The 66,531-nt window shown below is 57.7% G+C and overlaps 1 protein-coding gene across 1 annotated transcript; it reads left to right on the forward strand.

Moving 5' to 3' along the window:
* The first annotated feature begins 3,584 nt into the window (after nucleotides 1-3,584).
* On the forward strand, nucleotides 3,585-57,476 carry LOC122221394 (collagen alpha-1(I) chain-like). The gene is made up of 17 exons (XM_042940681.1): nucleotides 3,585-3,725; nucleotides 5,395-6,139; nucleotides 6,351-6,581; nucleotides 6,781-6,992; nucleotides 25,487-25,576; nucleotides 28,795-29,030; nucleotides 29,214-29,282; nucleotides 32,255-32,363; nucleotides 33,828-33,951; nucleotides 34,091-34,167; nucleotides 34,331-34,571; nucleotides 42,307-42,477; nucleotides 42,760-42,987; nucleotides 43,951-44,079; nucleotides 44,284-44,393; nucleotides 54,082-54,285; nucleotides 57,348-57,476. The coding sequence occupies exons 1-17, from the start codon at nucleotides 3,585-3,587 to the stop codon at nucleotides 57,474-57,476; spliced, it is 3,246 nt and encodes a 1,081-aa protein (XP_042796615.1).
* Nucleotides 57,477-66,531: the final 9,055 nt, after the last annotated feature.

The raw sequence follows: 66,531 nt of genomic DNA on the forward strand, positions 1-66,531 counted from the left end.
CACGCAGTGTCTGGTCTCCTGTGCAGACACTGTTCCAGGCGTGGGGGGCGGAGGGGGCACGGCGGTTAATAAAACGACTCTATTCCTGATCCTTTGGCATTCACACTGCCCCAGTGGTAGTGGGACAATTAAGAAAGGAAAAAGAGTGGCGCCTGGGGGGCGGGGCTCAGTCGGTTAAACGTCCGACTTGGGCTCAGGTCACGATCTCGCGGTTTGTGAGTTCGAGCCCCGCGTGGGGCTCTGTGCTGATGGCTCAGGCCTGGATCCCGCTTCGGATTCTGTGTCTCCCTCTCTCTCTCTCTGCCCCTCCCCTGCTTGCATTTTCTCTCTCTCTCTCTCCCTCTCTCTCTCTCTCTTTCTCTCAAAAGTAGACATAAAAAATTTTTTAAAAAAAGGAAAAAGAAAAGGAAAATAAATCGGGGTAAGGGGATGGGCTGGGGGTGATGGTGTTGGAGACTCGGTGTGCAGGAGGATGGAAAAGAACTGTCTTACACGTGATTTTGGAGTAGACGCCTGAATGAAGTCGGGGAAGGGGTCGCGCAGAATTCCAGAGAGGGGCAGGGTGTGGGAAGGGCGTTTCCGGCAGAAGGAACAGCCAGGACAAAGGGCCTCAGGCTGGAGCGTGTCTGGTGTGCTGAAGAAACAGGGGGGGGCAGGAGAGCCGGGGAGCGGGGTGCTGACGGACGACGGTCGCAGTAGACTTTGTTGCAAGTGAGAAGTAAACTGGAGGGTTTTGGAGAAGCATCGTCCATTCTGGAAGGAAACGTCCAGCCATAATTTCTTTGTAATTCCTTTCTTTTTCCTTTTGAAATTGTGGTAAAATCCAGATAGCACAAAAATTTTCACCTTAACCGTTTTAAAGGGTACAGTTGATAGCGTTGCGTATATTCTGAGCAAACCGTCTCCAGAAGTTTTTAATCTTGCAGAACGGGAACTCTATTAAACACCAGCTCCCACTGCCGTCCCCCGGCCCCTGGCCGCCGCATTCGGCCTCCCACCCTTGAACTCACTCTGGGAGCCTCGTAAAAGAGGAGGCGTAAAGTTTTTGTCTTTCTGTGACTGGCTCATGTCACTGAGAATAATGTCCTCAAGGTTCATCCACACGGTGGCCTGAGTCAGGATTTCCTTCCTTTTAAGGCTGAATAACATTCCATCGTAGGTATAGACCGCATCTCGTTTATCCGTTCTTCCGTCGACGGGCCCTTGTTGTTTCCGGCTTTGGGCTACTGTGGATAATGCGACGACAAAGACCAGAGTACAGATCTCTCCTCGATACCCTGCTTTCAGTTCATTTGGATATGTCCCCACTTGCGGGATTGCTGGATGGCGTGGTAGTTTGGGTTTTCATTTTTTTAAGGGTGCCGTATTATTTTCCATGGTACCTGCATCGTTTTCTTTTCTCACCGGTAGTGCCCGGTCCCTCCACATCCCCGTCCACACTTGCTATTTTCTGTGTTTGTTAAAATGGCAGCATCCTGGCGAGTATGATGTGGCCTATTTATATTTATATTTATATTTATATTTATATTTATATTTATAAATATATATATTTATTGCCATGTTGGCAATGAGTCAAAAAACAGCAATTCTGGGCATTGGGACTCAGGGAAACAGGCCCTCTCCTGTGTGGATCGGGGGAGTGGAGGTTGGTCTGACTTTCCTAGCGGGTAACTTGGCTGCGAGCTGCTACAAACGTAAATTTCTCCCAACGAAATAATGAAAGAGAAGTGCAAATATATTCAAAATCCCAGCCTTATTTAGAATGCTGGAGTCAGGGGTATCTGGCTGGCTCAGGCAGTAGACCACATGACTCTCGATCTTGGGGTCATGAGTTGGAGCCCCAAATTGGGTGTAGAGGCTACTTAAAAGTAAAATTAAAAAAAAAATGAAACAAAAAATACAATACTGGAATCAGGAACAGGGGCTTGATTATATAAATTATGTCCATATTAGGAAATGGTATATACCACCTAAAATTAATGTTGAAAGAGACTTAGGACTTAGAGACGTGGGGGCACCTGGATGGCTCCGTCTGTAGGGCATGTGAGTCTTGATCTTAGAGTCATGAGTTCGAGCCCCATGTCGGGGATAGAGATTACTTAAAAAAAAAAAAAAGACTTGGGGAAGTGTTTATGGTATATTATTACGTGAAAAGAGGCTTAGGACTATATATGACATGATTGTTTTTCCCATTTCAAAGATTATTTGCTTTTTTTCCCCTCTGGGGCGCCTGGGGGTGCTCAGTCGGGTAAGCGTCCGACTTCGGCTCAGGTCACGATCTCACGGCTTGTGAGTTCGAGCCCCGCATCGGGCTCTGTGCTGACAGCTCAGAGCCTGGAGCCTGCTTCGGATTCTGTGTCCCTCTCTCGCTCTGCCCCTCCTCTGCTCATGCTCTAAGAATAAATGAAACATTAAAAAAAAAAAATTAAACAAATTTTAAGGTTATCTGTTTATTTAAGTGATCTCTACACCCAATGTGGGGCTTGAACTCATGACCCCGAGATCAAGAGTCACATGCCCTTCTGATTGAGCCAGCCAGGCACCCCTAATTTTTTATTTTAGTACATAAAATTTATCCTCTTTATTTTTTTTAAGGTATTCTAATTTTTTTTTTTTTAAAGCAGTGAACTTGAGGGGCTCGGGCTCTTCTTCCGCAGGACGTGCAGGCTGGTGAAGAAAGGCTTTGAGCTACACAGTGAACTACGCACGGAAAATTTACGTGTGTGCTCGCATACGTGTCTGCGTATGTAACTTGCACGCGAAAGGAGGCTGTCTACTCTAAGTTCACAGTGATGATCTCTGAGCCGCAGTGATATTTTCCCTTCGTGCTCTTGTACGTTCTGCAAAGTTCTTGTAATATACGCCCCTTAGGTTTGCAATTAGGTGGTCTCTCCTTGGTCCATTTTCTGAACTTCCCAAGTTTTTTTTTTCCCCCCTGCAAGAAACACACATCATCTTTGCAGTTAGGGAAAAGAACTACGTGATGTGAACACATCACATGCACACAGGAGTCTGTGCAAAATACCAGATATTAAAAAACCACAGGGGAGGATGTTCTTTCTCTCTGGCGGTGATGAGTTTGAAGAGGGAGATGTGGACATCCGCTCCCAGACCTTGCAAGCGCTTGGCCAGCGTTCTAAGATTTCCCGTCCCGAATTCCAGCACAGACCTCCACTCACCAGAAAAATTAAGTATTTGTCTCTTCTTGGCCCGGCCACCTCATCCGCATCCAACAAAACAGGAACTGAGCAGCTATTAGTCCTGGAAATCTGGCTCCAGGGAACGGGGCCGGGAGTCTCCCTTTTTCAGAAGCCAGCTTCAGGCTTGGTGTGCAAGGGCGACCCCTGTCGGTAGAATTTAAGTACGCCCGTGGATCGGGAGACCTGATGTCTCCGTTTTATTCTTTGTGGGGTCTCCTGGCAGCCTGGCAGCCAACAGCCCACTCTCTCCTTCCCCCAGCTGCATTCTGCCTCCCATCCCCCCCACGCCCCGCCCCCCTCCTCGGGTGTGCCTGCTGTGTTCCTGGGAAAACCTCATCTGGAGGCTTGGGCGTGGGAGCCACAGGTGTGGTCAGCCTTTCGGACATGGCACAGGTGGGCTGCTGCGGGGCCGGGGCCGGGCTCTGCCCGTCGGCAGATGGGCTGCGGTGGCCCCCGCTCTGGGGGGACAGACTTGCACCCGTCCAGCTGACTGAAAACGCCAGACCCGGGCAGGGTGTGGGAGCGGTGAGCGGACAGGCCGTTGGATACAGAGGACGTGGCCGGCGGGTTCCATCTCCCCCGTGGGGGAGGCAAAAGGACAGGCTTTCTGGGCGGAGTCCCACCGTTGAAGAGCATCTCCCCTCTCCCTGCAGACTCTCGGGGGGGGGGGGTGGATTCCGATAAGAAGCAAAAAACTGACGCAGCCCTCTTAACCAGCTGCTCTCTGCACTCGAAAGGGCAAGCGGGTGGCTTGAGGGAGGGGTGGCTAGCCGTTCCTCCGGGCAACCCTGCTGACAGTGGGCCACAAAGGGTCGCCCGGCACACCCTGTCCATCGCGCGCCGGGTGGCAATGCCCCGGGGAGCTCTGGTTTCAGACACGTGGAGCCTGCATACGATCCATCAGCCCGACCCTCTCGCCCGGGGCCCTGGTCTGTGATAAAGTAAAGCTGGACACCAGAGGAATGTGCTGGGCGTTTCTGTGCTTCGAGCAAACGTGACTAAGTAATTCTCAGGGCCCATCACCAGACAGGAGTCTGCCTGCACTGTTTTGTGTCTCGGTGCCTGGGGAGCAGACCTCTCAGCCAAGAGCATATGCCCTGCAGGCCTCAGGTCTGCTCTCTGCTGATGGGAGAGAAGCAAAGTCTCCCCCGTAGCTCTCTGCTTGCTCCCAGCGAGACTGGTTGGAAGCCGACCTTTCTCTGCTTAGGCCAGATGCTCGGCATCGTTCAAATGTTTGTGGGTCCTGACATCCAGGGCGGGGGGGGGGGGGTCCCCCTTGGGAAAGGAAAGCAACCAGAGATTATGATATGAGGAAGAGGGGACATGGGTGGGTTCCGTCTACATTCGCTGGAAAGGAGAGGTGGGGGACAGGTGCCCACCATAAGACCCAGCTCCCTACCTTTCAAGAAGTCAAGGAAGGGCTGAGAATTGGTTAGGGGCCCCGGTGAGGGTCAAGACCAGCTTTGTGGGAAAGGCCCGGAGAGGAGTGCAGGACTTCCCTGCTTTGGCCAGGGAACCGGCGTTTCTGCCCCAGCCCAGCGGGCGGACGCCGGCAGCTTCTGCCTACAGCTCGGCCTCAGAGCCCGGCGGCAGATTCACGGGGCTGGCGACTGCTGCCTTAGCACGAGGACCTTCCCAGCACAGCTGTGGCCCTCACAGGGCAGGTGCATCTTCTAGGAGGAGGCCGGGCAGCCGGGTGGAAGGGGCGAGTTGTAAGCGCCAGAAAAGTGGAAGGGACGGAGGACTGGCGCCAAGGCCCCCGTTTTACAAACAACAAACACGCAGAGACCCGGAGAGGGGGGGCAGGTGACCCCGGGTCACACGGCAAGTAAGTTGGTGGCAGAATTGAGAGATGACTCCAGGTGCCCCGGGGGGGCGGCCCGGGCTCTTTCTACTTGTAGTGCTCCCTCGGGCAGGGGAGAAGCTGCAGCAGCCCTCCCTGCCGGCTTTGACCCTGGAGGGCCTTGGTCTGGACACCGGAAGGATTCGAACTCGCTGAGCACCTACTACGTGCGGGGTACCCGCGCTCCCGGTGAAACCCCAGGAGGGCCGCGAGGAAGCCCCACGGAACCCATTTGCTGGCGAGGAAACTGATCCCCAGCTGTGCGCGCAGCCACACGGCCTGGCGCGTCTGACTCCGCTTGCAAACACCGGGTCCCAATCCCAGGATCCCTCTCCAAGGCCACGCTTTTAGAAGTTAAACCCGCAGAAGAGCCAGCGACTCACCAGCCCCGCCCCCACCCCGCGGCCGCTCGGGCGCACGCAGGACGTGCTCGCCCGCCGCCTCGCGGGGTCGGTGGTCGCCCGCCCGCCCGCCCCGACCCCCACGCCCCCACCCCCCGAGCGGCCGGTCCTCGGCGCCCCGGGCTCTGGCGCCCTCCCCCGGCGGCGGCGGCGGCAGCGGCGGGCTCGGGTCTGCGCCTCCCGGAGCGGCCGCCAGAGCCCGCCCGGGGTCCCCGCCCCACCTCGCCGAGGGGCGGTCGGCCGGGGGCGGGCGCCTGGGGCCCCGGGGCGGAGCCAGCCCGGCCGGCGCGGCGCAGGGAAGCCGCCGCGCGCTATAAAAGCCGCCGCTCTGGCCGGGGCGCCGGGGAGTGGAGCGCGGCGCGGCCGGTGGGGCCGGACTGGCGGGCGCGGGAAGCGCGGGGCGTCCGGGACAGAGCGCGGCCGGCCGGGCGCGGAGCCCTTCGCTTCTCCGGCGCAGCCGCCCCTCCGCCGGCGCACGTCCCCGGAGCGCGCGGGGGCCCTGGGCTGGGGCCGCCGCACCGCCCCTGCCGCCGCGCTCCCGGCCCGGGAGGCGTGCCGCCGCCGCCGTCGCCGCCGCGGACCCGGAGGTAAGAGGGCCGGGAGCGCGGGCGCCCCGAGCTCGGAGCGGGGGCAGGGTCGCGGGAAAACGTCGCCCGTCTGTGGCTTCGGTCGGCCCGCCCGCTCGCTGCTCTGCGGTGCGCCTCTGTCTGTCTGTCTGTGTGTCCGTCCGTCCGAGCGTCCGTTGATGGGCACGCGCCCCTGTCACTGTCCTGTGTGAGATTTCACCGAGACCGTGTGATCTGTGCAAGCAGCAGGTGCCGGGGGCGCCGGTGTCCACGGAGCGCACCCAGCGCGGGGCGGGGGGGGGGGGTGCTCTTGCTTTCCGTAGCGTTCCCTCCTTCTCAGTGGCTGAGTCTTGCGCCCGGGACGGTGGCTGGCGGGCGACGGACCGGTCCGAGGGTCGGGTCGCCGGTCCGGCCGCTCTAGCGCGTGTGCGCCTGGCCACGTTGCGCCCTGCGGCTCGGCCCCGCGCGCTCTTCCTCCTGGGCCCCCCTCCGCCTCCCGCCGCCTCTGGCTCCCGCACCCCCGGATCGCGCTGGGCTCCCCGCGTCGCGCTGGCGCGGGAGGCGACTGGATGTGAAAAGAAGTTGACGGCCCCTGTTGATGTTTAGACTGAGACTCCAAACCCGGCGTTGCCGGGAGAGGGTTTGGTGGTGCCTGGCACGGGACGTCGGCTCCAGAAAAGGTTACCTTAGGTTGGGAGGAAAGGCAGGGACCTGGCAGAGCGCAAGCCAGGGCTGCGGCCACGTCTCCGGCTCGCCGCTCCGGGAACCAGGGCCAGAGACCTTCTGGAGTGGACCCGGCGGCACGCATGTGCCCTGGAGAAAGGCGCCCGGTGCGCCCGAGGTCGTCAGCCGCAGACTCTCAGCTCTCAGAGACCGCCGCCGCCGGTCCCCAAGCGTCCAGCACGGCGGCCGTCCAGGCGCGCCTCCAGCAGCCGGCTTTGAGGTCCTGAGTCTCGCTCCGCGCAGCCAGCGTTGCCCACAGGTGAGAACTCTGTTTTGAAGCTAATCTTTTGATGTGTGAGCCAGCGCCTGGCTGCAGCCCCATCCCGGAGATGGTGAGCCTGGGAGCGAGTCTCCATTCCAGCGGTCTGGAGAGGGATGCCGGGCGCGCCCCGGGGCTGGAGACCCGCGGCTTTGCGTGCCCAGGCGCGGCGCCACCATGGACAGCTCCCAGCCACTTCCTCCACTCCGGGTGTGCGGCCCTGGGTCTCGGGAAGGTGCGTCCTCCCAGACTCCAGGCGTTGGGGCGACAGGAGGGAGGAGAGGGACAGCTAGGTTTTGAGAGCCCTCTGTATCCTGTCCCGAGGCGGCAGGAGCCACTCGGGAGGGAGCCAGGGCTTGTGACTGGGACCTAGATCAGCCTGCAGGTGAACTCTGTCCGGGACCTCTGGTATGGTGTTGGGGGACACGGCGTCCCTGGCTCTTTTTGCGGCACTCACAAAGGACCTCTTGAGGTCCCTCAGAGGTGTCATAAATGTGTGACGCCCGAGCATCCGACTGAGGCAGTGAGATAATGCCAGACCTAATTAGGAACCGCCCAGCCCGCTTTCTGTGCACGGCATAGGGTCTTGCTACATCCCATTAAGTTATTTAGTAAATTTGATCTTGGGAAGATACATTAGTTTCAGAGTCACAGGGACGGAATGCAGGAGACTCCGGCCAGAGCAAGTTCTAGAGAATGTGTCCAGATGCATTTGGGAACGCAACTGTACTCACTTCTGATCCTAATGGTTTTCTGCAGGGTGCATGGCACTCGTAAGGAAGCTTCTAAAGGTTCCTCTGGAGCCCAGTTGATGATTTTTCGAGTTGGTTGCTTGGAAACAGGGAGGAGAGAACCTGTAGGGGTTCATATCTGTGCAAATTAAACATCTCCTTTCTCTGATGAGAAACGGCACTGGCTCTGTGTGTTCCTTTTGTATATGTGCACCTGTGCAGAAGTGTGTGTCTGCCTTTACTTGAAAATCGTAAGAAATTTCCAAGGTCGGCTACCGGTTGTGACCGATGGAGGTCCGTGGGGAGGAAAAAGAATCAGGCACCTTTTTTTTTTTTTTTTTTTTTTTGAGGCAGCGTGTGTAATTTTGTGACAGTCACTTAAGCTCTGTGCCTGTTTCCTCGTCTGTCACATGGGACCACACAGTCTCTCTTGCAGAATTGCTGATGAGAACTAAGTGTAAAAGCATTTAGCCCCTAGCTGAGCACAGAGAAAGCTCTTAAGTTGGTGGTGGTTACAGGTGCATTTTAAAGGCAGTTGTGCATTTGTTTTGAATCACCAGCCCTCTGCCCTCTGCTGTCTCTCTCTCTCTCTCTCTCTGCTAACCTGCCATCGTTTGACACAGACTCCAAACCCTGCTTAATGTTCCTGTTGGAGAACTGGTTGACAAAAGTCATGCCCGTATCGAAGCTGATCCCAGTGCCAACAAAAATCTCACTGAAAGCTAAATGGAAGAATTTTTGTGAGACGAGTCAGCCGCCTGTGTTTCTCACCTGTACGCTTGGAAGAAAGACAAAGTGAGTCGTTTTCAAAATACTGTCATAGCTCCCTGGGTTGAAGGATTATTTCTCCCTGATCCTTCTCTCGAAGAAGTCGGGACCTCCAGGGGGCCTCCTTGTCCTGCTGGTGGGGGGCAGGGAGTTCTCTTGGGTCTTGCCGGGGGAGTGGCTTCCACGGCCCCCACTTCTGGATTGTGCAGGATGGAGCGAGGGTCGCTTCCCCGGGGCAGCGCCTGGTCTAGGAAGCCCGCGAGCGCTCGCGACCTGGCAGGAAGCACACCCCTTCCTGGTGGAGCCCTGCCGGGGGCTGTGACATACCGCCCAGGACACAGCGCTGCACGTGGGGGTTCTGCCTGGTATATGTCACTGAGAGCGGGAAGTTTGGATAATGGAATTATAACGGGCCCAATCTCACAGTTAGAGTTTTTCCCCCAGAATGTGTGTGTGTGTGCATGTGTGTGCATGTGTGTTTCTGCCAGTTTCACATTCTAGTCCTCCTAGATTTCCTGTCTATTAGTTTTATTTATTTATTTATTTATTTATTTATTTATTTATTTATTTATTTTCCTCAGCAGATCAGAAGACTCTTTAGCTCCCTGCCTCTAAGCTCAAGGATGCAGTCCACAGATGCTGGGAGTCTCTCGGTCATTGTCGCCTGCCCGGCGATGCGGCGATGTGAATGGAGCAGGAGGCTGAACCCCAGTTGACCTCGAAGGGCTGGCTGTCTTCTCTGGACTCCCCTGCAGGTTCCAGTCCCCAGCGCGCAGCTTTCTGGTAGGAAGACGACTGAACTACAGAACATTCTTGGAATGCGGGGCCAACGAGGGGAGGAACAGGTGTAGGAGGGAGAGGGGGTCTCCGCGGGCCCCGTGGCACTCTGTGCGCAACAGCAGGGGCTGAGTCTCCGGGACAGACCGGTCTGATGGCAAGAGCGGCATTCGGGGGGCGGGGGGGAAGCAGGCTGAGAGGGGCACCTATGGCCCTTGAACCCCGCTGCTTGAGTGGCCCCCTTCTGTGGTGTCTGCAGGGCGGCACTGTCTGTAGAGCGGGTGCATCCTGCGTTTGTAGCTGTGGCTCAAGAGAGCGTTAGGAGGGGTAGTGGGCACAGAGGGGCCCTTCTCAGTGCTGAGTGCCTTTTTCACAGTGTTCACCTGGGCCCTGAGCCTCCTTCCCCAAGAGCCCGACACACGGAAACTGTGTTAGAGGGGGTAGGACTGCGGTGGCTCTCACGGGATTCGTCTCTGTGCCTCTGCCCCCGCCCCCCGGCCCCTCTCGCTCCCTCCAGGGGCCATCCTAGCCCCTCTGGTGGGTCTCCCGCTCCTTCCCTGTCCTCCTGTCCTCCGTCTGCTCTGGTGCCAGGCTTTGTTCAAACCTGGCCCTTCAGAAGGGAGACTGCCTGCAGAGAAATGTCATCAAATATACATTTGCTCTCCGCTCGGCTCCCTCAGGGCCAGGAAACACCCTTCCCCACCCTGCTGCTTTTCCAGGGCCCCTCTCCAGGCTCGTGGGCTCAGCGAGCCCACCCCCTGCGGGTGAGGGAGCCCTGGCGAGCACAGCCGTCCCCCGGCCCCGTACTCACTCCGAGCAGGTCGCCAGCTCTGGACAGTCTGGCTCCTCGTGGCACCGGCAGATGGCTGGGGTGTTATCTTCGAGTCTTCTGCTTCTGAGGCAGGAAGGATGCAGGACTGAGACTTGGATAGGCCAACGAGTCTCGGGACCGGGTTCGGAAGCTCGCTCCCATTGGCCAGTCTGGGTGGGTGGGGGGCTGAGAGTCTGCGCTGGTCCACGGAGCCCCCTGTGGGGTGCCAGTGGGGACACCCGCACCTTCCTGTCCTCGACCTCGGCCCTTACGGCTGTGCCTTGTGGGTTTCTGGTGTCTGAGCACCTGCGGTCCAGCTGGCCTGTGTCCCCCTGGTGACCTTATACCGACCCCTCACATTCTTGGAGGTGGTTATCGTTGCTTCTAAACTGTCTTATCGGTCGACTAAATATCTTGAATCCCTTGTCCCTCGTCATAATAAATTTTCCAGCGCTCTGAGCCGAGTCACTTTTAAGTGCGGGACCGTTGTGCAAATGGCAATCCGTCTTTGCTTGGTGTAATTTTGCTGAGTGTAATTTTGCTGGAATTAAGAGATCACTCGGGGGGTCTCCTCTCCCTCTGGTTCCAGACACAGAGAAGGCGTGTTTACATTTAGATGACTTCCCTTGACTCTAAATCACAACTGCGTTTTGAACCTAAAAATGACATTTAAGCCTCAATTATCTTCCTCAGGCCCCCTCCCTGTGGGGATGAGCGGCTCCTCCCAGGGATGCGGGTCAGCCCAAGGCGCTTTTGATCGTCTCTACACGCGAGCCCTGTGTTAGCCACCGGGGAGGCAGAGGTCATCCGTGGGCCCTGCCCTCCAAGCTGCCCGCCTCGCTGGGGGAGCGGACACCTAAGCCAGAAGTCTCCAGGCGGGTGTGATGGGGGCTGGGACACACGGGTCAGGAGGGGTGGTGGGCGGGGGGCCTGCTGAGGGCAGGTGAAGCTGGGAGACATTCTAGAAGCTTCCCTGAGAAGGGGCCATACCGTGCATCTGGAAGGACTAGCAGAAATTTATAGGAATTTTCCCAAGAGGCGAAGGTGAGGTTTGGGGAGGGGAGTTCAGGAGGCGTTCCACATAGAGAAAAGGCCGCGGGGAAAGATCCAGAAGCACAGGCAGGCTTGGGCCTCCGACTGCCTTCAGCCTCTCACAGGCACAGCGCCCCTTACCTGCCCAGACCTGGGGCTGTACCCGGCAGAAGAGAGAGTCGTTCGGTGCCTTTAGTCTCGTAGACTAGTGACTGTAAATGACTTTAACCGTACGTTTTTTCCCCAACAAAATCTTACTAACTCTGATTTACAAATCAGATAAAAAGGGGCTGTGGCTGGGAGTGGGCTTTTATCTTGAGGCCCCCGAGGGGTTCCACAGGGCTCTGTGGGTTCCAAGGAGCACAGTTTGAACACCTCTGTCCTGGATCATTGCATTTTGCTTTTGGCCATCCTATTTAATAATGTCATCTTGCTATGATTGTGGTTTGTCTGGCTACATCTTAATATTCTGGATGTCTCGCGGGGTTCTGTGTCAACAATTTTTAATGAAACGAAGCCAGAATTTTCCTGCATGTGACTATCTAACAACTATGGGGTGTGTGGGTTGCCAGGGGTAAGGATCTGTGACAGGGGCTGGCTCAGAAAACTCAAGCTGTGGGGCGCCTGGGGGGCTCAGTCACTTAAGCGTCCGACTTCAGCTCAGGTCATGATCTCACAGTCCGTGAGTTCGAGCCCCGCGTCCGGCTCTGTGCTGACAGCTCGGAGCCTGGAGCCTGCTTCCGATTCTGTGTCTCCCTCTCTCTCTGCCCCTCCCTGCTCATGCTCTGTCTCTCTCTCTCAAAAATAAATAAACATTAAAGAAAAAAAGAAAACTCAAGCTGTAGCGGGCACAGGAGGTGAAGACAGGGCTTCTCACAGAAAATGGACTTCTTATTTTCAACCTTGTCCGTCAATCTTGTCCATTCTTCGGATTCTAGAAAAGCTGGCAAGAAGGAAAACATAGCTTATTTCCAGGGTATACGACCTGGAACATCCAGGATCTTGCGCCCTTTCTCACCGAGGTAGCCACATCTGAATGTGGGACGTTTTTGAAAATGGGGTTTGAACGGGACTGTAAGTCAGAAGTATAGAAATGGGTAAGTTCTGCTGGCCTGGGGTGAGGTGGAAGGTTCCAGGTCAAGCTGCGGCCCCTGCGTGCTTCTTACAGAGCTGCCCCAAAGGAGGAAGTTCACGCTCTGAATGGGGGGTGGGGGGGACCCAGAGAGAACCCCGCCCTCGCCGATGGGATCCGAAGAACCCCTTCCAGCTCTAAAGCCGGAATCATATGACTGATGCCAGGTGATCAGGGTGAGGCATGGTCAGTGCCGAGAGTTTAAAGGGTACCTCCAGCTCCGGAAAGCCCCGCTGGCTATGTGATGAGCCCGCAGAGGAAAGTGGCAGGGGACGTTTCCCTCTGGGTGGACATCCGCACTTGCCCCGGGCTTGCCTGCCAGACCAGCAACCCGCCGAACCGGGCAGTGTCGGGGAGGGCTGCGGTGCCCGTGGGCGACCAGCATCTGGGGCATCTGGCCTCACGTCCACGTCCAGACCTGGAACACCCTGAACTTTGGCCTTGACTCCCAAACCGTGGGGTTTTAGCCTGTCCCCGCTTGCTAGGGGCAGGATGTCGGCTGGCTCCTATGTCACCCTGACCTCTTGGCATCAGTGACCAAAGACCCTGGTTCCCTAGATCCCATGGGACCATCTGGGGGCGGCCCGCGGGGATCCTGAGCTGTCCACCAGATGCAGAGGCCATGCCTGGCTCTGTCCTCTCCCCTGGGGGGAGGGGGTGGGCAGTGGTGCCTGCTGGTGTGTGATGAGGGCACAGGTGCCCGAGGGTACAGAGCTGGTAGAGGATGGGATCTGGGCATCTGTCCAGCTCTGGTCGAGTACGTCAGCCGCCTGCCTTCTTCCCAGGCTCTTGTCCCTGCTGTGTGGTGGGAGCAGTTATTCCCAGCTCAGCCCCATCGAGTCTCCCAGTTCCTGGGTCTCCAGAACCCCCCAGGCTGACAGCGGGTGTGCAAAGCTTTCTCCTTCCCCTAAAGAATAACAGGAAGGAGCCTCAAGAGGAGTGAGGAGGGGAGCAGATTTGGGCAAACCGTTTAAAAAAAGAAAACGTTATTAAGCAAACTGGTGGTTTTATGACAAGCCTGTTTCAAAGCTGTGTTGCCCTGAGTAATTTGGTCATATGCTAATTTTCCAAAGGTTTGGGCTCAGGAAAACCTCAAACATAGTGGCTAAGTACTTTTTCCTTTCCTTTCCTTTCAAAATCGTGTTTATTTTCGGAGGAACTTAATCCATATGTTTCAGATCCATTTCCGTGTTACTCAGCAAAAGGTTGTGCCCCCCCCCCCCCCCCCCACCGATGTTGCTGAGCCACGAGCGCGGTTTGGTTCTTTCTCTTCCCGGCTGTGGCCGCCCCACACTTCACCGACCCGTGCGCCCGCCTGAGCACCGCTACAGCCTAAGTCAATACAGGCCCTGGAGGCAAAAGGGAAAACTCAGTCGCGCTGACCCTGTCTTTATTTAAAATCGTGATAGTTGGTTCGCTATGGATTTGCTGCAGGAATTTCGATTTGTGAAATGGGGCATTTGCAATGTTGTCTGGATTAAAGTCTGAGTTTTTCGGCGCTCTTTTAAATCTTGCACGCTGGCCTCGGCCTCAGGGTCACCCCGGTCAGCGCTCCCCCGGGCTCATCCTGGTTGGGGCGCGCTGGTGACCTTGCCGTTGGAGCTGGCTCTGCCGTTATCCCCGCCTGGGTAGGTAGGGGTCGGCGCCCGGGACCAGGCACACAAGGTTTTGGGGACGCTGACGGTGCCTCCCCTCAGGCTGTTAACCCAACTGTTGATGTGGTTTGGGGCGGAGCCCTGCCAGGGGAAAGGGGCGGAGCGCTGCCAGGGGAAAGGGGCGGAGCGCTGCCAGGGGAAAGGGGCGGAGCGCTGCTAGGGGAGAGGGGAGAGGGGGCGGAGCCCTGCCAGGGGAAAGGGGCGGAGCGCTGCCAGGGGAGAGGGGGCGGAGCCCTGCCAGGGGAGAGGGGGCGGAGCCCTGCCAGGGGGAAGTGGGGAGGAGGGTGAGTTCTTGTCAGCTTTCCCCGTGACCCGAACCCGGCTTCCCTTCGTTTTCAGAGCAGGGAACGAATTTGCAGTGGTCGATGCCAGAATATTTTACAGCTTCTTCTGGGCCGACGTGTCCCTGCATCCATGACTTCTTCAGAAGGGACCGAGTTCATGAGATTTCTCAATTCAGTTCCCGGTAGCAAAAGAGAAAGCAGCTGTCGGGTTTTGGCTTTGGAACTTCCCTATGCAAGAATTTGTCCTCATTTAAATGATTTTTAAAAAATAAGAAGGCACAGCCCTCTCCACGGTGTCTGTCTGGTTCACCCCTTTGGAGAGGCTCAGAGATTCCTCTGACCACAAAATTGTGGGCTGTGTCTATGCATGCGCCAGGTGGCGGAGAAAGAGCTGGAGTCTGTTTTGAATTTTAAGATCGTTGGGTAATGTTGTTACAAATGGTAACACATAAACATTTCCTGGGATTTTCTGAGAATGACCATGTAGTGAAGTTCATTTTTACTTTGAACATCCCCATATACAGTTACTTTAAATAAGAGACTATTTTTAACATATTAAAAAAAAAAAGGATGATGCTTTGATTGAATCTTGCTTAATAAGCACAAACGTGAGCCTCTGCTCTGCTGGGTTGCGTGAGGACATCACCTCCCCAAGGTCGGGGGAACAGAGACGGGAGAGTCCACCCTGAGTGGTGAGCGTCAGATTTGCACACGGCCTGCTGGAGGCCATTCTGGGCAGGAGGCTGGGATCTGCCTCCCACGATGCACAAAGGGCCTCATCTCAGCCCAAGAAAGAGGCATTTCTTCATTCGGGACAGGCCCCCCTCCCCCCCAGGCTCGGACATAGAGACTGTCGTGTTCTGTTTATTCCCAAGGCCTAGCACATAGTAGGCACAAAACATTTATTAAATACACAAAGGCATGAGTTCTGCATCTGAGCCCCAGCCCCCAATGGCACACATTTCCGGGCGGAATAGATCTGATGCGAATTCAACGAAACCAGAGCCCGACCAGCCGGGGTAGGGTCTGCACTGGGGTGGCCCTGTGGTCATTCTCGTCATTATTATGGATAACCCGGCCTTACGGAGCATTTACCGGTTTCAGGCAGCATGCAATCACTTGATCGTCCGACAGCCCCGAGCAAGGCGTCGGATGGAGAGGACTCCGTGAGGCCCCCCCCGCGGTCACTCAGGAGCCTTGAACCACGGTGCCACACCGCAGGGACATTGGCAGCTGATGGAGTTGGAACTGGGGCCCGCGTCTGTGTGAGTCCAGACGCCCTCTCTCTGAGTGGTGACCGATGTTGCTTGAGTTTTTGAATTTTGAGAGAGCATGTTTCTGGGGATAGATGGTGTAACTCACACGAAAGCAGCTGGAGAGTTAATTTCAACTCCACAGCACTCACGGTGGATGCCCCGATTCTTGATGGCCAGCTGGGATTCAGACATGGCTCCGTCGTACCTCCCTGTGCTGGAGGTGGTCTAGCCGGGGAGACAGACGGACAGACATTCAGCGACCTGTGGTCTGTGCTGGAAGCGAGGCGTGAACGACACGGTACAGATTGATGATGCGTAACCCGCGGGGGAAACCGACCAGCAGGCGAGAGGCCGGGGCGAAGGAAGTGTGTGGTTGGCTCTTGAAGGGGAGTACGGTCTCCTGGGCAGAGGAAGAAGGTTTCGGAAGGAAGGAATAGTCTGAGCTAAGTTCAGAGAATCCAGGAAACAGGAGTCTGGGGGAAGGTCTAGGAGTTCCTGGAAACGAGATCGTAAGGGTGGGGGCAGGGGGGTTGGTCCTTCACAGCTGAGTCGGGGAGTCTGGCCTCCAACCGTGGTGACTTGGACGAGGGGGACGTTAGACCCTTGTTCCTGGTGGCAGGTGGTTTGGGTTGGGTTTGCGTCCGTCAGTCCTGAGGGTGGTATTCTTGGCAGGAGGTGCACTCCAGGACGCCCGCTCTCCCTGGGGAGTGTGGCTGGCAGGGCCCAGCAAGGGCAAGAAGGAGGCCTCGGCCGCCCAAGGGGAACTATTGGAACCCGGCCAATGGGGCGGGGGGGGGAGGGCAGGAGGGAGAGCATCACGTTGGAGACGTTTCGGGGATTGGCGGCCCGAGTCTCTGACAACACGAGGCCCGGTCCCTCTGCAGGCAGAGCTCCGAGCCTCTGAGGGAAAATTTCGGAGGCTCGTGACCCCGAGCCCTTCTAGACTGATGTATCCCCTGCTCCCTGTGCGGCCTCAGTGTGGGGTCAGGAGGGTACGGGCCTCTGTCCTTTGGCCTTCGTGCTGATCTCCGGAAGCGCCTTCCTAATTCTTCACAGATTCTGGGGCAAATCCCTAACTGCCTTGAGGGCTGGCCTGCAGCAGGTGGGGCACGGGAACAGAGCATCTGTGAGGGGCTCACCTTGGGAAGGGACAGAGTGGGCAGCGTGGAAATGCTTCTCCGGTTCTGCCCTGCATGAAGCAGATCCTCTGCTGTGTGGCCTGCAGAGGCCCAGGGGCCACCTTCCCGTGGCTTCCTCTCCTCTCCGCCCGGCGTTTGTAATTAGGCGTTCAGGGAATTTCAGGGAACGACATCCACCCACAAATGTCCCCTGAGGGTCGCCCGGGTGCCCAGAGCTGTACTGAGTTCTGCCCACTCAACAGACACATAAGTTGAGGTCCAGATCACCAGCATCTCCAAGAGGAGCCTAACCAGATGACCAGAGAGAAATATGGACAAGTGCTTTAGGGAAAACTCCCCTCCACAGAATAAACTGTTTGCCGTGTTCCTTCCTCGCCATTTTACAAGGCTCCTTAGTTTGTATTTTCTTGCGTTTCTACAACATTAGAGCTGATGTAAAAAACTGGAAAAGGGGCATGGGAACCCCACACACCTGGCCGCAAATCCGCCTCCCTTGCTGACTTGCTGTGTGACTTTGGACAAGTTACCGCACCTCTCTGTGCCCTAGTTGGCGATCCATCCCCCAAAGCGGGATGACTGTGTTTTTTCTGAGAATAACATAAAGGAGCTAGTGGTCACGTAGCACCGGCAAGGCTCTCGGGGCTGCGGCCCGGGACAGAGCAGGCGTTCAAATGGCGAATCTCCCCATTTGTCAGCAACTCAGTTGAATCAGCAGTCATTTCGAGCAAAGAAGGCAAACCTGTGACTTCCGGGCGAGTTTGCAAACTTGAAAAACTTTGTTGGAGGTTAGCGGCCCCCCTCTGACGGCCCGGGGCGCCCCCGAGGCCGCTGCGGAGGGACAGGCCACGTCGTGGGGGACCCCCGGCCCTGTGGCCTATGGGACCTATGGGACCTATGGGACCAGTTCCTCACGTGGCTTCTCCAGAACCGAGCCGGTGCTTAGCACGCGTGGACGGGTGAGCACTGTTGGCGAGGACAGGCTCTCGCTCGCACCTGCCCTCTGCCCGCCACACGGTCCCTCCCTCACGTCGTGCAGCAGGGCCCCGAGGGTGAGCGTTGACTTGGTTTCTTCTCCCGCTTACGGGTGAGGAAACCGGGGGATCGGGCGACTTCTCGGGGTCGCACGGCGAGCCCTGCACGACCCGGCTTCCCGACGAGGCCGTCTCGCCTGGCCCCGGGCCTGAACCAGCCTCACGGGAAGCAGAACAGGGAAACGGGTTAGCAGTTTTCCCACTTCTGACGACAATGCAAAGTTTCAAAGGTGCCCAGAGCAGACTTCCCAGGGTCTCCGTGCCCTGGCTCGGGGTGTCCCGCGAGCAGGCGTGTGGGGCCGCGGTTTTGACGGCCGCCTGGGTTGACGCAGTCGCTGTGACCGTATGACCTGGCAGGCCATCGTGTCTTCGTGGGGGACGGCTTTCCACCTCTGTTCTCCAGACCGCGGAGCCATCAGTGGCGTGACAGCGGGTTGGGTATGTAAAGCCGACATCCTGAAAGCTCCTTACTCACCTGTCACCAGGGGGAAGGGCCTTTGCCAGCCTTTGCCGACGGCCCCTTGCCGGGCGTTAGCCTTGGGGTTTGTCTGCGACCCAAAGGAAAGGGTAGCTGTCGTGGCTCACCAGTGGAGCTCTGGACCTCAGAGCTGGCTCTCCCACGGGTAGGACACCCGCGAGATTAGAACAACTTATCACCGGGCGCCGGGGTGACTCAGTCCGTTAAGCATCTTCGGCTCAGGTTACCATCTCACCATTCATGAGATCGAGCCCCGTGTCCAGCTCTGTGCCTGCTTTGGATTCTGTGTCTCCCTCTCTCTCTGCCCCTCCCTCACTCGTGCTCTGTCCGTCTCTCCTAAAAATAAATAAACGTTGGGGCACCTGGGTGGCTCAGTCGCTTAAGCGTCCGACTTCGGCTCAGGTCATGATCTCGTGGTTTGTGAGTTCAAGCCCCGTCAGGCTCTGTGCTGACAGCTCAGAGCCTGGAGCCTGCTTCAGATTCTGTGTCTCCTCTCTCTGCCCGTCCCCCGCTTGTGTTCTGTCTTTGAATGAATGAATGAATGAATGAATCTTGGGCGCCTGGGTGGCTCAGTCAGTTAAGCGTCCGACTTCGGCTCAGGTCATGATCTCGTGGTTTGTGAGTTCGAACCTGCTTCGGATTCTGTGTCTCCCTCTCTCTCTGCTCCTCCCCTGCTCTCTCTCTCTCTCTCTCAAAAAGAAATAAACATTAAAAAATATTTAAAAATATAGTTAAAAGAAAGGAATAACTTATCACCGATTACGGTTTGGAAACCCAAGCCTAGAGGAGCCTTTCCTAATGTGCATTCCTCAGGAGCATGACTTCCTTGGCCGTTAACAGGCAGGCTGAAGTCAAATAAGTTTGGCACAGATAAGCTGCGTTAAACAAAGTCGATGTGTTTTTATTCCCGAAATTCTTCTCAATGCACTGATAAGCGGCGTGTGGCACGGACTGTGAAAGGGGAGCAGAGTCCGTAGCACGGCCCAGGTGCCTCTGGGGGACACTGTCGCATTTCCGTCTTTGTTCTTCTGAGCTGGGATGCGTCTTGGGTTTGAGCAGAGGGCCCAGTGGCCCTCCTTCGCTCCTGACCGAGGGCCGCGGCTCGCCGTCCCGCACAGACCTCAGCCAGAAGCGTGTCCCTTACAACCTCGCACGAGGTAAGAGTGAGCTTCCAAATTGGTGGTTTCTATGCCTGCTGCTTCCTAAAAGTCAATTCCTTTTCGACGCGCAGGGGTATTTAGCGGTTCTCTCTCGCCGGGGATAAGGTACAGAATTGTTTCCGTCCCATTTTGCAATTTGCTATCGCAACCCTACACAGTTTGTACCAGCAAGTATTTCCATAAAGAGATCAGCAAGGATTTGAAACGGAGATTCGGGTTAGCTTCTCTCCGCTAACGGCACTTAGTCCCGAGGAGCGCTTTGTAAGCGGATAGGACCGTGGTGGAATTGAGTACCGCTGATGCGTCCGTCAGCGGGTCCGTTTCTCCCCCTGGATGGCTCTGATTGAGAACTTGAAACCCCAGATGGAGGCAAAAGGAGGCCGCCAGGAAATGAATGAGCAGACTGAAGGCATTCTGGATGAAATGCTCTTGTCACAAGATTTTCGGTGAGTGCTCTGTGTCCCACTTAAGTGCGTGATAAGCCACCGAAGCATTTATCAGCGTGACCTATTTACCGACAAAGATACCGGGGCCTGAAGCTTTGAGCGAGGGCCAGGTGAGTCAGTAAAAACATGAGCAGCTGCATTTGCTGGGCCACTTTATCCAGCAACCGCTCTGCCCCAGACACGAAGCATCCGCGACCCAGTCCTTCATTCTCCCACCTTATAATTTGAGGTTGGGGGAGCCACGGGAGTAAGTGGGCGTAGTACGCCCGTTCTGTGTCTGTACGAGGCACGGAGGGGGCACAGAAGCCAGAACTCCGGGATCCCCAAGGGGACTTCACGCTTCCTCCGAGCCCTAGGAATCACAGCGAGAACTTGTGTGTTGGCGGAGAAGGGCCCTTGGGACAAAGCGAGACGGGGCGATATTGTCCGTTAGAAGAGCTCTATACACGGCCCGCGTGTATAGACGAAGACAAGCGTGGGGACAGAGAAAACTTTAGGATGGGGGACGCCCTTACAGGGGAGCAGCCTGTGGCTGTCATCGCTGAGCAGGGCAGGCGATGACGGGCCCGGGTTACTGAATGGAGGGTATGAAACCTGTCCGAGTACAGCCTGAGATCACCGCATGTGCTCTGTGTGCTGGGGACACACACCGTCACTCTCCAGTGCTCCCCAACACCGCCTGTGATGCCTACAGCGTCCCGGGGGCCCTGCCAGGCGTGGGCAGTGTGCGTGTGACGGAAGTAACGTAACCATGGAACTCTATCCCCTTACCCCTTGGAAAGTAGAGAAAAGACAAAAAAAAAAAAAGCCCCAGTTCCCCCACGTAAGACAGTCACGGTAAGAATTTTGGTGACTGTTGTTTCTAGTTTTTTTTGTGTGTTTTGTGTTGTCATTGCCGTGTGTATGTTTACGTACTGAGGACAGAATTTTACCCCGCACGCAAGCAAGTTAAACGTCCTCGCCTCTGATTTTACAACCCTCATTTGGATGCCTGTAAAAGGACATCCGATTCATTTCTAAGTTTTCACTCTTTGAAAAAAAGTCGATGGTTTTCGTGTCGAGGTTTCTACCAACTTCTGAGTGATGTCTGGGAGAGACCTTCCTGAGGCCGAAATTAAGGGGGTCAAGGTATGTGGACACTTTTGTGGTTCTTCATCCACGTGGCCTCTAGAGATTTATCCAGATTAATAGGGCCCCCCGCACTTTTCACCAGCAAGAGATAAATATTAAAACTTCAAAGGTCATTTTAAAGTTTGTTTATTTTATTTTTTTTTTTTAATTTTTTTTTTTAACATGTATTTATTTTTGAGACAGAGACAGAGCATGAACGGGGCGGGGGGGGGTGCGAGGAGGGTCAGAGAGAGAGGGAGACACAGAATCTGAAACAGGCTCCAGGCTCCGAGCGGTCAGCACAGAGCCCGACGCAGGGCTTGAACTCATGGACCGTGAGATCATGACCTGAGCCGAAGTCGGCCGCTCAACCGACTGAGCCACCCAGGCGCCCCTACAGTTTGTTTATTTTAGAGAGAGAGCAAGTGGGGGAGGGGCAGAGAGAGAAGGAGAGAGAGAATCCCACGCAGGCTCCAGGCTGTTGGCATGGAACTCGGTGTGGGGCTCCTTCTCACAAACCGTGAGATCCTGACCTGAGCTGAAATCCAGAGTCAGATGCTTAACCAGCTGAGCCCCCCAGGCGCCCCAAAGATCATTTTAACAGGTAAAAATCACACCTGATGATTTTTTTGTATTTCTCAGATTTTAGTGAAGTCTGAGACCATCCGTATGTCTGTCTAACTAGTTACTTGTCTCTTTTAGGAACCTCCTGTTGGTGTTATGCCTATCCGGTGGGGTGTTTCTATCTTTCTGTCTTTTTTTTGTTTTTAAATTTTTTTTTTAAGTTTATTGATTTTTGAGACAGAGCACAAGCAGGGGAGGGGCAGAGAGAGAGGGAGACACAGAATCCACAGCAGGTTCCAGGCTCCGAGCCGTCGGCACGGAGCCCGACGCGGGGCTCGAACTCACGGACCGTGAGATCGTGACCTGAGCCGAAGTCGGACGCCCAACCGACTGGGCCCCCCACGCGCCCCGATCTTTCTTATCAGCGTACCCGACCTCTTTGTACACCTGTGAAGCTCTCGCTGCCTGTCTTCCCTTTGGGTTATTTTGTGAAGTATGTGAAATACCCCCGTGTAGTCCAACCCTACGTTTGGTCTGTTTACCTCCCGGTTTCGTCTCTCCGTGTGCAGTTCCAGGGCTTTCTGGTGGTCCTGTGGACGGACCCGTACACTCCTCGACCTGTCTGGAATTTATTTCAGTTCACGCTGCAAAGAAACACTCTCCCTTGGGTGCCCCCCCCCCCCCCCATTTACGAACCTGTGGCCCAGACAGCAGGTATGGAGCCAGCTTCCCTTTCTTTATCTGTCGGTCTGTGCTGCCGGCAGAAGTTCTCCCGGGGTCCAGTCGGCAGTGTGGAAGACGCGGGAAGGCAACGGGGCTGGCGTGGTAGGAATTGAGCCACACGTTTGATCTGGCCATCTGGGCGCACCTCAGAGACCCCTCCTCTGTGGACCGGGCCTGGCTGTGTCCCCAAGGCCCCGTGGAGACCGAGAGCTTGGCCAAACAGGATCGATCCGGTGGCACGCTGGGCCGCCAGCCGCCGTGCCCTCTCCGGCCAGCCTCCTCGGGTAGCCCTGGATGGGGAGAGGGGCTTCCTGGCTCCTCCCTCCAGAGACCACGAGTCCAGGCCTCAGGGAGACCACCTCTGGGGGCTCCCACTCGTGGGCCGGACTAAGGAGTCCCGGTCCCGGGGACGTCGTAATTCTGGGCGCCGTGTGCGGGCTCTCCTGGGAGACGGGAGTTTATGCCAAGTTTTGTTCACGAAGAAGGGGCAGCCAAAATCACGTCACCACCCCTGGGTTCCCAGAGGCCTTCATCACTGCAGACCGCGGGAGTTACACGGTGCGGTGAGGCTGGATGTCTGGGGGCGCCGGCTGGGAGTGCCGGAGGGGGTCCCCAGGGGGGACTCCTGTCTTCTTATTCACAGAGCCCCAGGACGTATTGTGGGATCCGACAGGGTCAGTGTCTGCTACCTTTCTGGAATGAATGAGTGAGTGAATGAATGAATGAATAACAATCGACTGCGGTTGGCTTGTCCATGTTTTCTCACAGGTCAGATACTCCCCACTGCTTGGGGCAACTCTTTTTATTTCTGAGAGAGAGAGAGAGAGAGAGACAGACAGACAGCGTGTGAGCGGGGGAGGGGCAGAGAGAGAGGGAGACCCAGCATCGGAAGCAGGCTCCAGGCTCCGGGCTGTCGGCACAGAGCCCGACGCAGGGCTCGAACCCACGACCCGTGAGATCATGACCTGAGCCGAAGTCGGATGCTTAACCTCCTGAGCCACCCAGGCGCCCTGAAAAAAATTTTAGATTATAAATAGTTTTTTTTTTTCTTTTTTTTAAAGTAGGCTCCACACCCAACTTGTGGCTCAAACTCACGAGCCTGAGATCAGGAGTCACAAGCCCCGCCGACTCAGCCAGCCGGGCGCCCCGTTGGGGCAGCTCCTTTTAAGCCGCTGGCATTTCTCTTTACTAAAATCCTGGGGAAACCTTGACTTTCATATCATCGTGCTTTAGGGCTTCTTCCTAATTCCAGGCTTTATTTTTCATCAAATACGTGTTATAGTCACACTCTTGAGGCTTCACAAACCGTACGTTCGGAAACCTCACCGGTCACATTTGAAACATCTCGGTGCGCGGTGTACTTGACCCCTTCTTTGAACTTTCCGGAAACCGGTCGTAAAGTAAAACTGCTGGCCGAGAGGCTTGGGGACCCCCCGGGGCCTGGGCCACACCTGTCTCTCCGGCTTCTCGTCCACCTGTTTTTCCCCTTCATTTTAGACGTTAAGAACATTCCAGAGCTTGTCTGGGTCCTGCTGATACAATGCTGCTTTTCACCACCTTCCGGTTGCAAATGCTCTTTTCTCTGCCCAAACATCTGTCAGACTACTGTTCGCCCTTCCTGACCCTGCCCAGGCGCCCGCCCCTTCCCTGGGAAGAGTTCCTTGACCCTCTTTCCCCAGTGTATCAGTAAGCTAGTGCTGTGTAACACAGTACCCCCAGCCAGTGCTTTAGGACAGGAACCACGTACTGTTGTTCGATGGGCGGGCCCGCTGGCTCGGCCGGTCTGGACAGGCTCGGCTGGTGCCGGATTGCTCCTGTGTCTGTTCAGTTTCAGACTCATCGGAGGCTGGCTGGTCGAGGATGTCCCCACCCGCATTTTTGGCTCGGGCTGACTTTCTACTGAGGGGACGAGGGTGACCGGAGCATGTGTTTCATCATCCAGCAGATTAACCTGGGTGTGTTCTCGAGGTGACTGATGAGACGGGGGAGGGCGCGCACAGATCTGCTCCGTCCTTCCGGCAAAGAGAGGCCGGGGGAGACGAGGGCAGGGTGAGGGGCGCGGGGCCATGTCGGGGGTCCATCCGGCACGCCCACCTTTGAGAGAATTGCTTACTCGGGAGCGTTGCCGCACTTGAACGTACTTGCATGGCGGTGACACATCGCATTGGTTGGTGGTCACAATCCAAGTCTGCGGGCCCCTGGTGCTCGGGTGAATCTCAGCGGGCATCCCAGCCATCAGTTAACTTCCTTGGCATGCGTTGCCCATGCGAGTGCAGAAACGGGACAGGGAGGCCCCCAAGAACGGGGGGACCCGGGAGGCAGGGGCCACGCCGCACAGAATTTGGGCTGCCTGTCCTGAAGGCTGGCTCGGGCCTTCAGCTGCTGTAGGGCGGGTTCCAGAGCCTGAAGGAAGCCCTGTGGCCCCTTTCTGGCTTCCCGGTGCTCTTGTCCTCGGCCAGGCGTGGGCAGGCAGGTCCCAGTGGCCCGGGCCCCAGCCCTCACCCACAATGCCAGCAATGCAGCCCCCAGAGGCTGGGCCCTGGGCCCTGCCCACGCACCCGGATGTTGACAGGGGCATGGCTCCAGCGCCAGCTTTAATGGATGGTCTCATCGCTTTTAAAATAATGACCGTCGGGCGTGGGCTGGCGGGAGCGGTGACATCACTTTCCTGCAATTCGGGGTCGGTTCCTGCTGCTTTTCTCTGCATCTTTGAACGGCCGACATAAATCTGTGGGTTGGGTACCTGTCCCGGAAGGTTTCTAGCACGTTCACACGCCCGGGTCGGGACGCGCTCGGGAGAGCAATAGCTCTGTAGTCAGAGGCCCTGGGTTGCGTCCGCCCCGGAGAGATGCCCTTTCTGGGTACCCACGGAGCAGTCGGTGAGGCCGCCCACCGCCTCCTGTGTTCTCTCTGGGTGTTTTGTGACCGTGCACCTGGGCCCATCAGGTAAAGGTTCGTCCCCTTGGGATGATAGGACTTCGACTTTGTCACCATGTTAGCAGACCTTGAAATCCTAAGGAGGTCAGTGGTAAGACAGGGCCGTTCGTGGGTCGCAGATCAGGGTGATGGAGAGGAGAGGTGAGGTGCGTCCTCCCTTCCCACCTGAAGAGTGCCTCGTGGGCAGGGGTTGCATCTTCTCGGGTAGGGACCGCTGTTGGGCTCTCCCTCCTTCCACGAGGGCCAAGCTTCCGGCCGGGTCGGAGCCCCTCGTGGTCACGGCAGGAAGGAGAAAGCCACTGGTGACTGTGCAGGGTACACGCCTCTTGTGGAACAGCTTCCAGACGCCGTCACTCTCCACGGATGTTTCCAGAGCCCCGGGTCAGGGGGTGAGTCCTGCGTTGGGGCCTGAGCTGTCCCTGTGGCCCTGCGTCCACTCCTCTCCCGTCTCCCCTCACAGGGGGTCCGCGGTTCCGGCCTCGCCGCCCTGGCCCGGTGCAGGCGGCCTGGCTGTGAAAGGTGGGGGGGCGAGCCCCAGACCCGCCCCTGGGTGAGTTCTTGTCCTCATACCCGGGCCAGGTGACAAGCAAAGGGGCCACGGGGGATAGATAGAGGTTGGTTGCTTTCATTGTTTTTGGAAAGGTTTTAACTCCCGTCCAACGTGGGAGGTGGGCCAGGCCTGAATTTGCGGAACCAGGGTGAGGGGCCCGTCGTGCGGGGGCCGAGGGTCGCGGTGCCTAGAATGGCACGTTTGCTGTTGGTGTGCGTGGGCAGCTCGAGGACCCCAATTTCTGCGCGGACACCACCCTGCTTTCCGGCTCCCCAAGCTCAGGAAGGCGGGAGAGGCGGGCCAAACAACAGCTCTGTGCGCTGGCGACATCAGCAGCTTGGAGACCACATCAGCCAGGGAGGACCTGTCCTGCCTCATTGCCCAACAGGGCTGCCAAAGCAGGCTAATTCTGTGAGTCAGGTCCCGAGCAAGAGCTACACACAGAGGAAGAGGGTTATGGGTGTTTCTGAAACCTGCCTCTTCCTGCCCGGCCCGGGACAATATTTACAAAGACTTGCAAACAAGCAGACCTTCTTTTCAAGTTTCAGTGGCCTCGTGAGCCAGGCTCTCCCCGTGCGGTCCTGGCCCAGCCCCAACTTTGGTGTTTGAAGAGCCCGTTTGCCAGCGAGCTGGGCCTGCCTCTCCTCTGGCGGTTACGGTGCGGTCAGTGCGTGTGGAGCCGTGTCGCCCTGGTCCGAATGAGCTGCAGGCCGCTTTCAAGGGGAAACATTCTCAGGGATGTCCAGTGTTGACTTAAGTTACCTTTATTATTATGTTATTTCAATATGTACAAACGTAAAGCCAGGCAAAAATTCCTGCAGCTTAGAGTTCTGGTACAGCTACAACCCTAAAACAAATTTACAAGGGCTACGCAAACAAATCTCGACCGTGGGCCGGGAGCGAAATTCAAATGGTCGGCCTTCATTCAACGTACCGCCTCGAAATCTCCAAAGTTGGACTTCCTGGGGAAAAGCTTGATCTCCGTGTCTCGTATTTCATTTGTTAGTGTCTTGATTGCTTTGATTTGGGGTACAAAGGGCCGTTGTTTGAGCTATCAGAGGTCTTTTCTCCCCCACTTTTTATCACAGAACCAATTTTGAGCCACGAACCCATACTTTTCGTAAGCCAGTTGCTATAAAAGGAAATCTCCCAATATTGAATTTCTTGAAAAAAAAAAAAAGTCAAATGCTGGTTAACAGAACATTCTTCATTGTATATGCACTTAACTGCTAATTGACCATGACCATGCCCTAGAGAGCAGTTTTCTTCCAGGAACCAGGAAGGGCAAACGGGAGTGAAAGTCTCTGTTGGATCATGTATTTACGGCGTCTCCACGAAAGCCCGTGTTCTCTCTGCCTCCCGTGGGGGTGGGGACGGGACGGGGGTGACATTAACTGTGCTCATAGACAGCTGCTTGGGACACTTTGAAAAGCTCTTTAGAGCTGCCTTCTAGGCCCCAGAAGAGAGTTACTGTGTAAGCTGTAGGGTCACACCGCTCCCTGTCCCTCCACGTTGTACTGTCGGACCGTCTTTTCACGTGACCGCCGGCATTTCCGGGAATCACCCCTAAGAAGGATAAAAATTTGCCACCTTTAAGAATAGTCTTGAGAATGTGCTTCGGGCTTTAATGGGCACTCCCTCAAGAATGACATTAGTCCCCACTCCCTTCAGGCTGAGATCATAGCCACGTGGAGGCCTAAGCTCCGGGGTGTCCGTTTGAAATGGAAGGGCCTCAGCTTATAACACGAAAGTAGCCTGTAGAGGTGGGTTGATGATGGACACCAAGTGATCATCAGAAACGCGAGCCCCGGGGGTTCTGGGGAGAGGGTTAGGTCGCTGGCTGCCTTGCTTGGAACGGGCGTAGAGGTGCGAAGAGCCTTGGCGAGGGACGAGTGAGATGCAGACCAGGGACGAGAAGTCTGATGGCCGTGAGGGTCCTGCCCCAACGCCGGGGGCCTTCGCTTAACACATTCTGTCAGTTCAGCTTCTGTCGGTGTCTTGCTGTTGTGCTAATGTTGCGGAGATCCGCCAGGGATGGTCTTACTTCTGTGATGGTTGCCATGTCACTGAGATTGTGTCTCTGTGTGTCATGGGCAGGTGAACTCTGGGGGGGGCCTCTGCGGGGTGCCTCTGGACCTCAGGTGCCTGCTGTAATAACATGGTGTGACGATTGAGGGTGATCAGGGCAGTATCCAGCTGACCATCCCTCTTTCTTCATATCTCCGTTCTCGACGTACCGCAGCCCGTTGCCAAGTCGGGCCTATCATCGTCTGTCTAGTACCTCGTGGGCGATTTGTAAAACCCTTCGATACCCACCTTCTGTCACTCTGATTAGCTCCTTGAGGTCCGTAGACCGGGGCGAGGCATTTTTCTCCTGGTTTTACAGATGGGCAAAGGAAGGCTCAGTGGGGAGACCTACGATCACGCCGTGGCCGGTGGCTACGTGGCTTACGAGGGTGGTGGCTGACGCTCCGAGGCAGATGGACGCAGGAGGCAGGCTGGCGGCCGGGATCCCCGAGACCCTCCTGGCGAGACCCTGTTCCCTGAGCTCCACATAGGAGAAGACGACCCCGGGGAAGCCTCTAACTGCCCTAGTTTGAATCACATGCTCATTTCAGGTCAATCACTGTGACCAGAAACATGGGTAGTTTAGTTCACCACATGGTGATGAAGAAGGAGGCCCCCCGGCATTGCAGGTTTGGGGCGGGGAGGGGGTTCCCCGGGCAACAGGCAATGTATCAGCTGCCTATCATCTCTGTGCCCAAATGGTATCATCCATTTATCATCTACGTCAAGATGTTCTACTGAAAATAGTATACGTGGACCCAAATGCTAAGGTGTCACCAAGGACTAGATGGTGACTCCTTCCTGAGAAAGCGGTGTGGGTTTGGGGAAGTCAGTACAGTCTATCAAAGCCCATAAGTCCCTCCTCAGACCAAAGGGGAAACACCTGGAAAAGGCAGACTCTGCTGGAGTCCCCTGAGCCCCGAGGATGAGTGGCATTTGGTGGCATTAATGGCACCCACGTGGGAAGGTGGCCAGCACACGCATGGACCCTCCGTGCCCGGAGCCTCCGCTTCAGGCCGACCGAAGACCGAGTGTGGAGCAGTCTCTAGGCCAGATGCTTCGGTCAACAGCAACTGTCGGTCAGAGCCCAGCTGCCTCTCACTGTCCCACCAGGGGGCTGGGGACACCAGCCCGCCTGTGTCCCAACTCAGGTCCACGAGCAGCCTAGAGACGGTGGTGGGGTCCCAGGCGTCTACCTGGGCCACGTGGTGACGATTAGCGAGCCGGGATGGCGTGGCATCATCAAAGAGGAATACGCCGGAAAACAGAGCAAAACAAACCCAGGCCTGTGGAAATGTCACGCGGCAGGAAAGAAGGAAGGAGCCGTGGCCCTGAAGAGCTGGAAAAGGAACGACGCAGGACGTGGCTACCGGAAACGGAAGGGAAGGTAGTTGGAGCTCCCTTCGAGAGAAGACCAACTCCGCGACCTAAGAGGCGTCGGGCTGAAGTGAAGGGACACGGGGGGAGGCTGGAGGGTCCGTGTGAGGAAACCAGTAAAGCGCTCGGAGGCCTTCAAGTAGAAAGAATTAGAGTTTGCTGAAAATTGCCCCCGATGTTGATCGCGCTACAGCACGCACTGCTGTCCCGGAATGCAAGGAGACATGAAGAAGTGCCCGGTGATGAGGGGACCGGATGACAGGTAGGAGCGCTGGGGATTGCCAGTGCACGAGTGAGTGAGTCGCTGACGCCTCTTCGATGCAGGGCTGCAGCCGCGTGCGGGCCTGAGCGGCCTCCTGTAACGCTGGAGGGAGAATCCGGTGCGGCAGAAGCCTGAGAAACGGGCACCGCATTAAAGGCGAGGATTTCACTCCTGGGACCTTATCTTAAAGAACGTATCAGGGAAGAGTGCGAGCACGCGTTTATAAGAATCTTTGTAAACGATGGTTATAACCATGAAAAATTGGAAACTTCCCAAATGCTCGGCAGTAGGGGAGAAGTTAAGTCAGTGTCTGTGTCTCCATTTAACGCCCGGCTCTGTAGCTGTTTAAAATCTCGTAAAAGAATATTTCTTTACCCGGGAAAAGTTCATACGGTGAGGCCAGCCTCTGAAGCGATCGGGGGAAGCGTGTGGCTGGTTAAATACTTCCTACCCAACTTGCCTTCCGCTCATTCGCCTGTCTCTCCATCAGTCTGCCCGTCACCTTGACACTGTCTTTCTTATTGATTTAGTAAACGTGTTTGAATGCTGACCGCATGCCAGACCCCGCGCTGGGCACTCGGATTCTAGGATACGGCCTCTTCCCCTAACCTGCCTGAGCTCTAGTGGGGAGGGGGACAGAAAAGTCAGCGGCCGTTGCAATTCAACGCGAGAAATCCTCGAATAGAAGACAGTGTCAGGAAGGGACAGGGGCTAGCCAAGTCTGGGGAAGGCGGGAAAGAGAGGGTGGGTAGGCTGTGTCATTCTCAGGGACAGCCTGCTGCACGTGTCCCTGCATCACCGAGGAGGCAAGTGCCGTGGCTGTCCGTGTGTGTGTGTGACCTTCCGGCCGGTGTGACTGAGGGACCGCAGGAACCCAGAGCACAGTTCTACAGGGAGCGATCGATGGCACTGGTTTTACTCTCTCCCGGACGTGGTCAAGTATAGACGTGCCAGAGGCGACCTTGCTGAATGGACCGTGTCTCCTCTCCTGTCACGCTTTCTGTGATTCCGATTTATTTATTTTTAACAACTTTTTTTTAGTTTATTTATTTTTTGAGAGAAAGAGGAAGGAAGGAAGGAAAGAAAAGAAAGAAAGGAAGGAAGGAAGGAAGGAAGAAAGAAGAAAGAAAGGAAGAAAGAAAAGAAAGGAAGGAAGAAAGGAAGAAAGAAAAAAGAAAGGAAGAAAGAAAGAAAGAAAGAAGAAAGAAAGGAAGAAAGAAAAGAAAGGAAGGAAGGAAGGAAGGAAGGAAGGAAGGAAGAAAGAAAGAAAGAAAGGAAGGAAGGAAAAGAAAGGAAGGAAGGAAGAAAAGAAAAAGAAAGAAAGAACGAATGAGTGAGCAGGGGAGGGGCAGAGAGAAAGGGAGAGAGAGAATCCCAAGCCGGCTCTGCACCATCAGCACAGAGCCCAATGTGGAGCTCGAACCCAAACCGTGAGATCATGACCTGAGCTGCATCAGGAGTTGGACGCTGAACCCACTGAGCCACCCAGGTGCCCCTCCGTGAACCCGATTTAAACACGGTCCACAAACGCCTTGGTTTCTCGGGCATAATCTGACCAGCTGCTTTGAGCACCAGAGAACTTCTGTCATGGCCCCTGGCAGTTCACAGTCAGCGAGAACGTTGTTCGTGTCTGTGGCTGACTTCGGTGAGCCCTGGGAGTGGCTGTTCGGCAGGGTGATGATTTCCTGGGTGGCCAGTGTCCGAGGGACCACTGGAACGCTTTTCTCTTCGTGTCCTTCTGAGGCTAGTTTTGATCAGAGGCTTCGGGTCATCCCTGTAGACCCCCGTTACCCTCCGGTTAGTACTACGGGCTGGTCTAAAAGAGCGTGGATTTCGGAGACAGACTTAGATTCAGATCCTCCATTGGGTGCGTGGCCTCGTGTGAGTTCCCTGCCCTTGCCGAGGCTCGCGTTTGGCCCCTGTATAACGGACCCCATCGGGCCTGCTTGTGGGACTGTTCTGCGGGTTGCCTGAGTCAAGGCATATCAAGTGCAAAGCGCAGAGCATCGTAGAACTCAGGAAACGGGAATCGCTTTCTTCCTCGCCACTGTTCCGGCCTCTCCCAGGGACGTTTGATGTTTCAAGTTGTGCCGAGAGAAACCTCATGCTTTTCTACAGGCGGGCTTGGCTCCCTGATCAGACTAGCCAAATTTACGGTTAGAGATGATCATAAAAGGAGTCTGGTCAAGTCTTGTTTCATGCGCAGGAGAACAGATGGCGAGGTCTCGTTTATCAGGCTAAGAAACCCCACGGGACGAATCGCACTGTTACCAAATGCCTAGCTTAGGCCTGGCAGTGATCACCCTTCACGATGCACGATTGATTGTACTTTTACTAAGGCGTTTGCCTCTTGGCGATAAAGGGAGAAGGTGAAGACTAAAAATAATCGGAACTATCCCCCCCTTGACCTTGAGCGAGCTAATGAGCCCCTCTGTGACCAGAAGCAGGTCACTGTTCCAGAGAGGTTAATAGAATGGTCACCATCATTTGTGATAGGAGCAGAGGGGCTGTTTTAAGAGGTAAGAACCAGAAAGGTGAAGTCACTTGCCCAAGGTCACACAGCAGGGTGGGACGGTTCAGATTTGGACGCAGGCAGATCATTTCAGAGCCGGCGTCTCCATCATGCTGCCCGGAATAACTTTGATGCTGTGAAAGTATGAATTAAGTTTATATCCGTTACAAGGGTCTTTCTGAAAGGCCAAGTTGAGAGTTTTTTCTCCCCTACAGAAAACCCAGTGGCCTATGGCCTTCTAAAGGATGCGGGGGGGGCATATTTCGCTCGCTGGGGTGTCTCCAGCACCTGGCTGCGTATTTTGCAGCACCGAAGGTATACCGATCTAAGCCGAGAGGCCACCTCCCATCCATAGCAGCCCAAAGGTCACGCTCTGGCTTGTGGCCAGCGCTTCCTGGCTTCCCGCGGTTGTGTCTGTGCTCCAGCCTGGTCCTCCCCCATCGCTCCCGCCTTCCTCCAGACCAAGCTCCTTGTCACCACCCGATGGAGTCCTTCTCTTCTTCCGCACCCCCCAAGGCCTCGAGGCCGAGCATTGCCCGCCCCCCGAGGGCCTTCAGGGGGCCCGGAGGGTCTGCTCTGGGCCCGGGGTGGGGGCGGGCACAGCAAAGGTGCAGGACTAGAGACGGGAGCCGCCCAGGGCTTCCTCCAAAAGGCTCTTTTCTCCAGTGTTAGTTCTATTATTTCCTCCTCCCGCTGCAGATTTCAGTCCCCCGGCCGCCTTTCGGTGTCCCCGCGAACTCCCAGTGTCCCCTTACCTGTTCTCCAGCAGCTACCTTTTGTGTCCTGTTGTCTCATCGCCTCGTCTTTGGGCTTTTGTTCCGTAAGCCCGGGTGTCCTTGGAGTTTCCTGAGATGGTAAATTAGATATCTTGTCAAATTCACTCGTTTCTGGCCTCTGGTGGGATAGTTGTCTTCTGCGTCGGCAGAATGTTTCATAGGCCCCTTTTTACCTTATTTTTCTTCTCTTTTCTTTCTTTTCATTTTTCTCTTCCTTTCCTTTCCTTTCCTCTTTTCCTCCCTCCCTCCTTCCTTCTTTTTCCCTCTTTCTCATTAATTTTTAAATTGAACTATAGGGGCGCCTGGGTGGCTCAGTCGGTTAAGCGACTGACTTCGGCTCAGGTCACGATCTCGCGGTCCGTGAGTTCAAGCCCCGCGTCGGGCTCTGGGCTGATGGCTCAGAGCCTGGAGCCTGCTTCCGATTCTGTGTCTCCCTCTCTCTGACCCTCCCCCGTTCATGCTCTGTCTCTCTCTGTCTCAAAAATAAATAAACGTTAAAAAAAAAAATTTAAAAAAAAATAAATTGAACTATAGTTGACCTATAATATCCTATTTATTTCAGGTGCACATTATGGTGATTTGATATTTTTTTCACATTAGAAAATGATCCCTACGCCAAGCCCTTTTTATTTTTCAGTCAGTCAGTTATTTATTGATTGATTGAGAGAGAGAGAACGTGAGCAGGGGGAGGGACAGAGAGAAAGTGAAAGGGAGAGAATCCCAAGCAGGCTCCACGCTGCCAGTGCGGACAGAACCTGATGCGGGCCTCAAACCCAGGAACCCCGAGATCATGACCCAAGCTGAAATCAAGAGTCGGATGCTCAACCCACTGAGCTACCCAAGCGCCCCTATTTTCAGCCCTTTTTCAGCGACAGGAGGCTTACCTGGGCCGGAGCAAAGCAGCGAGTGGCACCCCGTGGCCCCCGCTGAGCGTGCGTGTGCTTGTGGCCCGGGGCCGCAGGGGCCGGGGGACGGCCCGGGCCCCAGCAGGGAGCCTTCTCCCCGCGGGATCCCACCCAGCGGGCCTGACTCCCGAGCCGCCTGTGGCTTGGCCCGGCCTCCTCAGCAGGTGCCTCCCCCCGGTCTCCATCCCCTTCCTTTCTGGTGCTGGAACCGCACGTCCGTCTTCGATTTGCCGTGCGGCATCCCTGCGTCTGTCCTTGGGGGCGCCCCGCCCCCCTCGTCTGCCCCCTGAGCGCATCGGTGCGGTTCTCCGGGAACCGCTTCACCGTCCTCCCCCGGGGTCCTCTCGCCCAGCTCCTCATGCACCGTGTTGAGCAGAAGCTCCCTGGCGCGTCCAGCACGTGCCGGGTCCCCTCCCCTCGTGTCCCGTACCTGTTTGCAGGGGAAATGTGGGTGAGGAGAGGGGTGCTACCAGGGGGTGAGGGATGCCACGGAGCCCGTGGCACCAACCCGACGCCTCCTTCCCCACGCGTGCACACTCGTGGGCCTCACCCGAGGGCCGTGGACCTCGCACGGCAGCGACATCTGGCTGCGTGTGCTGTCTCCCCTCCCCCCAGGACGGGCAGGGGCGGTGCAGGTGGACAGCCCCCAGTCCGGTCCCCGAGCGCCGACCGGTCGCACCGATGAGAGTACGGTAGGAATTCGCTTGTCTGGGGAGGCTGTCCCCTCCCCCACCATGTCAGGGAAAGCCCGCCATCTGTAGTCTGTGTGTGGTTCCGTGGAAAACACACCGGACGAACATGGGAAGGACCAGGTTCTTCTCTGTGACTGTGGGAACCCCCTTGTCCTATCTGCAGTTCTCTTTCCTCCTTGACCCAGTGGACATTGTGTGGCTGCCTGGCCCAGCCACCAGGGCCGTGGGGAAGACCAGACGGGCTGAGGGATGGGACGGGGCGAGTCTGTCGGTCCCGGACTCCTCGGCCGGCTCTGCAGCCCTGAGCTGGGACTCGGGGCGAAGGCAAAACCGTGAAGCCCACCAGGACCGCGGTTTGCCCAACTTGGCCTTGGAGAAGTCACCGACGCGCCAGACTGTGCGATGTAGGCTACGTGTCACAGACGTTACTTCTGGTTGTTGCTCTGGCCCGGGCTGTGTGTGTCACGTGCGGAGTCATTTAGCGACTGTACCTCTGATTTGCCGATCGTGAAAATGAGGCCAAGAATCCCTCCAGGTAGCGTGGCCATGGGGATCCCACAACGGAACACACGGAAAACCACGGCACCGTGCCTGGAACCAAGTGGGTGCTCAGTGGGCCTTTTTCTCCCCCTTCCTTCCTCTGCCTTTGCTTCCCAGTTATAAAAATGAAGGGCCAGAATAAACATCCTCTAATTAAAAAGACCGGGCCTGTGCCTTTAAAAAAAAAAGAGAGAGAGAGAGAGAGAGACCACGTTTTATTAGTGGGATACTCCTTGGAAGCCTTAAGAAATACAATTTTCTTCCAAGCAGGAGGGAAAAGCTCCAGAACGCTAGGAGTTAAAGGGAAAATGATAAACATGTCAGAATTACTTCTTTATTTCTATTTTTAATCTTTGCCATACAGCTCGGTGGACGGTGAGGTGCTTTTTCCAGCAGAGAAACTTTCCTTGGCCGAGGCAAGGCAAGAATAAATACTTTTCCTGGGATGAGTCCATTACTGGTGCCCTCTTTCCAATATTCTTCCACATTGAAATTTATGCTTAACACTCCCAAGCGGGGAAAGAGAGACCACGACTTTCTAAAGCAAACCCTTTGCAGTGCCATTTTGCAGTGAAAGCTGATGCTGTTCTGTTTTAAAAGGTGTGGAAGGTCTCAGGACAAAGTGTGCGCGGTGGCCTGGAAGGTTCACCTGGTGCAGGGAGCAGGAGGGAGGGTGAGAGGCCCCGCGTGCTCCATCCACAGCAGCGGGGCCCTGGGCCCCAGGCCTCCCTTCTCCGTGCTCCCGTCGGTGGAGGAGAGGCAGGTTGGACCGGCTCCCACCGGCCCCTCTCCAGGGAGGGGAAGCTCCAAAGCACAGAATCGGGGCTTTGGGGGAGGCAGAAACTCTGTTCCCATGTTGCCTCTGGCCCCTTCCTGCCTCCTTCTCTGTGAATGCCTTCAGGCTGACACGTATGCCTACCTTCACGGTCTCGCCCTCCCCCCTCCTCCCCACCTGGTATTGGCTTCACTCAGGCCAGCCCTCCCGCTGCCCCGCAAACAAGCCAGGCCCCCCCAGCCCAGCTCAAGCCTGCTCCTCCTCCAGGAAGCCTTCCCCCATCACTCTGGTGTCAGAATTCCTTTGCTAGAGTCCCTCACCACCTCCACCCAAACTGAGTCTGTCTCCCCCTCCGGTGTTCCAACCTGGGCCGGTCGGCTGGATTTGAACTCTGCTCACTTTGTGTGAGGAGGGGTGGGACGGGAGCTCGGGAGAGAGAGACAGGCATGACATGGGGGCGGGAGAATATGGCGTCCACACAGCCCCAGGCACAGCGCTGGGCACAGACCAGCTGACCAACGAACCCTGAGCTGCACACCCTGCCTCTAGGAGAAGAGGTACAAACAGAGCTGAGGAGATGGCTCCTTCCCCCCATGACTTCGTGACTTCACCGGAGAGGTGTTATTTACATGCCTGAAGACAGTAGGGGAAATCTATTATTATATTTCGATGTTTGTAATATATATTCTATTTGCAGAAAAAAAATGTTGTTGGCTGACAGTAAAAGGTTTACAATAAGGCTATTATCGTAGAAATACTAACCGAAAGCCGTTAGTAGAAAGAAGGAGCTAAAATTATGGCACATTAGCTGATATAATTATTATGATTATATATAGCTGGGAGCTGGGGGTGTGGAAGGCCGGGGGCAGGCTTTCCCGAAACCTTAGTGTATCTGTCATTGCAGAGAAAAGAAGTGGGGAGGTCGTATTTTAAATAACTGGATATTGCTTCCGAGAGAACAGGATCTCCACAAATAATGGCGAGCAAAGGCAGAGAGCATCGTGGGGACATTTAAGGCTGGGGTGTGGCCGGTTCTGAGGATTCGGGTGACCGTTGCATAGATGAGCAAGGCCCTTCACGTAGGAGGCCGTGGTGGTAAACTCTGGCTTTATTTTTAAATGGTTGTGTTCGGTCATCTTGGAAATAATTTTGGTGTTTCTGGGTCAATTTCCAAGTACTATTTCATTTTTCAGCGAGATCTCTGACTTGCTAACATGCCCCACCTCTTGTGAAAATGGTCTGATCGGGGAACATAAATTTCAGCAAGGAGGCACTGCCCACCGTGGCCGCTCAGGGCCCCACACCGGTGGGAGCTCCGTCTCAGCGGGTACTTCTGCGACCACCGGGGTGCGGGGAGGGGCACGCGGCCAGCCATACGCTGGCTCTTAAAACTTCACGTGTGTGGGGCGCCTGGGTGGCTCAGTCGGTTGAGTGTCCGACTTCGGCTTGGGTCATGATCTCGCGGTTCGTGGGTTCGAGCCCCGCGTCGGGCTCTGTGCTGACGGCTCGGAGCCTGGAGCCCGCTTCCGGATTCCGTGTCTCCCTCTCTCTCTGACCCTTGCCTGCTCGCACTCTGTCTCTGTCTCTCTCAAAAACAAATAACATTAAAAAACAAAACCTTGGGGCGCCTGTGTGGCGCAGTCGGTTAAGCGTCCGACTTCAGCCAGGTCACGATCTCGCGGTCCGTGAGTTCGAGCCCTGCGTCAGGCTCTGGGCTGATGGCTCGGAGTCTGGAGCCTGTTTCCAATTCTGTGTCTCCCTCTCTCTCTGCCCCTCCCCCGTTCATGCTCTGTCTCTCTCTGTCCCGAAAATAAATAAAAAACATTGAAAAAAAAATTAAAAAAAAAACAACAACAACAACAAAAAAAACCGATGTGTGTGACATATGTCACTTCTGCCCAAGTCAAGTCACATGATCATGCGACTTCAGAGGGGGTAGGGAGGTGCCGACTTACCAGGGGCCCACAGGAGGGGCGAACCTGAGTATTTGTGGGTGGCTTCAATTTTGGCAAGGTGCCACGTACTCGAAAGCACTTGCTATTTGCCCCCAGACAAATGGGAAGGTTTCCCCTCATCCAGCAGCTTGTCCGTATCCTAACGTGACACACCGGGGACCCAAACTGACGCCCGCGTGCGGCTTGCTAGTTACTGCCGACGGAATCAAGAAGTGTCAGCTTGTTCCCGCCGGTTCCCAGTGACTGTGGGTGGCTTCGGGAATTGTGGGAAGGGTTGGGTCTGGGGCTCATGGAGGAGGAGAGCTGTGCTTGATTAGTCATGTCTGGCTCGGGAGCAGCAAGTGGGGTATGGAAGTGGTCGCCAGGCCTTTGTCACCCTTGACCAGCTGGGGCCCCCAGGGGGCTTGGCAGGAGCCGCCGCAGGGGTCGGCCCGTAGACTCCCGCGGGAGGACGGCTCCCGACTCCCCTCCGCCCAGGGTGCGTTGCGGAGCCGGCCCAGGCTTCTACAGGCTCCCGCTATGTCTGCGAAGTCCCAGAGCCAAGCGCCTGTCTCCAGCGGCTCAAGCCAGCGTGGCCTCTTGGTCCTTCTTCGGCTGTACCGGGAGCACATTTTTCTAGAGCCCCAGAGAGAGAGCCGTTTTCTGAGTCTCCGCAGGCCATCCAGAGAGGCTATTAAGCAGCTTGCCCTGCCAGTTCTTTCCAAAAATACCCAGTCCTGTTTTTGAAAATGGAGGATTATATAATTCTCAAACTGGCCTCACCCATTTCCCCTCTTGCATAGATGCCCTGGCCGTCCCCGTGCGGTTAGGAGCAGCGGTGGAGAGACGCAAGGTTTGACGTTGGCCGCCTCACACGCCGGGGAGCGGATTCCGTCTGCGCGAGGCTTGGGCCGCGTTTGGACCGATGGTCACTCTCGGGGGTGATCCCGGATGCCTTGCTGGGTCCAGCTCGCTTGTTGCTTTGTTCAGGAGGCCGGTGGCTGTGCTGCAAAAATCGCTTTTCCTCGGGTTTCTCTGCCACCCCTGTTTGTGTGTTGGTCACGACAGTCTGTGCCCTGGAGCGAGGGCGAGGGCGCGGGCACGAGGGCCCCCGGGGCACGTCCTGTACTCCCCTCCTCACCCTCTGTAGCACTCAGGACGAGAAGGTGGGGGCGTTGATCACTTAAATGGCGGGCAAGGACTTTTCCGTCTATTTTACCATTTTGAGGGGAGAGAAGGATGTTCTCTTACACGGGGGAGGGGAGGGGAGCGGGGCCGCGTTTATTGAGCGCTTACTGTGTATCAGGCCCGCACGCCACACTGTGCATTATTTCATGGGTCCTCGCAGCAAACCTCAAGATGTGGGTTTTGATAACCCGATTTTGTGGTTGGGGAAACGGAGGCTCCATCAAGTGGAAAGACTTGCTCACTCGGCCCCATTAGGTCAGGGTCGGGACTCAGAGGCACGTGTGCAAGCTCTGGGCCTCTGCGGGGGGCCCGAGGATGGGAGTGGGGGTGCCCGGACTGCCCAGCGTGACGGGGCGGTGTTCGCCCTTCCCCCTGTGCAAAGTCACAGCTCCCGCTCCGGACCTTCCGGGATCCTGAGGAGCTGTGTGAAACCATGCCACCGTTTGTTCTGTGTGTGTGTGTGCGTGTGTGTGTGTCTCTTCTCCCTGATTGATTTTCCTTTGTTTAATCTGGAATTCTCTCGGGCGCTGGTATTCCGTGGTAGCCTTGCTACCCAGGCAGGTCAGAGGAACGTGGGCAGCCTGTTCTGTATAAATACCGTGAGTCACATGTATCCCCAGCTGCCAAGAACATCCAGGCAGGACCCAAGTCTTCCTTCCTTTGGCCGGCATACGTTTCCCGAGGACTGGGGACAGTGCGTCCTCTGTCCTCGCAGCTTCTCCTGCTCTTCTGGGGTCTTGGGGACCTGGTTGTCGACACATCCAGTCCTTTCTTCTCAGCCTCCCGAACCACGGGGCTGATCACCAGATGCGGGGAGGGTGGTGGCTCTCAGCAAGGGGGTTGCAAGCTGTGTGGCCCTGAACACCTCCCTGAACTTTCTGAGCCTCCGTCTCCTCGTCTGTGAAATGGGGTGATAAGAGTTGCTAAAGGTGCAGGGTATAGAAGCCGGTGGGTCTGGATTTGACCCCGGGGCGTGAAGACCGGGTAACTTGGGGCAAATCTTTCCCGCTGGTTTGCAAACCCAGTGTTCTCCCCCATAAAATGGAGATTATAATAGCACCTAAAGCTGCTATTATATGACTGGGTTGCTGCGCACAGTCAACGAACTAAGACGTGGCCACGCTTAGGGCAACTGTAGGCACCGAATAAGCCCATCTGACAATGGGGTTCAGGATGCAGTAGGGTGCTTCAAAAGTAGCTGACTTTGGGCTTCGTGGCAACAATGGAAAACCTTCCAGAAGGCAGCAGTTAGAAAGGGACTGCCCAAACCAGCGTTCCATTCGGCCAACGTGTACTGACCGTCTCCCGCGCCCCAGGCTCCGTGCTCGTTGCTCAGACTTTAGGGGTGGACTTCGCCCCTCCCTGGCCCCTTGGAATGCGCCACCCCACGGGGAGACCGCCACCGACTGCGTGGTGGAGGGCGGAACGGAGGCGGCTTGGAGTCTCGCGGGGCGTGGAGCGTGGGAGGACATATTCTCCCCGGCTTGTTGTATTCAGAAAGTTTAATTTCTACGTTGTTCGCGATGGTTTCGTCTAGTGGTGCTGGGAGCGACCGGGCAGGTGAGCAGAGGCCGGGCTGTAAAGGGTCACCCTCAGGAGTTCCGGCCCAGAGGCGACTGAGAGCCATGGAGAGAGCGTGAGCAGGAGGCAGACGTGGGTACATTTGGATTTGGGCAAGATGGCTCTGGCAGCCACGCGGGTTGGGTGGGAGAAGGCAGATCAGGGCCGGGAGACCAGCTCGGAGGCTTTTTCCCTCAACCAGAAGAAAAGAACGGTGACCCAGTGACGGGGACAGATTCTAGAGGTCTGTAAGAGGTGGTGGACAGGGCTACTGGGAGAGGACAGGGCTGCTGCTCAATCAGGGTGTGAGATGGGGAAGTGAGCAGGGGTGAGGGTGGGGGCTTTGGTAGGGGAGAGGACCACTTACTTCCTCCCGGGTCTCCTTCCTTGCCAGGGCACTCCCTCTCAGGGGCTACCTTCGACGTGCCCAGCGTCACGGAACAGACCTGGGGCCGAGGGAGGGGGAGCGAACTCAAGGTTCCGCTCTGGGCACATCCCAGAAGGGGGTCTCTGAAGTCCCCCTGTGGGCCTTTCTGCCTCACCTTGGGGCTGGAAGGCAGGCAAGGCAGGGGCTCTGGGAAGCTCTCGGGTTTCCGAGAGCCACCGTGTGGGAAGACGGCCATTGGCCATCGGGCACAAGGAGGGTGGTGTGGACGGTTTCCTTTTCCTCCTGGTTGGGCAGCTGGAGGCTCTGGTCCGCCGGCTGGATTGTGTTTCATCCCCAAGTTGAGAATAAATGAAGGCGTGCCGACTCGTGCAAACCTTACCTGTGTCTGACAGCTGGTGGATCTGGTCGAGCCTAAAGAAGCATCCTGTTGCTCTGACAGATGCCCCCAGACAAGGCCGAGAAGCCGACCCTCCTTGTGCACAGCTGCCCTCGCTGGTGTCGTGTTCCCCACCAGCCTCGGGGCTGAGCCCGGGGCCTGGCTCCCCACAGGCGCTCAAAGCACGGTCCTGGCCGAGTGCGCCGTCGTCCTTGGGGCCGCCACGTCTGAGACCTTGCAGGAAGTTGAGGGAGGTTGATGTTTGCAATGACCTCACGGTGTTTTGACGGCCCGCTCTAGCGTGTGGTCACGGCCCCGTCCCTTTCCAAGCCAAACCCAGCCTGTGCCAGGCATCAGGTCTCCGAAACCGGGGCCAAGGTCCCCTGGGTGTGGCATCACAAGGCTCCCTGTCGGTGCCCGTCGACTGGTTCTCGCGGGGACTCTGTTTGCGCGAGCCCTTGTCCCCACCTTGATCGTCCACGGGAAGGACGCAAGAGATTGTGGCCAAGCCCGGAGCCGAGAGCTCCAACCTGACGTTAGCAGGGTCGGCGCGGTGCTTAAAGCAGCCACTTGCCCCGTAATGACGGCCGGTGCGGGGGCTCGGTCCTTGCAGAAGCAGGCAGTGCCACTTGGCTAATGGTCTGGGTTTATTTCCTCCCGTCTTGTTGTTTGTGGCATAAAATGAGGACATTTCCAGTTGGAGAGGATCCCTCCCCCTGACAGGATGCCGTGTGGTTTCTGCGCCTTCGTCGGCTTCCATCAGCTTCCACCCAGGGCACCTTGCTGGCGGGGCGGCCTCCACACAGATGGTCGGGCATCAGAGCCAAGTTCGGGAAACTGTCGCACCCGGGGGGGGGGGGCGGACCATGGCACCGGGAGTCAGGGGGCCAGCATCCGTGTTGGCTGTGCTACTGAGTAACGGTGTGATCCCAAGAAAATCGCTTGCTCTCTGGGCTCCTCGCACGGAGGCCTCCCGCTGTGGCCGCTTCGGGACTTCTCGGGCCAAGAGGCCTCTCCCTGTCACGGGCCCTAGAGATTCCGTGCCCTCTGCTCTCCGTGACCTCACACACCCACGCCACCGCCGGGGGTCCCCTGGACGCAGACGTGGGGAGGCTCCACTCTGCCAGCTGAGTTCTTACCGGCTGAGCCCCGTCCAGCAAATCTTAGCTTCATCATTTCTGAGAGAGACGGGGGGAGGGGTCAGAATGTTCCGTGAGCGGTCTATTTGGGCTGAGGTCCAGATGAGGGGGCCTCCCAGGGGCGAAACGGGGGCAATGAACGGACCCTTCTTCGGCGTCCGCCGTGTGCACGCCCGGCCGGCCAGGTGTGGGAATTCCCACACGTGCCCCCCGCCACCAGACGCGTCCCGATCTCACAGGCGGGACCTGCGCCGCTGGTGAGGGCCAGGGCTGGGACGCGGCCCCCGGTGTGCAGGCCCCGGGACTTCGAGGCGGCTCGCCACCAGGGAGGGGCCCGGCGGACGTGACGGGGACATGGCGGGCCCGAAGCTCCCTGGGGCCGGAGGCCTTTCTCGAGGCCTGGGACGGCGGTTAGGTCTTATTCATCACTAGGGGGAGCAGGGCGGTGACGGCACACGCGGGGTCCCTGGGAGAGGACGCGGTGTTTGCTTAGTGATACCTGCCAGGCGCTGGAGACGGGGAGCCAGCGGTGTTTGCCTCGCCTTTGGCTCACCCGCCCTGTTCCCAGCTCTGGCTCACCCCCCACCGCCCCCCCCGCCGGAACCTTCTTCCTCTGCTGTCGGTTCCCCCACCCCTGGCCTCTGCAGGCACCCGGCCTTCTCTTGTCCGCGCCTCAGGCTCTCACCTTCTAGGCTCGCGGTTGGAACTGCCACCGGGTGAGTCGCCCCTGTCAGAGTCTCAGCTGGCATTCCTGCAGTCCTCAGGTCTCCTCCTGGGACCCGAGCGGACATCCCCCAGCATCCTCTGCTGCAGACAGACCCGCAGCCTCCCTCCCCGCGGGCGCTGGAGCTTTTGCGTCCCCAGCCACCGCTCCGCGACCTGGCACCGCGGGGAACTTCTGGCCTCTGTTTCCGTGGGGGGTAGGGGGGCTATCTGCACCAGCCTCCCCCCACCCCCGCCACCCTGTTCCGACGTCAGCCGCCTCACCTAGACTGGCAGGCCCCCCCCATCCTGCCTCGTCCTCCTGGCTTGTGGTTCACCGAGACCTTGACAGACCATTTCTACGTGGGACGGACTCACTGCCTTTGACCTTCCCTTCTTCTGGGGGAAGGCGGGACCTCACGTGCCCCCTTCCTGTGTGGGAAGCAGACCATTAGGGCGTAGATCCGGTCAGCCCGCTTTCTCCGGCTCGAAAGGTGAAAAGTGACCTCCCTGGGCCAGTAGAAGAAGGTCGGTCCTACCTGTAGGCCCAGGTTTCATCACTTCGAGTTGGGATGAATGACGTTCTAGAGCATTCTCCAACTAGCTGTTACCAGAGAGCCTGAGTAAAGTGGATCCTTTGAGCTCCATTAGGGTTTGTGTGTTTTCCCCACCAGCCAGAGGAGGAGGCAGGAGGGGGAAGCAGCACCCCCACATCACCCACGTAGCTCCTCTTACGGGCCGTGGTCGCAAACCCGCGGTACAGGTTTCGGCGGCCTCGGGGTCCCCACGTAGCCATGAAGACAGTTCCGGAGTGCCTCCCGCGTGCCAGGGGGGCGCCGTGTCCCTGTGCCGTGCGTGTGCACGAGTGTGGACCCGTGCGCACACGTGTGTGCATCTGTGCGCGCGTGTGTGGTCTCGTTGGCTAACGCTCACAACAAACCTGTGGCGGCATCGAGGGAACCGAGGCTCGGGGGGGGGGGGCGGGGGTGACCGGTGTGAGTGACGACACACGCCGGGAACTACCGGGCTGAATGCGTGAAAAGCCTCACCCCGAGGCCCCAGCCTCCCCCCCACCCTCCGCGGAGCACGCATTATTTTCTCCTCTTATTCTTGGACACGTTCATAAGAATTTCCAGGACAGGGCTGGGCCGGGACGGCCTCTGTCTGACCCGCTATTTCAGCCCCAAGTATTGAGAGCCAGCCAAGCCTCAGCACAAATGGCCGGGGTTCGGACAAGCCAGCGGGGCCGGTGCGCCTTCTCGTCAGCCTCTGCGAAGAGAACGGGAACGAGACAATCCAAGTCTCCATCGGTCAGCTCATCTGGAGCCAAGCCACCGGCCTCCTGGGCCCTCCGGGTCGGAGGCGGTGTGGCAGGACGGACGGGAGACCCCTGGGCTTTCAGGACGCTTCCCTTTTCCCCAGTTAGGGGCCTGCGGGCGGCCCCCCACCCACGAAGCCGCTCTCCCGCCGTCCCGACCACGGCAGGCTGCCTGACGTACGTGTGGGCCCCTCAGGGTCCCGGCAGCTGGAACCTTCCGCGACGAAAGGAAAGACCGCCGCCCGGCCTTCCTCCCGCGTGCACGACGCGCACAGACCCGCCTTCCAGGCTCCCTCCTGCAACTGTGTGAGCCACTGCGTGGGAGCCTCACCGTCCTTCCTTGTCCCCAGGGCACCTGCCCACCGCCGTCATTCACCTGTAGTGGCCCCGGTGCCTTCTGGGAGTCGGGCTGCCGCGGGCACAGGAAGGGAATTTTAAAGAACGTCTGTTCCTGCCTGCAAGACCGTGGGTTTTACAGGATAGTACGTTTTCTCCAGATGCTGCACGTTGGCATCATCCACAGAACGCATTTGCTGGCCACTTACCGGTGGGGCACTCGGCCTCTCTCTGGGGCTGCGTCATCCTGAGTGGGCCTGGATGCTGCCTTTTTTAGCAGAGGGACACTTGAGTGTGACCCGCGACTACCGCGAATGTCCCCTCACACTTGATGGTGAAAGTGATACCATCACCGGGCCGCCCCAGTGGTGATGCTGTCCCCTGACCTGAGGCAGTGATGAGCTCAATTCTCTGTAGCTGGGGTGAGAGAGAGAGAGAGAGAGAGAGAGGGAGAGAGAGAGAGAGGGAGAGGGAGAGAGAGGGAGAGAGGCGGAGACACAGAGAACGTGGCCATCACCACGGGCGCGAGGTGGAAGAAAAAAAACCCGGGCCTATAAACACAGACCACACTACAGCCAGACAAGTTTCAGCCCAAAGACCGTGATCCGAGAACTTCAAAAAAACAGTCCCCAGAAAAATGCCACGGAGATAGTCAAACGTAGCATGATGGGAGCTGAGACTTGGAGGAATTCTGGCAGGACACGGCGGAGGGGAGGCTCGTGGGAACTCTGCCTCCGTCCCCCCCGGCACGGCTGAACCTCTCAGCTGGCAAGTTAATTTGCTGTCCGTTTACCGTGTGGCATTCCCACAATAAATCTGAATCGTCCCCTTCCCTTCTTCCCCGTCTCCAGAAGGCTGCAACAGAGATCTGCAACTAGATGGAATATATATAGAGAGATATAAATCTGTCAGAATCGCGAATAGATAGGCCCCGATGGGATGCTGTTTGTCAGGTGCACAGGAAACAGGCATTTCCTGAGGATTTTTTTGAAAAAGAATTTCACGCGGTGCCGGGGTGGCTCAGTCGGTTACATGTCCGACTTCGGCTCAGGTCGTGATCTCACGGTCCGTGGGTTCGAGCCCCGCGTCGGGCTCTGTGCTGACAGCTGGGAGCCCGGAACCTGCTTCGGATTCTGTGTCTCCCTCTCTCTCTCTGCCTCTCCCCTGTTCGCGCTCTGCCTCTGTCTCTCAAAAATAAATAAACATTAAAAAAAAAAAGGGGCGCCTGGGTGGCGCAGTCGGTTAAGCGTCCGACTTCAGCCAGGTCACGATCTCGCGGTCTGTGAGTTTGAGCCCCGCGTCAGGCTCTGGGCTGATGGCTCGGAGCCTGGAGCCTGTTTCCGATTCTGTGTCTCCCTCTCTCTCTGCCCCTCCCCCGTTCATGCTCTGTCTCTCTCTGTCCCAAAAATAAATAAAAAACGTTGAAAAATCTGCAAAAACACATTAAAAAAAAAAAAAAAAAAAAAAAAAGAATGTCATGCAAAGGAAAGCACGTCGGTTTGCCCCAAGACTTCTTCAGAACACCAAGTACCGGAATCCGGAAGGAAGAGGTCTGGTCCAACTATCGAATTGTCCAGACTAAGCAAGGCTGTAAACGATTTGAATAATTTGATCACTGCGCTTGATACGAACGGCGTGTGTCGGACCCTGGACCTTGCTTGCCCTTTAATGGACTCCTGTGACCAGCCACCTGTAGCGTGACTGTCCTCTCGTGGGGGTGAACGTTTCTCCGGAAATGGGAACATCGTCTCCGTCGCCTATTTATGGATTTCGCGCGTGGGGTGTTCTGGAGCAAAGCCTAGTAGAATGAGACCCGCTCAGAAAAGCAGAAGTAGCTGTGGGATGACTCTTCACCTCCTGTGCCACAGGTCCCGTAATTACAGGGGGGTCTCCGGAGGGGTCTCCCCTGGCATGGTCTTTGGGGGAGCTGCACGGCACAGCAGAAGGGCGGGGTGTGTGCGTGCACACGCGTGTGCGATCGCACGCGTCCTCCCCGTGGGTACCCAGGCTCCGGAGGTTCTGGCTGCTTCTGCACAGCAGACCCGTTGCGTCACAGCCCTGCGTGGGCCCGGGGTCCTGGTCTGGGCTGGCGGCCGCTCACTCTAACGGCCGCCTGTGGCTCGCGTTGGTCACCACTCCTGTTTGTCATTCATCCAACACTCGGTGACTCAGTTTCCTTCACACCCATCTGTCGGTAACAGATCGCAGCCCGGCTTTCTGCAGCCGTTACTGCGCCCGCTGGCCAGCGCCAGCCCATAACGCACGGTTGTGCCTGTACCTGGGGCTTTTCAGGCTTTTTGTCAGACTGAGCCCAGGAGGGAGTAAGAGGACGTCCTGATGAGGACGTCCCAGAGGTGTCCCTCTGGCTCTGGAGCTGTGATTTCTCTGACTCCCCGTTCTGCCGGTGGCTAAGGCCAGTCCTGGGGGCCCTGGAACCTGCTGGGGCCAGTCACTGTGCCCTCCCTCCCACCCAGGGCGGTGTGGGCAGGGACGGGGTGCTGCAGAGTGGCCTTAGGGATGGATATCTTTATTTTATTTTATGTTTAGTCCTCTCTACACCCAACGCCCGCGGGGCTCGAACTCACGACCCGGAGATCGAGAGCCTCACGCTCTACCGAGGGAGCCCGCCAGGCGCCCCGGGGACGAGTGCCTTCCGTTTCTCGCAGGAGAGTCCCTGCATTTGATTTCTTCCCTCCCGTGAGCCCTTTGGAAGCTGCGTTGACTGGCAACAAAATCGCCTTTACGTTTGGGCCGTCACGTAACTGGGACCCTCTGGGCTGGGCGATGTCACGGGACGGCGAGCTGTGTGGCGGTGGGTGACGTGGCTCCCGCCCTGGTTCCGCTGCCTGCCGGCGGTGTGGCTGGGCGTGTCTGTAGGCCTCCCTGAGGCTCAGTTTCCCCTTCTGTAGAATGGGGCACTAGCCACGAGGTGGACCCAGACCTGGCCCCTCCCGGCGTTCGTGTCTAGGCGGAAGTCCATCCAGAAGCAGTTACAACACGGGGGTCGCGGAGATGACGCAGGGTGAGGTTTGAGGACCCCTGGTCTAGGGGACGGCGGCCCCCCGGCTCCCAGCCCAGGCGAATGGGAGATGTGGGGAGCGGCTGGCCTGGGGAGGGCTCTGTGTGTTTGGCCCGGGAGGAGGAGGAAGGAGCCTTGTGTGAGGGTTGCAGCTTCAGGCAAGGTCGTGAAGGACACGATGGAGCTCGAGGAGGGCGTGCGGAGAGGTTCAGAAGGAGCACGGGGGCAGCGGGGGACAGAACGGGGGCAGCGGGGGGCAGGAGGGGCCAGAACGGGGACAGTGGGGGGGCAGGAGGGGACAGAACGGGGGCAGCGGGGGGCAGGAGGGGACAGAACGGGGGCAGTGGGGGGCAGGAGAGGACAGAACGGGGACAGTGGGGGGGCAGGAGGGGACAGAACGGGGGCAGTGGGGGGCAGGAGGGGCCAGAACGGGGACAGTGGGGGGGCAGGAGGGGACAGAACGGGGGCAGTGGGGGGCAGGAGGGGCCAGAACGGGGACAGTGGGGGGGCAGGAGGGGACAGAACGGGGGCAGTGGGGGGCAGGAGAGGACAGAACGGGGGCAGCGGGGGACAGGAGAGGACAGAACAGGGGGCAGCGGGGGACAGGAGAGGACAGAACGGGGGGCAGCGGGGGGCAGGAGAGGACAGAACGGGGGCAGCGGGGGACAGGAGAGGACAGAACGGGGGGCAGCGGGGGGCAGGAGGGGACAGAACGGGGGCAGTGGGGGGCAGGAGAGGACAGAACAGGGGGCAGCGGAGGGCAGGAGGGGACAGAACGGGGGCAGCGGGGGGCAGGAGGGGACAGAACGGGGGCAGCGGGGGGCAGGAGGGGACAGAATGGGGGGCAGCGGGGGGCAGGAGGGGACAGAACGGGGGCAGCGGGGGGCAGGAGGGGACAGAACGGGGGCAGGAGGGGACAGAACGGGGGCAGCGGGGGGCAGGAGGGGACAGAACGGGGGCAGCAGGGGACAGAACGGGGGCAGCGGGGGGCAGGAGGGGACAGAACGGGGGCAGCGGGGGACAGAACGGGGGCAGCAGGGGGCAGGAGGGGACAGAACGGGGGCAGCGGGGGACAGGAGAGGACAGAACGGGGCAGCGGGGGGCAGGAGGGGACAGAAAGCCTGCGAGGCCGCCCTTTGGGAACTGTCCCCAGGTGGCGCGGAATGAAGCGTGGCGGGCCCGGCGGGCCGTGCCGTTTCCCAGCGCTCCAGCCCCCGCTGTCCTGCGAGGCACAGGGGCCTGGGTTCGGGCTTGGCTGGGGGGGGGGTGGGGTGGGGGTGGCAGGCCCGTGGGGTGTGTGGACTCAGGATCTCGGGGGCGAGGCAGCGGTGGCCCGGACAGCGTGTGCCTCCTCCAGGGCCGAGCGGCAGGCAGCGGGAGGCAGAGACGGGCCTCTCTGAGCCGGGGGCCCAGGTGGAGACCAGGGTGGAGAACACCCGCGACTCCGAAGCCCAGCGGGGGTGTCTGGGCTCCCCGAGCCCCCTGGTTCTCTGTCTCTTTACAGAGACCCGCAGCTCTGGACGCAAGAGGGCTCCGCGGTAGGAACGCATGACGGTGGGGGCCGGGTGGCCCCGGGCCGACCCCGGGTTGCGGCCTGTCGTCCCTCCTGTCGGAGGGGCTCAGGTGCAGCTGTGGCCACGGGGCTCTGTGAAGCGTGGGGGGGGCCACATTCCTTCCCCCGCCTCTCCCGGCCCCTCGGAAAGGTGGATTTGGAAGTGGGGTGACGGCGAGGGCCAGACAGGGATAGAAAGAACCTGTCGCCAACACTTCCCATCCGTGGCCGTCCACACGGCTCCTGTTTCGAGCGTCACCTGCTCTGGCCCGAAGGCCAGGAATGTGTTTGCCGAGGCGGGTGCACATGCCTGGCATATACCGTGTGCCGTGAGCTCGGCCAGGGGGCCTGCTTCTGTTTGGCAAAACCGGGTTCAGAAACCTTGCCCTTCCCGTTTTTAGCAACGATTTCCACGGGCGTGAAGTTATATTATTACAGTCATGGTCATGAGTAATTCACTCTTTGATCTACGCTGCCCGTAAGTTACCGTGTCAGACCCTACGGGTTTCTGAAGCATCAGTTTAAAATAAACCGTGTGTGTGTGTGTGTGTGTGTGTGTGTGTGTGTGTGTGTGTGTGTGTGTCTTCTTACGGTCATGAAGTGTTATTTTTCAAAATAGGGATCTGTTTCCATTTTCGAAGATTATATGTCTTGGACCAAAAAATGTTTTGAATCTTTATTGGAGAGAGAGAGAGAGAGAGAGAGATCGTCCGAAGGGGAGGGGCTGAGAGAGGAAGAGAGAGAGAGAGAGATTGTGAGCAGAGGAGGGGCTGAGAGAGAGAGACAGGTGTAGCAAGCTTTGCTGACCAGGCATTCAGTGGGGTTAGCAATTCAGCTCCACCCCTGCCCCGGCCCTCCCTTCCCCAACTAAGTCTCTTCCTGTGCTCTTGTGAAGCTACCCTAAGTCACCCCGAGTCGCCATGCCTTCCCTCCTGCTGTCCCTCTGCCTGGAATGTCCCTGCCACAGGTGACTCCCTAGTAAAATTCTATCCATAAGTAGGGCCCAGACCAAGCAATTCCTTGAGCACCTGCAGCTTTTGGGGGACGCATCACATTTTCCTCTGGGTCCCTCCATGTTCTTGTCACACCATCCATCCTTTTTTTTCTGGTAATGTTCCAGCCGGCCCCCTCCAGTAGAGCATGGGGTGGGTCCATGTTGGCCAACATTCACCCATTCATTCATTCATTCATTCATTCACCAGTCCCATCCTGAGGTCCTCCTAGATGCCAGCCCCGTGCTGGGCTCCCGGACTACAGACACGCTGCCCTCCAAGGGCTCATAAAGACACAAAGACGACCCTAGTCCCTGGGGCACGCCTGGTGATACGGTGGGCACAGAAGAGCCACAGTGACCGCTGGACCGGGGTGGGCAGCGTCGGGGAAGTCTTCGTGGAGCACCCGTGCAGAGCCTCGAAGAACAGGCAGGAATTTCTAGGCAGAGAAGGGGGTCGCTGCCTCCACCGGAGCCTCGCCCACACACAGACGGGGTGGGAGCTCGATCGCTACTTGCTCAGTCGTGACATCATAATGTCCCGCGCCCGAGTGATAGTCAGTGCCCTTCGCGGCCACCTCACCCTCCAGGGGCAGCCGGTCCGTGCTTCTCTGGCCCTTAGATGCGTCCGGTTTGTCTCAAGCATGTGAAATCCACCAGCCTGTCTTCGGGTGGTCTGAATCTGCAAGGTGTCTACACGGCCTGGGAACAGATGATATTATTTTATTGTTTATAGATTGGAGACGTCCATGAAGCGTATGCTCACCGGTGTCTCCAGGACTGTGGACACCCTGGATCTCTTTAGGGTCTCCCATCCTTCCTCAGGGACCTTGAGACGTGTGCTACACCCGTCACGATCTTTCTCGTGTCACCGTCTCTTCTTCTCTGCCTCCCTGTTGGCCACGGCTTGTCTAGACAGATCAGAGCCTTGCCCCATCTAGAACTATGGAGCTGTTTTAAGATAAATACATAAATAAATAATAATAATAATAAATTTAGGCGAAAATGGAAATATCTACATTTTTTTTAAGTGTCCTTTTAAAATGTTAACTCCCTTTGTTGCTTGGGAAACGTCAAAACAGGTCACGTGTAACTTGGTTTGCTCGTAAAAAGAGGCTCGGGCTTGATATATTTAGAGGGGAGGGGGGAAGTGATTTTTTGTATTAAGCGTTTCTCTATTTTTCTTTTTCAACCAAAAAGAGCTTGGAAAATGTCTCCGCTCTCTCCGCTGCCGGTGTATTTTCCTGGCCCCACAGCGCCCGACAGCTTCTGTCTCCCAAACCGAAGGGTTAAATACGCTGAGCTTTGCTCGGCTTCAACTTCTGCTTCTCTGAGAGAGCAAGGGCCTCTTTTGGGGGCTGGTGTCGGTGGTGGGGAGCCCAGGCCGTGCTCCGTGTTCCAGGTGGGGAGCAGGGAAAGGCCTTTCTCCGGGGGAAATTGAGGCAGCGACTTCAAAAACAGTTGCCTCTGACAACCGCTCGCCATCTCGCAGATTCTGTCCCTTTTTCGTCCACGTCTCGCCATCTCGCAGATTCTGTCCCTTTTTCGTCCACGTCTCGCCATCTCGTAGATTCTGTCCCTTTTTCGTCCACGTCCACCAAGAGCATGAGCGAACGTGGCAGAATTTTCTGGCAGCTTTCTGAAGGGAGATTTGATGGCACAGTCCATAAAAAAATAGCGCAAAAACCGTCCTCAAACGTGTCCGTGCGCCAGCCCTGCCAGACCCTCTCTCTTTCCTTCCCCCTCCCCCAGATATTCTCCCAGCCACGCTCCTTCCCGTCTCCCCGTCAAACCCAAAGGCCTCCCCGCCGTGTTAGGCAGAGAAATCCGGTCTGGTGTCGGCTTCCATGCCCAGATTTTCATTTTCCAGCCAACAGGGTTTTCAGCAAAGGGCTGTTGCCATGACCATGGCAGTAGAAAGTTCTAAGTAGTATTTTTATAACAAGCCAGACTAACGGGATGCCGTGGCCCGGGGGAGAGTATGGCTTCACCAGATTCCGAACGCGACAGGCAGACGGACGGATGTGCAGATGGAACGCACGGAGAGGGGCGGGAGGGGTGTAGACGGCGAGTCGTACGGTGCAGAATCAGGTAAACAGGGGTCCCCCGGGCGGCTGCGGAAGAGGCGTTGAGAATGGCAAGACCCACAGCACAGCAGCCTGGGACGGAACACCTCGCGGACACCAGCCTCGCGGTGCCCCTGGGAGGCGGCCGGAGCCAAGGACGCTAAGCGTTGCCGGGGGTCACGCAGCCAGAACCCGGATCGCAGGCCAGCGCTCCCGTCACGGTGGGGGCCGCTGCACCCGCCACTGGCTTCCCGCGACTCTCGTGCCAGATACTTTCCGATCACGTTTTTCTCCTTCCCCATCTGCCTTCCACCGGGAGGAAATGCCTAGATATTTCAGAGCATCTAAACCAAGCATTCTTGCATTTATTTTGGGACCTCGTTTCAGCGTCCGGTTCGTTTCACTCAAGATGCCGGCGGGCGGGAGCGAAGTCGCCCCAGCTGAGCTCGCGGTCCAGACGCAGGGCTGTCGGCGGGACCCCACTGCCCCGGGGTCCACCTGGCACCCAGAACACTTGCCCCGTGCAGACCGCGGTCTCTCCAGCCGGATCCGGGCGTGGCTGCCACCCTGCCCCCTCCTGCTGGCCCAGCGAGTCGAGTCTCTGTGCGGAGGCAGCCCCAGCTTTCTGCTCGGCTGGCCTCGCCCCAGACGGTCTGCCGTAGGCAGGGGCTGGGTGATGTGGGTCCTGGGCCTGGTGCCTTTGCCTCCCGGGTCCTCACTGTTACCCTGCCGGGGTCACGCCGTGAGCACTATCCTACGGCTCAGGAAACAGAGCCGCAAAAGGAGGGAAGCGACGGGGCCCGGGTTCACACAGCCGGGAAGGGCGGGGTCCATCCGAGTCGTGAATCTCTCTCCTCCTTCCAGGGGCCCCCCCAGGCCATCGGGGAAGAGGAGATCGTAAACACCCAATTCTGGTAGAAGGTGGACGGTGGAGAGGGGCATCCCAAGCTCAGAGGCCGGCTCCCAGAGGGCCTCAGTGACGGACGTTCCCGAGGGGCCCAGAAGGGCGCCCGCGTGGGCTCTGGGAATGTGACCGAGGGGAGGGCAGGGCGGCCGCGTAGGAGCGGAGACGGCCCATCCGCTTACGCTCCACTGAGTCGGGGGGTCGGGAGGGTGCCTCGCAGGGGCTGCAGAGCTGGGGGCGCCGGGGTCCGGGCCGGACGCTGCCCGGCCCGACGTCCGCGTCCTCCCCAGGCCGCCTCCGGGACCGCGGCAGGGCAGTCTGTTTCAAATAACTGAGTTTTCTGGAAGCTCCCAGAAGCTGGAATGAAGGATTGAAGCTGGAATGAAGGATTGCCAGGTGGTTCTGACATGGCCTGCCTCCGGCAACGTGCCCTGGGCAGGGGCGGGGGGAGGGGGGTGAACAGGCCGCAGCATCGGGGAGCCGCGCGGGCCACACTGCTGGGATTGTTGGGGGCGCCGGCGGGGGCGCAGGAGGCGGCCGGGCCCTGTTTGCCCAGGTGCCCCGGGCCGGGCCAGGCCGCGGTGTGGGGGCCGGAGAGGGAGCCCTGGGGGGCCAGGCCGGGAAGCCAGAGGTGTTTCATGTTACATCAGAAACAGCAGCAGGCTTCCCGGAGGGGACTGAGTCTGGTGGTCAAGAGCCAGGCAGGCGTGAGTCCGCCCGGGTCCCCGCTGTGTGGCCACCACGCTGACAAAGCAGCTCTCTGTCCTTGCCGGCCACGAGGGGAGGAAGACAGCTTCTGGAAACATTCCGGCAGCTCTCCCAGAGCGTGGGGCCGGGACCGGGGGCCGGGGGGGGGGGGGGGGACTTAAGAGTCCCCTTCCTTCTCCTCCTGCCCCGGGGAGACGGCACCCAGCGCAAGGGGCAGCCGCGTCTCAGCTGACGGGTGCCATGTGGGAATTGTGACCTGGCCGGGGGGGGGCAGGGGGAGGGTAGACGATTTTCCAGTGACGCTGGAATCCCAGATATTCGTGGGAAATTTCTCAACTTTTGAAATACTTAAAACTGCTTTGTAGGCCAGACGTGGTTTCTAGGCTGCAGATTTGCAACCTCTGCTCTCGGCCTTCAGAATCCGAGCGACCCCCAAGCAAAGGGCCCCCGTGCCAGTGGTGGGGTGGAGTGGGGTGGAAAGAAGGTTCCAGGAGGGGCCCCGACGTTCACAGGCAAGAAGGGCATGACCCTCCTCCTGTTCCCCAAAAAGGGCAGGAACCGCCTCTCGTCCCCTTGCTTCTCATCTACCACCTTGGCACGGATGTACCGGCAGGAGGAGCGGGTCTGATTTCCAGAACCGGACCCCATTTCTCTCTCAGGCACGTCTGTCCCCCTGCACCTGGCCTGGCCTTACTCTGCTCTTTGAGCTCGGGAGGTCTGCCCTTCCCCGCCCCTTCCCTTCCCCATCCTCCGCTTGCTCCCTCACAGGCCCTGGGGGATCACCAGAGCCCTCTTTCTGGAAGGTTCTGGCCAGTGTTGGGCAGGGAGGCTGGTGGCTGGCCAATCAGAGCAGCTGACCATATTGGTGGGAATTAAACACAAGCCTTAGGATCGGACAGACCTTGGCTCAACTCACAGCTCCCTCCCTCAGGAGCTACATGACCTTGAGACAGCTCGGCAGTCTTCCCAAGACTGTCCTCATCTGTAAAACGGGGACAGCCGTTCCTTCCCGGAGGAGATTAAATCCTGGGCTGCCTAGTGACACAGTACCTGGTGTAGAGTACAGCTAATCAATAGCTCTCACTGAGCCCTGATTCACTTTTTTTTTTTTTTAATGTTCATTTATTTTGGAGAGAAAGAGATAGACCCTGAGCGAAGAGGGGTAGAGAGAGAGAGAGAGGGAGACCCAGAATCCGAAGCAGCTCCAGGCTCCGAGCTGTCAGCCCAGAGCCCGACGCGGGGCTCGGACCCACGGACCGCGAGATCACGACCCGAGCTGAGGCCGGACGCTCGGCCGACTGAGCCCCCCAGGCGCCCCCCGACTCCTCTTGATTTGCATTTCTCACAGAAGATGTCATGCCAGGGTCTCAACAGCCAACTTAGCAGCACCCGCTTGGAACAGAAGCGAGCTGGGCTCCATCCGTACCTGCTTTAAAGATGCATTTGTGTTTCCCTTTTAACAAAACCATTCCATGGGCCTCTCACGCCCTGTCCTTCTACTCGGCCTCCCTCCTGCTACCAGGACCTTTACTCTGGTCTCCTGCGTTCGCTGATTCATCAGTCAGCAAACATTGACCGAGCAGCAAGGCTCGCTCTGCGCTCTCGAGGTGCTGACGGCTGGCGAGGGTGGCAGATAGCGGCCAGGGGTAGGGGTGAAGGGAAGCCTGTGGTGCTGGGGGGGGGGGGGGGGCGGGGCAGGTGAGCCCGGGGTGAGGCCTGAGAGAGGCCGGGGGTGTGGAGACAGGAACCCGTGGACCCACGAGAACTGCAGGGCGAGGGCGGGAAGAACTGTCAGGGATGCGGGACTGGGAGGGGCCAGGAGGAGCCCCCAGGTCCCGTGTGGGCGATGGGGTGGACGCCACGAGCTGGGAGTGAGCACCGAGAAGCCTCGCTGGCGACGAGAGGCAAGTTAGACTGCGCGAAACGACCTTGGAGACGTTGGCCGGGCATTGGGTGGAGCTGTCCCGTGAGCGAGAACCGCGAGCCTACCGTGTGCCCGCCACGCGTGAAACGTCCTTACTGAGTGTCACGACGGCCCTGTGAGCGTAGGGGCCGCAGCGTCCCCACTGTGCAGGTGAATCTGTCAGAAGTCAGAAGAGTTAGGTAACTGAGTGGTCCCAGGCCAGTCCGACCCCAGGGCCCGCTTCCCACCCGTTTGCGCGTGGGCCCGTTCAGACGCCATTTACCGGGCGTCTCCGATGTGGCTGGCACTTCGGATTTACCGGTCGAGAGCATCCACCCTCGCGTGGGTCCTGTTCCACCGCACACACTCTCCTGGCTCGAGGCAGCTGGGTGGGTGGGACGCCGGCTCTGGGTGCGAGTACAGGCGGACCCCGTGGAAACCCTCCCCTTGGGTGCGCTCTCAGCCAGCGGTGCGGCCTGGGGGCAGGAGCGAGGCGGCCACTCACTAAGGAGTTAACTGGGGTCATGGTGGTGCGGCACCTGGGAAGGTAGGAGACCTCTCCTTAGTTTTTCAGATGGGGAAACTGAGGCAGCGAGGGGCCATTGCCCAAGGCTTCGCGGTGAACTGGGGACAGAGCAGGCGAGAACACAGCCCGGTGTTTGTCTGGCTTCTCCTCGGTCCCAGGTCGCTGACTCTCCACGGGGCGTGCCCTTGGGGAGACTGGCCACGCACACCCACCTTGCAGGAAGGCAGGACGCCCAGGCTCCCCGCCCCCAACCACTCACGCGGGTCCCCGTGGCCCGGAGTGGCCTCCCTGGCGCTCACGGCCAGCCCCGGAGCAGCTGGTCAGTAGGCGTGGGCTTCCTGCCGGGTGCCCCCACCGCTGTCTGCCCCTTCCCGCAGCTGCCTGCGCCCCTTGCCTGACAGCTCTGTGTATCCCGGAGAAGAGAGCCGGCCAAGCTCCGGCCAGAAGCAGGGGCTGTCAAAATAAGCCGAATGCCAGGACGGAGGGGCAGGAGGGGGCGGGAACAGCTGTGGACCCTCCTGCACAGCCAGCCAGGTGACCGCTCTGCCCTCCCCGTCCTCTCTGGCCTTTCTGGGTGGCCGCTGCCTCTGCGGTTGGGGGCGTGATCCCGACAGCCACCCCCCCTCCCCCTGGATGACTCAGGGCTGAGGCACGTCTGCTCATTTCACTCCTGGCCCCGTAAGCCGGTCGGACCCGACCAGCTGCTCCCTGCGTGGGGCTGTCCCTCACTTCCTGTGCCCCCACCCACTTCGGGGCCCACCACCCCCGGGACGCGTGCCTGGGGACAGCGGGCAGCTTGGAATGACGGAGATGGTCCGGGAGCACAGAGAGGCTGGCCGAGGAGCTCGAGCCAAGAGGGGCCGGGCAGGTCTGGGCGGGAGTAGAGGTGGCCCCGGACCCAGCTGTCCCCGGGGGGCGGGCCACACGCCCGATACTTGTCCGTCTTTAAGCGCCAGAAGAACCTCCAAGTCCGCTGGTCTAGAGCGCCCCTAAATACGATTTGTGGAATGCCTTTGAAGTAATAGACGGATAAACTTAAGTAACTTTCAGTAGTGGTCAGTGATTTGATAATCACGTACGGGAGGAGGAAGCTAATGTTTGAAGAGGTAACATCAGGTAGATATTGTGCTACATGGCAGTGTAGAAAAACCCAGACAGTGATTCGTAAGAAGGAAAATGGGGACTCTTACCATCACCCCCCTTTGTTCTGGTTTTCTGTGTCCTCCTCTTCCCTCGTCCCCTGGTCACTGTCCAGGAAAGACAGGTGTTTGCGTGTGACATTCCCACGAACGGGCTGTGGTTCGTGGGTCCAGGACTCATTCCAGCCGTCATCCGTGCCATGGTGACCCTGGCCGTGGCCTGGGACGGGGCAGGCGGCCCATGACGGAGCTGGAAAGTCCTGTCTGAGGCAGATCAAGTCACCAGGTGGCTGGATTAGACCCGGGAAATTGGGACGCGGCAGGCTGGGATCCCGGACCCTCACGCAGAGGCAGCCGACAGCTGGGGCGCCCAGGGCGCGCCCCCTCCTGCCTCCCCCATGCAGATCTGGGGGAGCTCGCCAACACACCCTGTCCCGCCCAGTCAGGTTGCACCTCCGCGTGACTCCGTCCTCCGTGGGCGTGCCCCCCGCCCCGCCCACTCCGCCCCGAAATTTGTCCTGGAGGGGCGAGGGACAGGTGCTTCCTTGCCCGCCCACATCAGCCTGTATCCCCGTACAAACCGTGTGCTTCGGTCCCGGCGAGTTTCTGGAGTTTCCGGCTGGACACCTTCCCCTACGCTCGTACACTCACGCGCACAGTGGGCGTGGGCCCCACACTCAAGCGCTCACCCAGTCACTCCGCCAGCCAGGAGCTCTCTGCCCTCGTGCCCTGGACACGTCACTCGCGTCTTGCAGCAATCTGGATACCTGAGGCTTTCCCTGCCCACCCCGTCCGGCCTGCCTTTACTTCCCCTGTCACACTCTCATGGCATCCCACGTTCTCACGTAACATAACTCGTCATGTCGCTTGTAATGACGCACTTGGGTTATGACCCGAGTTGGTACCCGTTGACGCCCCAGTAGATGGTCAACTTCGAGAGGGTGCGGACCACCGCTGATTTGTTGACTATCGATATTCCCAGCGCCTGGCTTAGTGCTGGACTGTTGAATGAATGAACGAGTAAGTGCATGCTAGACGTTGGAGGGAGACGAGAACCTCTGAATCTTGAACCAGCTACTTCGTAGGTGTGAGGCCGTGTGCATACCTTCCGACCGACCCCTCCCTCTGTGCCGGTAAACAGAACCATGGTCCTTCCCTGGGCTGTGCTGTTGACAGATCCCGGCTCGGGACCATTACGCGTGAGATAATGATAACTGACGACGATAATGGGAATGATGGTTTATGGAGGGCTCGCAGGTGCCACGTGACTCATAGGCGCTCTCTGATTCAGGGTCTTTTACCTTTTATATCGGCTGAGTAACTTGTCCGACGGCCCATGGGGAGCAAGTGACAGGGCTCAGGGTTTTGGGTTTTTTTTCCTAACAGCTTGAGCTTTAATTTGCATACCGTGAAACCTATTCTTTAACGTGCTCGTTAGCGTATTGACAGAACGCAACCGTCATCGCCCCTACTCTGTATTCTCAGATCATGTCGTCAACCCCAGTCGGCAGGCACCCTCTCCCTCCCCCGGGGCCCCGACAGCCACCAATCTGCTTTGTGTCTGCATGGACTTGTTGCGTGACCTGTGCATTCCGTGCGATGTCGTATCGTACAAAAAGCCGCCTTTGGCGTCTGGCTTCTTTCCCGGAGCGTCACGTCTTCCAGCTTCGTCCATGATGTAGTGGGGGCCAAAGCTTTCTTCTTTTTTCATGGCTGAATAATACTCCGTGGTACGGGTGTGCCATTTTGTTCATGCACCCTTCTGTGGATGCACCTCTGGATCGTTTCTCTTCTGGGCGGTCCTGGATAGTGTTTCTGTGAACACCCGTGTAGGTTTCTGTTTGCGGAGGTATGTTTTCGCTTCCCTTGGGCACGCGCATCCCTGGGGGTGGCATTGCTTGGTCGTATGGTAACTCTGTGGTTTCCCAAAGCCACTGCGCCATTTCGCGTTCCCAACAGCAGTGCGTGAGGGAGCGCCTCACTTCAGGTTAGCTGTGCCTTGACTGTGGGGTAGGCGACTCTGTGTAGAGCCCGCCCTACCCGGGACGCTGTTGTAGGTCACAGGCCTCTGGAGCTGCTGTTCGTGTGCTTGGCCGTCTGGGCCGATGGAACCGATGTGCAAACGGGATGTGTCCAAACTCCTCTTCTCGGAGTGGCAGTGTGCATGGATTCTGAGACCAGCGGTGTTGGCACATGCACCGTGGCGACAACCAACAGGCAAGGTGACATTTAGTGAGCACGTACTATGCTCCAGGCAGTGAGCTTCCTGACGCTGGCCTGGCTGGACTTGAGCAGACCGCCGAGTGGGGTCACTGCTTGGCAACAAGCAGCAGCCTGGAGACCAGCTCAGTTCTTTTTGAGAGGGAGAGAGAGACAGAGAGAGCGTGCGTGCGTGCAAGTCGGGGAGGGGCAGAGAGAGAGGGAGAAAGAGAATCCCAAGCCGGCCCCACACCTTCAGCGTGGAGCCCAGCACGGGGCTTGAACTCACGAACCATGAGATCATGACCTGAGCCAAAACCAAGAGTCGGACGCTCAACCGACTGAGCCCCCCAGGCGCCCCTCGGCCACAAGTATCTAAGCCTGGTGAGCCTTGAGGTTCTGGGCGCAGACTTGGGGGGCTGCAGGTGGCTCCCTTTTGCTGGCTGTGGATCAGGAGCCCCAAGGGCATTTTTACAAAGGTGCAATCCCGGGTCCCATGCCAGACGTACGGAATCAAGATCTCCAGGGAAGGGCTTGAGAGTTCGTGTATTTCAATGCTCTGGGCGTCCCTAGGTGGCTTTGTGGAGCTGGTGGCTAGTGAACTTCAGGCTCCATGGAAGAGAGGCTATGGATAAAGCCAGTGTGAGCCACCAGGAGGCTGGCAGGGGTGTCCAGCAGTCACCATGGGGTGCCGATTAGGCCCTTCAGGCCGTGCGCCCCGGGAGCGGGACCCTCGGCATCAGATAGGTCTTCCCACTCCTGGGCAGCAAGATGCCCTTGACTGGCAGCTGCCATCTGTGGCCGTGGGACGATCCCGGTCACCAGAGGCGGCGGCAAGCGATGCCACCAAGAAGACAGGTCCTCCCTCCAGGTGCTCGGAGGCCCATTCCGAGGCCCCCTCTTCCAGCCTGGCGAAGCCGTGGCCTTGATCAGAGCTATGCGGTGCTGGGGCGGACGACGGCCCGCCTGGTTCCGGATGCCGACCGGCCTGCCCACCTCGCCTACGGGGGCCGGGGACAGCAGGTGTGGACAGTGCGCTGGGGACGTGCACGCGCTTCCAGGGACTCCCCCGTGGTTTTCGGCGAGGCCGTGATGCCGTGATGCATGGCTGTCGAGCCTGTGCGTGCCCCCCTCCCCCGCCCCGCACCGATACCTCCTATAGGACAGGGGGGACCTTAGCCTGGAGGCCACAGGGCTCTGCACATAAACATGGCTGTTCGAACAAGGAAGAGGAGGGCCCAGACAAAACAGAAAGTGAATTATTTACTGGAAAGTCAGAAAAGGAAAGGGAAGGGAGGGGAGGGGAAGGGAGGGGAGGGGAGGGGAAGGGAAAGAAAGGGAAAGAAAGGAAAAGAAAGGAAAAGGAACCCTGAGAGAGAGCCGTGCAGGACGCTGCATGGTCTGGGCGGGCCGAGGGAGACCCTCTCACTCTGGCCCCCGCCAGCCCATGGTCTGGGAAAGGGCCGATGAGGGATTTGGGTCCCGGACGGCGCCCGCGGCAGCTCCTGCCTCCCACTCTGACGTCTGGGGTTGGCCCCACACAGCCCGCTCCCCACCTTGTAGTGCATCTGCAGGCCTGTTGTCTCAGGAACAGCTGGTGGCGAAGGCACAGCCTCGTCCCTCCGAGACCTGAGCCCGCGGGGCCGTTGGCTTTGGCCCGCGCACGGGCCGCGCCTGGCATTTCTGGGGAGACAGACGGAGTTCGGGGCGCAGCGCCCTGTTCGTGGAGAACCTCTCCAGGGGTTGGGTGATCTTCTGGCAAGTACCGGCAGGACGGGAAGTGTCCCCGGAGGGAGAACCTCTAAGAGCCCGAGCGTCCTGGAGCCTGTGGGAGCAGAGGCCGCGCTGGCCCCCGCTGGAGGCAGGGAAAGGCGGGGTGCCTGGCCCAGCAGGTGGGGGCCTGGCCGGCAGCCCCACACATGTCAGGCGGGGGCTCCACAGGCCCCGGCAGCTTTGCTGGCTGGGAGGGGGCAGGTGCTCATGGCCAGGAAGGAGAGCCTCGGTGGAAGGAAGCTGTGCCCAGAAGCCTTCGAAGGCGGGGCCAGCCCTACACTGCCGGGGTGGGGGGGGCAGCCCCCCGAGAAGGGCCCACGTGGACTTGGCAGGATCACCCCAGCTGTATCAGTTCTGTGCCCCCAGGGCTCTGGCCTCGGCCTCCGCCCGGCCGCTGGGGCCCCTGATGGGTCCGCACCCTCCCCCATGGCCTCGGGGCCTCTTTGAAGCGTGTCTGCAACCCACATCTCTCTCCCCATCTTCCAACCCACCCACACGACTGCCTACTGCACATCTACCCGTGGCTGCCACAGCGTCTCAGATGTAGCCGGGAAGTCAGCCAGCTGGGAAATCTGCTCACCATTCCCTTCGCCGGGGCCCCTCCACCCCGGCCACAGACCCCTGAGTCATCCTGGCCGCCTCCTCCCTACTCACCCTGTCATACGCCCAGCTCTGCCAGGACCTAGGAGACCGTGGGCCAGTCCTGGCTTGAGACACGGGCCGCATGAATGGGGTGGAGGGGAGGATTCCAAAGGACACAGAGAGTTTCTCTTAATCTGAAAGTCATGTTGGGGTGAGTGGAGTGGGCAACGGGGAGAGGGAGAGAGCAAGAAAACTTATCAAGAAGCAAGGGGGTCGATTAGGGTAACTGGGGGAAGTTCTCAGAAGTAAGGCAGAATGGAAATATGGAGAAGTAAGCAAAATACATGAATAGGTGCGAGAGGCTTCTGGGCGGGGCGCCGAGTGAGGGAAGACCCAGAGGCGGAAACCTCCGGCGATCGCCTGGGAGACCGTGTGTGGCCCATGACTCTGCAGGTTGACCAGCACAACGTGTGGTGAGTTATGGAGGGACCACAGTGTCCCAAGCCATCAAAAGTGGACGGGCCACCATTGGGGGGGAAGGGGCAGCCTGGATGTTTCTGAGCAAGACTGAATGCAGTGGATATGTGTTCGAGGAAGATTCCTTTGGCAAGGTGGGCCTGAGAGAGAGGGTGAGCTCTGTAAGGTCGTCCAGTCAGGGGGTGGGAGAGGGAAAGCCGTGTGAGGGCCGGGGGGCCCGCCAGGCGGGGCTGAAAGTGCAGGGGAAGCTTTGGTAGGAGTTGGCCAAGAGACTGGTTCAAGGAGACAGTGGGTGGGTGACAGCTTCCTTATTGGTGTCCCCTTTTCACTCCTCCCAGAAGACACGTCCTGAGGGTGGAGTGAGGAGGGGCCACCATGTTGTAAGGGACTTTGTGGACCATGTCTGTGCAGGGTGCAGGGGCGGGGAGCCACAGCACGGGACCCCAGCCAGCACCAGCCCGGTTTTCGTCCAGGTTTCTCTGCATGTCAGGGTTCTGGGGTTGTGAGCGACAGAAACCCAACCCAAAGTAACTTCAGCCAAAAGGAGAAGGTGAGGGCTCCGCAAACCCTCGGCTCACTGGATTTGAAAGACCAGATTGTAAAATGAGTAGTGGGGGGTCTGACCTCAGGGCAACTGGAAGCCAGACTCGAAGGTAGTCAAGACTCTCCTTCCCTGACTCTGTTTCCCCTGCTCCTCTCTCTGCATTGGATCTTGTGGACCGATGGGGGACAGGGAAGCTGACAGGACTGCTGCCTTGTTGGAAAGCATCTACTGTCCTCAAGCCCCATCTCTGGCCCCAAGTCGGAAAGCCCGGGGGAGGGACTCTCTGGTGTGGCTGGAGCAGGTGTTCCATGGTCGCACCGAGGGGTGCTGACCCACGTGGGAGGCCCCGTAGTGACCGCGTGTGAGTGGGAAGGCCTGGTCTCAGGAGAGAGGAGGTGGGCAGACCATTGGGAGGCCCTCCACAGCAGGGCCAGACAGGGAGAGGGCAGGGTCAAGGAGACAGCGGGGTGGGCTTGTGACCAGCGGACTGATGAATCTCTCTTTGGCACCTTGATTCTGTTATTCACGCAACAAGCGTTCCCTGAGTCCCTCTTCTGTGCCAGTCCCTGGACCAGGGGCACAGAGGTGAAAGAAGTAAGGTCCCCTGCCCTCTTGTAGCTTGTGTTTTAGCATGGGAGAGATGTAACAAATTGTTTGACAGTAATAATAGTAAAGAACAAGGACAAGTGTTCAACAGGGAAGGGAAATGAGAAGGAAAGCAGTGACTAATTCCTCTCGGGAATCTAATACAGGGTCCAGGAAGAGGTAACTTGTAAGTCGTCCTGGACGGGTGGTAGGGTTTCTCGAGGCGGTCATGCTGGAAAAGAACCTTCTAGGCAGAAAGATCAGTGCAAGGAAGAGGAGGTGTATGGGGCTTGGGGGGGGGGGGCGGTCTTCTGGTGGCCCGGGGTGGCCTGAACACAGCAGGTAGGGTCAGGATGGAGATTGGCAAGAGGTGAGGTTGGGTAGGCAGGTGGGGGCCACTTGGCAAAGGACCTCACAAGACCTCAAGGGTCTTGGAAGGACGCAAAGCACAAGAGATGAGAGCCAACCTATTTCGGCAGCGGTGTAGGGGACGAGTCAGAAGGAGAGAGAGACTGGGGACAGAAGACTGGTCAGGAGGCCACCGTGAATGTCCAGCAAGGCAGTATAGTGGTTGTGCTGGGGCCCACAGCCGGGAGAGGACGAGGAGGTGGACGTTTCTGGTAGAACTTCCATGTGGGTGGACGGGTTCATGAGCAAGAGAGGGAGGGGACCGAGTATGCTGGGCAAGAGGGGACACTTGTCTGACAGTTCACTGTGATCCAGCCGAGGGACTGTTAGTTTCTGAGAATAGCAAAGCAGCTAGAAAAAAAAAATGCAGTGGCTTCAGAGTCTGACAGTTTGGACCCTAGAAGAGACGCCTCACTTCCTAAGTATGTGAATCGGGACAAATCACTTAACCTCTGGGATAAGGTGAGGACGAACCGGGTAGTAAGTGAATAACCCAGTGCCTGGCGCATAGAAGGCACTCAATGTGTGTCATTTGAATCAGAATCTGTTGGGAATCAATGGCTACTTTCGATGCTTTGGTTTTGTTTTGTTTTGTTTTGTTTTGTTTTGTTTTGTTTTTGGAAATTGGAGAGGTCTCAACGGTAACTAAGAGTAGCAATGGTGTTAGTTTGGTCCTGAGGACAGCAGTCTGTTTTTATGGCTTGGGAACTGTCCTGACCCAGTTTGCAAACATTTCCTCTGGCATATAATCTTCCTTTATACAGAAACATGTTAAAAAAAAAAACAACACAAACCCTTCTGTCCCCATTCAAAGAAGGCTTTACCCCTCTGCTGTCATGTCCCAACCCACTCAGGGCTGTTCTCTCGCCCCTCCCTTTCAGCCCGCCATGCCAGGACCCTGGAGAGCAGCCAGACAAGGTGGCGCTTGTCTTAATGTCAATACCAAAGGGGAAGACAGAGTGCGTGCAGTGCTCAATGCCTGGAAGCTGTTTATTTGATCTCGGGCATGTCTTTGTTCCAACACGAATTGAATTGTAGACACACGAGAGCAGCTGCTAACGGGTGCCTAAATAGTCGAGTGGCAAAATGCCCCCGACGACCCGCCCTCGTGGTGCCATGTTTCCGAGCCCTTCATGAGCCCGCCCCGCTCACTCCTGTCCAGCCCTGGCATATGGGGTGAGTCGGGGGCATCACATCCTCTGTCCTGACAGAGTCGTGGCCGTGATAGATGGGATCGTGGCCACGTGAGAGAGTCACTGAGGATAGGGTAGAAAGCCACACAGGAAATGCGTTGTCTCTGAACCCATTTAGGCCCATTTAGGACCTTCAGAGAGAAAGGCGTGGTTACTCCTTTATGGGCTGAAAAACCAAGACTCCTTTGGTTGCAAATGATAGAAACCAAGTTGACTTAAACTTAGCGAGATTTAAAAAAAGTGGATAAAAAGAGCATGGGGTTGGATTTGTTATAAGGACCCAGGGAGTGTCTCCTAGAATCAAAGACAGGTATAAAGCCCGGCCGTAAGAAAGGGCTGGAACCAGCAGAGAAAGAACCAGCTTAGCTTTGGCCAGTTGTACCCACCGGTCCAGTCAGTTGGCCTGGGAGTCCCAAGTTCTACTGAACAACGATGGCCCAAGAAGACCCGTCCTGAGAAAGGGCAGGTCACAGACGGTCTGGAGCACAGACTCAAGCCTTGGCTCATAGCAGACCTTTGGGAAACCTCAGAAGAGGGGCGTCTCTGAAGCCCTGAGAAAGTAATTGACCACATCGAGTGGTGTGGATCTCATAGCAAGAGGTAGGACTATTGGGGCACCTGGGTGGCTCAGTCGGTTGAGCGTCCAACTCTTGATTTCGGCTCAGGTCATGATCCCAGTGTCATGGGATCGAGCCCTGAGTTGGGCTCAGTGGTGGGTGTGGAGCCTGCTTGAGATTCTCTCTCTCTCTCTCTCTCTCTCTCTCTCCCTCTGTTCTTCCTCAACTTGTTCTCCCTCTGTCTCAAAAAATAAAAGATGTAGGACTATTTAGGAAGAGATTGCCACATGGAACATGGATTATATACCCCAGGATAACTGTAAGGTCAAGCACGGATCCCTGGCCTCTGTGCCCCCCACCCCACTTGCCCAGACTCCAGGATGACGAACAACGTACACCTAAGAGGGCCTGGGTAGATTGAATGACATGAACCTGCCATTTTTTTTGTAGATGAAAATGGCTCAATATTGACAGTTTCATATTTTCAACCCAATACATGATACATGTATGTTGAGTTGAACTGGGACCCAGCTTTGGATCTTCAATATGACCCTGGCCAAGCCATGGACTCAGTGGTCCTCAAGGCCCATCCTTGCTGCAAGGTGCTGGAAATACAACACTAGGAGCAAACTCACCATCAGGGGCCGGAAGAGGCTGGATTCAGGTAGTGCTGGAATCTGGTCTCAGCCAGGCGCCATCATGGCCCCTGCAGACCCTCGGGATGCCCGCAGGACCTGCCCCGAGCTGACAGTCCCACCTCCTCCCTTACCCATGGCCGCTCTCTCCCATTTTATGGGGAAAAGCAAGGACTAACTTTTTCCAGCTGAAGCTTCTGGAAGATCTCAGGCAACACGGCCAAGTTCGGCTGAATGTGGGCCAGCGTCCCGGGCTGCAGCTCAGCTCGGCAAAGGAGGCCAGAGCCCGAGGCGGGGGGTCTGTGTGCGGCGGGCAACTCCCCTGGCCATGACCCACACAAGGGCCG

The sequence above is a fragment of the Panthera leo genome, chromosome B3 (assembly GCF_018350215.1).
Source record: "Panthera leo isolate Ple1 chromosome B3, P.leo_Ple1_pat1.1, whole genome shotgun sequence".
Taxonomy (NCBI): domain Eukaryota; kingdom Metazoa; phylum Chordata; class Mammalia; order Carnivora; family Felidae; genus Panthera; species Panthera leo.

Coding starts and splice junctions, on each gene's coding strand:
- LOC122221394 (XM_042940681.1), top strand. CDS start 3,585: ATGGCACAGGTGGGCTGCTGCGGGGCCGGGGCCGGGCTCTGCCCGTCG. Junction 6,140..6,350: donor CGCCCGCTCGCTGCTCTGCG/GTGCGCCTCTGT, acceptor CCTCCTTCTCAG/TGGCTGAGTCTTGCGCCCGG. Junction 6,993..25,486: donor GCAGCCAGCGTTGCCCACAG/GTGAGAACTCTG, acceptor CTCCCCTCACAG/GGGGTCCGCGGTTCCGGCCT.